We start from the raw sequence: 71,217 nt of genomic DNA, 5'->3' as shown, positions 1-71,217 counted from the left end.
GCATCCAAGAATTTACTGCTCATCGCAAAAAATTTGATGAATCCATTCATGATGTGGCATTCCACCCCTCCAAATGTTATATTGCCAGTGCAGGAGCAGATGCCCTGGCTAAAGTGTTTGTATGACAGAGTGCTTCCCTTTCAACTCTAGCTTTGTATATATTTAACCAGCTGCACAAAAGAGAAGAGGAGGGCATGAGTCTTCTTACCCTGCCCTGTAATTCAGAGAATGTTTGTAAGTGTTTAGTTTTGCAGGGTGCTGTTTTCTAAATTGACGTTTGTTCTGGTTTCTGTGAGCTCAGCTGGTGCTGAGAGCTTGGAAACTCTCAGTTTCAAATAGTTAAGAAACAAACGAAAAGCTTTTATTTCAGAGGGTGTGAATTTTCGTCCAGGCAGGCCTTGGGTGAAACTAAGACTATGTATTCTCTATTAATAAAATGGAGTACTGGAAAGAAGGGGTCTAATTGCATCAGGGAGTAGGAAAAGAGGGAAAATTCCTTGGATGCTTCTCATTGAGGAATCTTAAATATACTTAAAATTAAATCACCTGGAAAAAGTGTCAGTTCACATGCTCATTACTGTGTCATGGGAGAGGCACATTGTCATCCCTTTGGTATTAATAAAGTAGGTCTTGTTCAAGGAGCAGTAGCTGATAGTTAATCTCAGCCACCTGGCTGCTAGCCTAAGATAAATGCAATTAAAGGAAAGTAAATTACTAATGTAAATTAAAATGCAGTAAAGTTTTTGTTACATCTTCTGTGTTATACAGTAAATATTTAGTTTGAAAAAAAAAATTATATAATTTTTTTAAAGACTGTATTAGCGTGTGGCTAGGAGCTGAGCCTTTAGTCTAGTCCCAATTAACAACAGACTGAAGCAGTCTGTATATACTGTAGTAGCAGATTTAACTTATTCAGATTTATAATGCTGTTTGTTCTTGGAGATCTGGCACAAGAAATTATCACAAAGCTTTCCAAAGAAGCTTTCCTACAATTTAATTATCAAACATTCATCTCCTCTTTCTGTTCCTGTTAAAAAGGGTATCATTCTGGGCATTAAGGCTCACAGTGGAATACTACTTTTGAGGATTAAACCTATACCTGATGCTTTGTGTGAGTCCTACTAGTGCAATAGGTGGGAACTATGCAAAGTTTCATCAGTTTTAGAAATTCTGCTACTTCTAGAGGTATTTCCCAACTTCACCATTTGTGGAACTTTTAAATTTGTCCACTTCACTGGGCATATTGTGTCATTGATTAGGTTACCTGAAAAAATGAGTATTTCTTGTAATTACTCAACAGATATGCTTTGTTTATGTATTCAGAGCTTTTCTGTTGATTTGAATGACAAATAACTTTTAGTCCAATCTTTTCATCTTTTTATCCCTTCTCAAAGGAGGGGGAGTGGATTCTTCTCTATTATGTGTCATCAGAGTTCTTACTGCTCATAAGCCTGAAGTTGGCGTTTTCCTCTAATGGGAATGGAAGGCAGAATTTCTACTGGAGATGATTTCTGGCACTGTTGTAAGTAGGAAAGAACCCAATCTGCATACCAGCCTGAGGTTAAGACTGGAAACTGATAAAGAGTCCTTACCTTTAAACTGACACTTTCTAAAAAGGAGTCGTTGAAAGATACCAACGTAGGGTTTGACTCTGTTGTTTTTAGAGTGGCATTTGGGGATGGGACCACATTTGAAGCTGATCTCAGAGTTTAAATCAACTATATTATTTAGGATAAAAGGTTGACCTGTGCTGTTTGAGCCTGCAACACATTCTATTTACTGCTAAAATATCCTGGAATATCTTTTATTGCTGAGAATATTCAGATATGTCACTTCATTATATTGATATGCAATATATTTCCGTAGATAAGATTAGAACTTTTACCATGAAACAGATGACAATAGCAATTCAGATTATTTAGTTTTTATAAAATGATTTGGTTATGATGGAAAGGGGGAAACTTGGCTGCAAAACTGAGCATTCAACTTTGTGAGAGTTCTGTGTACTTGACTCATATTCTTTCAGTGTCATTATTTTATTTCTTTTTGAAGAGGAAATTACAAAGATTTATTTGAAAAATTCTAAAAGCTATGTATATTATATATGTGTATATATATTGTAAACATGTATTAAATGTGTCTAGTAAGGGAAGACTCCATGGGTGCATTTTAATGTTTTAGTATTAAGAGTTCTCTTGAGTTTGTGTATACAAAAGGATAACAGTGTGAGTATGAAATGAATGTTGTGCTTTCGCTTACACAATACAATATGTAGTTACGGTTGTTTAAATTGCTGTACATAAAACTAATAGGCCGGCATGCTTGTTTTTAAAGACTGTCATTCTGATTACAATTGGAATGTAAGAAGTGGCTGATCAAATGTGAATTGAAAGATGTTTCCTTCTCACTATTGAGCTCTTGCTCAAACCGAAAAGTGATTTTTTTTTTTTAAAAGCTGGCAATAGCTAGAGGATGAGGTGCCTTTAAAAAACAAATGTAGCCTTACAAAGAGGTTGTGGAGTACATATATTTTTGTGCTGGTCTTCATAATTGATGTCAATGTCTTTTTACTGTACTTGCTCACATACTTGTAGGACTGCAGGGGATTGTGCATGAGCCTGTCAAATCTTCTGAACATCATAGGAGTTAGGGGTGAAAAAAATATTTAGTTTATCTAGTTCATCTGCTTGCTAAAACAGGGTTGTAGACTTGTGCATTTTAATATTGTCTTGGCCAGTGAGGTTTTATGTATGTTCTAAAGAATTAGGCTTCCTTTTGAAGATATCTCAATGATTACATCTCACTGACAGGAGGACTTACATGATATTTAGTAGTTTTTTGTAACTTCATGTCAGTATTCCAATCCATGTTTTGTGCCATTTTACAAATTTCTCATTGTCTTTGTAATTTGAAACCTGTATGCACTCACTGGTTCTAGGTGCGTATTTCCATTCCTTTGCACTTTCTTCAAGCTATTTCTTAGTCTGCTCTTTCCACACAACCGTTTCTTGTTTTCGGCTTTTTAGCTCAGTTCTCAGTATCTTGCTGCCCACAACACCATTCCACATGCATGATTCATTGGACTTAGTCTGAAGATCATCTGTTAAGTGTCGGTTTTGTTTGGTTGTTTTTTTCCTCTGTAACATGCTTTTGTGTAGGAAGACCACAAACTTTTGGTCTTCTGGCTAGTGTCTCACAAACCCGGATTGTATTTCTTTATTTCTGACAACTGTTTTAAATGACTTTGAGCATTGTTGCTTCTTAAGGTTCCTCTTCACTTTCAGTATGCTGTTATGATTCTTTTGCAGCTAGATACTTACTTTCTGTTTCATGATCATCCTGGGTTTTGTTTCATGATCATCCTGGGTTTTACAAGCTTTGAACTTCTGATCTCCGAGGGCACTATATTATTTTTACTTTTCCCTTTTATGTGCAGTTCTTCCTGGTTCAGTGTAATTGGAAGCTTTCATGAATGTGGTAGATCTGTTGAAGATGCAAACAAAACTGGACCTAAGCTTATTCTTGCAAAAAAGCGTTTTTGTGGAACATCAGTATATGGCATTTTACTATTACTATTTTTCCCATATCTAATTTACATGGTACATTTTTAATGGTTAACTCATGATTTTTTGTGTTTGTTAGCCTGTGCTACTGATTTTGGTTTTACTAGCTAATTTGATGGAAGAATTTTCAGTCTGTCCTTAATGTTGAAAATTGGTCTGCTAGATCTCTAATTTTTATTTTTAACTTCACTGTGCTGTTTGCTTTCACATATTTGATTCAGTTACCAAAACGCTTGCACAAAATAATTTGAAATATTCTGGAAGAAGCTCTAGGTATAATTATATTGTGGAAAACATTTTCTTCACTCTTTCAAAAATTCTAGTGTCAGTATTTATTTTTATGTCTCAAAGAGAAAACTTCTGACATACCACATAAAAGATTTTATTACTTGTAAGATAATCATCCGATGAATATTTTTTGATCTCATTCATCTTTTTTTGGATAAAATATGTTCTTAGGAAGAAGCCTCTAGAACTATATGCCATGTACTGTAGGTTATTTTTTAGGTCTTGTGTTTTCAAATAACGTTACGTTAAGCAGTCCCATATGTAATGTGTTTGAGTAAGTGTGTGATGTTCACCGTACAGCTTTGTGATTAGCTCATACAACACTATTTTGCAGTTGTGAATTTAAAATAACCGTAAGCTTGTCCTTTTGAATAATATGTAAGAGATAAAGGACTTAGTTACACCAACTTTTTCAGTACACCTCTTCGATCACGTGCGTGTCCCCTTTCCCTACCTCCTTCCTCATGTTTTAACAATGTAATTTTGGGGACTAGCAACTTCCATAAACTGATGTGTCATTTGAGCAGTGTTTGACTGGCAGAAGTCTTAGTCCATCCCAAAGGAAACAAAAAATTAAAAAGCAGGCATAACCATCAGATAAGCAAGTTGGGGTTTTCTTAATGACTTTCAAGGTGTGTATTGGGAAAGCGTTTGCAGGCTGTGGTTTGGTAGTGTCTTTGCAGACTGTCCTAGGGATCCTGCTTGACACTTGTGTAAAATAGCTAGTAAACCTAGCAAAACCTAGTGATGTGGGTTGAGATAAGGAAAAAAAAAAATGCAGCCATTGCTGTTGTCCTGCGCCTGTACAAGAGACTGTAGCAGTGTTCTCTTTGGAGTCCTCGTTGAAGCATCAGGTTTGCAATCTAACACAAGTAATTTCTACAGCGTGGGAGTACCTGCAAGTGGAATTATTTGTATTTTACTATCAAGATCTGTAGGCAGTAGTCATTTGGATTGTGTGCTGAACAGCAAGGGAAGCAGAGAGACGATTCACTGAACTCTGTAGGGGACAGATAGTAGGTTAAATAGCCAGAACCAATGTGCCCTCCATGTGGCTGGTGTCATCGCAGGAGAATTCGGCTGAGGAGCAGTACAGAGTTTAGCCTGATGGCATCAGAAAGGAAAGCATTTAGAGTAACAAGTTTAGCGAGGCTTTCCCATAATGGTTCTTCAGATTTATTCATTGGTCCGTTGGTTGCAGGCTATATGAAGGATAAAATCTAGTATTATATCCAGATTCCAAATTACGCACTCTTGTGTCAAAGTAAAAGGTAGAGATTGTTCACATTTCAAAACTATGTCGCTTTAGATGAGGACATGGCAAGAGTTTTGTTATAGCTTACTACTTAAATTCTAAGAACAGACCTTACTCTTCTGCTAACATAGTCTTCATCTTGGGAACCCAGTTATGCAAAGATAAGTTCCTCAGACACTGTAGTGGGACTGCTCTTTTGCTTCTGGATAAGCATTTATTTAAAAACAAAATTGCAGGACTAAGATTTTGACTCATGATATCCATTAGTATTGAACCAAAGCCACAAAAGTTGGGAAACAGAGTAAACTTTTAGGCTTGTTTCTCATTTTTTCTTTTTTGTTTGTTTGGGTTTTTTTGTTTGTTTTCCCAGTCATAATCTACGCATTTAATATACGTTACATACAGTGTCACCTGTCTGATTCACTTCATATTAAATAGCTCATTGTGTAAAAAATACTCATTCAGTCCTTTCTCATACAAATAAGATGTGAATGGGACCAGTGGTTCCAGGTAACTTGTGACTCACTTAGCATGTATCTCTTTTAGTTTTCTAATGGGTGAGCTGATAAGATTCATGGAGATAACTGTGAAAACATGATGCTGCTTGTAATATAGCATTTAAAAACATTCTAAAATTTGTGGCTGTTCAGTGGAAATTGTTTTGGACTACAGTGTTAAGAATGAGGAAATCAGATAGTAAACCACTCTACATATGGTAAATTGGTTTGTATAAGATGTTGCAATCTTTGGGATGATAATTTGAGTTTTCTTGGGCATCTGCTGTTGATGAGCATTGTAGGGATGCTCAGCGTAGCTGTTAGTATTGAGTGACACTGAGGAAGCAAAGATTTCCCTGAAAAACCTATTCAGATGTTTCAGGAAGCTCCCTTTTTCAGTAAGGATGTGAAGGTGTTGAGCATATTTTTTCTAAATCTGGTACTGTATTTAGTTGAGGAGGGTTGCAGTAGGTGAACAGTCTTGACTATTTCATCATCATTAGTGTCTTTAAATTTACAGGCAAACACCATTACTGAAACGAACAACCTGTAAACTGCTAGTCAGAACCTCCACAGTGTTTCTACTGAGCAGCAGAGAAACTGATGAAAACCGTGGTGTTAATCCATCTAGTTAAATAGTTGTTGGGTTGTTTGTTTGGTTTTTTTTTCAAGAAATAACCCACACAGTAAAAAATAGTATTACATACAACAGAGCAAATGAACAAACACCTGGGGAGTGGGAAGGGACTAAGATGACTTTTGTGTAACTGGTCCTTGCTCAGGCAAGTGCTCTTGTTCAGCTGGTGAGACTAATCCCAGGAGGGAGGATGGTGGGAAATAAGACCTTTAAAATGATGTCTCTGCCTGTGCTAATGAACATAACTGTTGTGTAGGTTATCTATCCTATTGATACCCGGTTTTTTATCTTTCCACTTTAAATCCTTCTTTAAGCTATATTTTCTGAGAATCTTAAAATCTCATCTGCAGTGGAGTCTCATTCCAGGGTAAATTTCATAAAGGACTATTGATTTTTCTCTTAAAGTGTTTTTTGAAGGGTGGTGGTGTTTTGCCCTGCCCTTCACACCACCAAAATGCTGATTTGTACCTCCTTATTCCCACTTCAATTAATTTTACCGAGTTATCTCTTACCCTACCTGCTGACTTAATTTTGCTGCTCTGCAGTCTGTTGTGAAAACTTATGAAGTGCTGTATCATTTAAGATGTTTTTGAGAATCTGAATTCCACTACAGAACGTGTAAATCCAGTTGAATAGTACAATTTGTGGGTCTCAACTCATTCATTGTCAGGAGAGATTTGTTGCTAGATGACAAAATCCAAATTATGGCTGAGCTAAAAAGGCACTTAATACATGCTTTTTAGCCTAACTTTCCTCCTGGTTAAGTCTTGGTTGTGGTATTGTGTGTTAAACTAGTTTTGCCCTGCTTGTGCTGCCAAGCCATGCTGTGATCCTGGGAGGTCACATCCGTGTTTAAACCATGCCTGCATGTTTGTTTTTAAGCTGCTCAAAGCCTTGTGTTGACATGGTTCTCAAGCCCAGTCTTCTTGCACTCCCTCAGTTTGAATTGCAGGCTCCCAAAATTACTTCCTTGCTCTCAAAAAACCCCTTGGTCTTTACACTAGAGTATTAGACTGGGACATTGAGAAAAGATTTATGCAGCTGAATTTGTACTACTATTCTGAAAGGGAGGGGATAACTTGTTACCAAGCCAAATATTATCATTATTTTTGGATTACTTACTAAAAGCAGCCAAAAACATTGTATAAGGGAGAAATGATGGACTTCAAGCTAGTATTTTTCCATTAAGAATTTATTTTTTTATACTTCTTGTCATCAAGATATAGTGCTTTTTGAATGTAGCTTGTTTTCAGATGTATGGCTCCTAGACTTGTTTCCTTGCAGTCAAATATTTACAAACATGCATAGGTTTTGCAAACTGTCTCATGTGTTAGCACTTTTTCTGGAGATGCAATCTGAGCACATTAGCTAATAATTTCTTGTACCTTTATAGCCCAAGTAGACTGAAAAGCGGACTTGTGCTATGTTTTCCTTGAATCATGCATCTGAAAAAACTTGTAGAAGAAAATCTGTGATGAGAAGACTATTGTTGCTGTAGGATTTTCTGTTGACATTTGTCAGCATATCTACGACTTGTGTTGTATTTCATATAAATATCTTCAATTGGTTTCTTTTAAAAGAAACTGTCAGGTTAAAAGAGACAAATTTCTCTGCCTTAGATTGTAGTTTGGATTTTTTTTTGTCGTTGTTGTTGCTTGTATTAATACACTTTTTTTTTTTCCTCTCTACAAAAATAACTATTGAACTTAGAGTTACCTGACAGTTCTCTTTTGGAGAAGATACCACAGGTGATAACCACTTAAATGTTAGTAATTAGAGTTGCTCCTCTTCTGTTTTGGATCACTTCCATGACAGATAGTTGATAAGAAAAGGCTACTGTGACTGATACATAAATCGCTAAAGGAAATTAAGATTCCCCTTCAGAATTATGCTGAGGTTATGATTTTGCACGCCAGTTTTGAATGACTACTTTGAAACAATGTTGGGCTTCAGGTGTCTTGCAGAGTGGTGGATCCAAGTGAGAAATACTTGTTGAGTAATAGTCTGCTTGTCAGTTTTTGTGTATGGCTCAGTACAAGGCTGTGTCAGAATTTCAGTACCACCAAATTACCTTGTTTAAATGCTACTGTCGTACAAAAGTGAATGTTATTTTAAGTGAGAAATTATGTTTTATAACTTGTGAAGAAAATAGTCTTCTTGGGAGTGAGCATCCATAAATTCAATGTGTTTCATTGTATCAGAAAGGCTTCTTAATCATGGGACATGAGAAAAGTGAAAAAGTGATTTGTTCTCCAAAGATTTGATAAGCATTTATTATAAAAAGTATAAATTTTGCTTTAAATGAAAATGCTTCTTCAAACACTTTAATATTATACTTCTTATTAAAATTCAGTAGTTCTAAATCATGGATAAAAATCTAAAATGGCAAAGGTAGAAAATTCAGAGGGAGATTATTTTGAAATATGCCAGTATATTTTTGAGCTTCTTAATTGCAGCCCTGAATTTTCTCTTTTTCACTGCAATTCATATTTTGTGAAACTTCTTGGATAGGTTGTATTTAAAGCTATATTCACTTGCCTGAATAAGTCAAGTAAATATTTTGTCATTAAAAAATTATATAGATCTGCTTATGTTAGTGTGCCGTTTAAAACGAGACCACATTGAGGTAACCATGCAGGTATTTGTATTGGTATGACAGTAGTGAAGTGGGGTAGCTGTATACTGTACCTGCATTCTGTGCTGAGCAAAATCACATGGACTTCCAGAAATAAGCAATGGTTTTTAAGAGCAGCTTTATATTTAATGTTGCAGCAGCAAGTAAGTGTCATTTGTACCATATAATTATGTAAATTGGGTGCTAATAAATACTATTTTTCAACATTTTGTATTCTGTTCATAATTCTGTGTTTTATCACAAGAAGTGTGTAGTCTCGGAGTGTGTGCTAGGAGGGGGAAGTGCACTCAGACAAATAGACATGTGTTTGGAGGGGCATGAGCTAACTTCTGGTGAACTTCCTTTTGAACTGTTCAGCGTGTTACCACTCTCAGTAGTGTCTTAGTTTTTCTGTTCTCCGTATGTCTAGGTTTTGTACTGCTCTGCCATCTGGGCACTGTTGGCGCCCTACATCTTTCTGTGCACTTAGGCATACGGTCCCCAGTATCTTCACAGTGTGAACAGACATGCAGAGTGGGTACAGTGCTGTTGTGCAGGAGCTGGTGTGTCAGCGGTGCACTTCCTGGGGAGAACATTCATTTAACATAGAAATAAGCCTGTAGTTCTGCCCTTGGGGAGAGGATGAGGGAGAGCACACCACACATCACATATGGTAGTCGCGTTGCTACGGGAAGATGATCCGAACGGCACTGTTGAGGGGGTGGTATGAGAACCTACACAGAACTGAGCAGAACAACTTGTTAGCTGGTCCATCCTGTTTCTTCTAAGCTTGTAGGTGGGATAAGTGAATTTCTCATTTCCTCTCCATGGTAGGTAAAATAACCCTTCTGATTTAGCCCTACTCATCTTCCCTCCTTACAGGAAAGGAGTAATTGCTTTATGAAATGGCAATACAACTGCATTCACCCCAGTGTTCCACTTCCAGAGAAGGGGGTCAGTAGAAGATTCCTGAAGTAGGAAGAAAGATTTCATGAACCATGTAGGAGTGGGAGGCCTTCCTAACATCATTAGGGGTTTGACTATGAACGAGACATGTCCCCATAATGATTTGGGTGTGAGAAAAGTGACCATGTTCTCTTCAGCAATATGGTGCAACTTTTAACTACTATTTCTCTTAAAAAGAAGTAATTTCTAGGAGTGAGTATTGGAGTTCTTAAACTGCATCGAGTTTTTATTAGAAATAAGGGGTTAGTCTAGTGTTAAGAAAAATAACGTGTCTCTTACCATTCAGTATGACTGACAGCTGATTGTGAGTGATGTAGCCGATACAGTGCTAAAACCTGTGATACCCCCCCAGTTAAAGTTTTTAACAAGGAAAAAAGCCACTGTGGAATTTGAGGCACTCAGCTGTACAAGTGTACACTTGCAGTGTTTTCAGTATGTAGTTGATTTAGCAAATGTTGATGGCCTGGTGCTAAGACTTCTCAAACTGAGATGGGAATGGAAGAGAAAAGGGATCAAGCTGTTTCCATAATGTTGCTGATGGGAGAAGAAAAATGACTAGAAGAATGATGGCGAGAGAGTGACTTTGTTCATCCATGAAATAACTTAAGGTATGTATACCACAGAAGGTTGTGGTGTCTCGGTAATATTTCTGATACTTACCGCTTGCTTTGACGTGTCAAGTAGACAACGTGGATAATTTTCTGTGGAGTTTACAGGTAGGTTGTTAAATCCACTAAGGATGTTCAGATTGGTTTGGTCCTGTCTGGATGCTTAAGCCCAGAGCTTTTCTTGGTTACTGGAACAGTTCCCCTCGTGTGCTGGAGAGCTGTGAGGGGAGGAATGTGAGGAGAGGAAGGGGAATTTTGTCTGCCTGCTTGCCAGAAAAGCACAATTCAGGAGCTGCCACTGGGAAACCCTCCTCTTGCTGAACCAGCAAAGCAACGGCAGCTGAGGAGCAAGAGGGCGCACGCAGCAGCCAGCGCCTTCTGAGCAGGGTGGCACAGGGACAGCAGAGGTGCAGGGTGTCCCACATCTGGACCAGCAAGGTAAGATACCGCTGGGAAACAGGACTTTTATGTCTCTCTGAAGAGATGCTTGAGCTTTGAATTGAATTTGGTTATTCACCCAGAGTGTGAGTAGCTAATGCTGGAGTTCAAGAGGTGCTGTCACTGAGCTCCCCTAAGGCTTCCAGAGCACGGATGTCTGTATTATTTCCAGGTGGGTGTTCTGCACTGTGATTGCTGAGCAGTGATAAGCCACCAGCCCAACTCCTGAGTGCAAAGGTGCTTATTTCCTAGGAAGAGGGTGATCAGACACCCCCCTTCTGGCTATGTATCCAGTGACTAGTTCAGATAGCTCCCAGGCCTAGCTGACTGCCTGCCTCCAAGCCCAACCCTTTGGTGCCCTTCTCTTTTGGATGCCTCAGCCAGACAACAGGTTCTACCATACTGGTCAGACATCTGAAATGAAGTAGACCAGCATCAGGCATTCGGATATCTAGATTCTTCTTTGATTCAGCCCTGCATCAAGTAGAAAGTGCGTACAGTGTTAATTTTTTTCAGCTTCCGAAAGAAGTCTGGTTCCAAGTAAGACATGATCTTGCAGACTTGGGAAAGTAAATGTGATTTTGATGCCTTTCGGCCACTAGGCCCTGCTTCAGTGACTGATTCCTCTGACAGGTAATTTGGTGGTCCTTCCTCTGCTAGCTCACTCTTAGGCTTTTTTTCAGCTGAGCATGTAAAAGGATGACATTGAAACACCTGGGGCTTTACCAACCTTACTAGGTCTTCCATATGCAAATAGGAACCTCAGCTGTGTTTCAGAAACTTGGACCATATTTAGTGTTTATTTTTTTAACCACATATGAGACAACATGTACTTTGCATGCCTTTGGGAAAATTTTATTGCAAAAAGTACAGTAGCTCATACTGATAAGCTCAAAATAGCTTGTATATGTTACAGAAGGAATTCTGCTGCTTTCTTCAAACAAATATACCCCCTCAAACATTTATGAAGATTTATAAGTAAGTTACCTTGTTTTTTAATAAAACAGTATTTAGAGACTTTAGTAGATGGCAGGTATTTTGATTGCTATGAAAGGTAAAGGTGAAGTGGAGTGTGTTCTGTGCTGATCCACTTGGCTTGCTTTTGTTAATCCAAGGGTGTATTCTTACAAATTTCGAGGTTTACACTCAAATTTACAGTGTTTATGAATAGGACATCTATGTTTAGATGAGAATCAGATTAGACATTAAACCATTTTCACACTTTGAAATCCAACAATTTCAAGGTCATCCCGAGAAGTTAATAAAAACACAAGTTGACAACCAAATGCCATACTTGTTCTGTAAACTTAAGATAAAACATTTAAACAAACAGCAAACCCTGAAGTGCCTTTGACACAGAAGATAGCTCTGCAACTTCCCTGTGAAAGAGCATTTGAAAGCTCACTGTCATTGCTTGAAGTTCTTTCAGAAGAAATCAAAATGCATATCTTGAAGAACACATGTAGCACTAACTGTTTTTCTCAGTGTCTCGGCGAAACACTAGGGGGTCTGCAGAGTATCAGTCTTCCATGCTGGAAGAGTATAGCCAGTTAAGAAAGCACTATGTGTTGGTAAGCTGTTGCGTTAAAAATTAAACCACAGTAGAGTAGCTAAAAGTTAAGACTTTTTTTTCAGCTAGCCCCAAATTAAACCCCAAGCAAACAGGTTTTCAGACACTAAATCTGGTGTCTGAAGTCCCCAGTAAATTCAGTTTATGCATTTGAGTTTTGTCCACCCATGTAATGTCACTTGTTGACAGAGAAATATGCTTTCAGCAGGATGGTAGTGAGGGAGGAGATGGGTAGTGGATCAGAAGACAGGGGGTTATCAGGGGTTGCTCTGCTTCTGCCAAAATCTCTATCCTAAATGTTTACTTTTTTCAAGTCAAGAGGCTATTTCTGTGGAAGTGCAGCAGCACAAATTAGTGTTAAAAAGTCTGTAAACAAATATATTTTGTCTTTGTTTTGCTTTTTTTGGAAGCAGGCAGTGCCCTGCATCTTCTGTCTGGGTAGTATGTTGTTGTATTGATGATGTTCAGGCAGAGCTGGAACTGAATGTTCCTTCTAAGAGGAAGATCTGAACCTTCCCTGTGTAAAACTGCTGCTTCATCCAGAATTGGTTTTGATAACCTATCGAAGGACCCAAGCCTGGTTTATATTACCACACCAGAGAGATCATGCAGATCTCTCATTAGTTCGCATTAGACTTACTTAATTGGTAATTTTTGAGCTACTTCAGTCATATTTCCAAACGTAACGATTTTAAAAATTATGCTACTTTTATTGACAGAAAGGAGTCTCCCTTATGGCAATTTACTTCAATTAACATTTTTGTGAATAATAAACATCCTGGGTCATGACTGTTAAAACCATAAAAGCTATTAAAAACCTGGTTTGCAAGTAAGATGTGAAAATTGAGTTTTAATTTCTTCCTATTTCCAGTTAGTTCCAAAAGCCTGATGTGGTGTGGCTTTGATTGATGTAAAGTGCATGAACACACACGTTTTTATTGGCTCTGAAACTCCATGCCTTTCCTTTGATGACTTTGTTTAATGAACATGTTTTCTTAAATTATACTGGGTGAAAACATAACCAACTGCTTCCTAATAAAAATGCAATTCTTTTGGTCCTCCTAATGTGTCACTTCTCCCCCACTGATTAGTGATATGGCTCATTCTTCACTAAAGAAACAACTGTCCCAAATTTAGGAGAGGGTGTCTGTAAATGCCCAAAATGCTGCTTTTCTCAGTGTATAATAGAGAACTTGAGGTAATTCCCTCTTAAATCCTGTTAGTGGCCCTTGAATAGCTCTCCTCTCACTAGAGACTGCTGTAAGCTGTTCTAAACTGTGGTTTAACGATAGAGTGGTGGGTCTCACATGCTTCTCTGAGTCCGAGCAACTTAAACCCACGATTTTTCTTGAAGAGTCTGTTCTGGCAGCTCTCTTGCAGTCCTGCAGGTCTTGAGCTGCACAAGAGTGGAGCAAGAGAGTTAAAGGGACAAGATACTTCTCAAAATAAAATATTACTGCAGTGCTGTAGGAGACTAGATTTCAGTTCCTATGTGTTGGCTGCTTTGTGGATTTGGGACATTACTGGGGTTGTCAAAAGGTTGTAGGGTCCCAGAGCTTGACTCTTTCCTCTTGCTTGCTTTCCAGCCTTTGGGTTTGGATAAATCTCAGTGCTTGAATTTGCACTAGCTGAAGTTTAACTTGCTGGTAAGACAGCTGTATAGAGTGCCTGCTTTTAGGAAGGTACCCAAATTTGAATTATTGCTTGTGTCGTTTCCCCTGCCCCCACCCCCCCTCACCCACCAAAAAAAAAAAAAAAAAAAAAAAAAAGTGTCTGCTATTTCAGCCCTGACCTGGGTGTCGTCTCTTGGGCAGTGCCAGTGCCACATAGAGGTGCTTCTGCTGCCACAGCAGCTGAGCATCGTGGCTTCTCCCTGAAGGGACCTGTCCACTTCAGGAAGAATGGGATACATTTTAAGGAGCTTATGTTTGCCCAAAGGTGGGAATCAGACAAGCTGGAGCTCTCTACTGAAAGCAGCTTTTCAGAGAGCTGCAGTTATTTTCTCTGTGTTTACTGCCTGTTTCTCTATCCATCCAAATCAGAGTTTCTGAAGCCTGCAAGGAAGAAAAAAAAAAAAAATCAACAGTCTACACAGAGCGTTATCATGCATAGCGACAGAGCTGCAATCAACCTTGCTGACTGGAAAGTGCCAGAGAAAAACACCTCCAGTATTTCTTGAACTGAGGACTGACATTACTCTTGATGTACTTGGTGTGCCTTCAGCATGGTGCCCGAGGGTCCTGCCTTGCTCGAGTCCATCAGTTCCGTGGCTGGGAATTAAATTCTGTGCAAATGTTTTGGATGAGCTGATTAACAAAGCGGTAGAGGTGGTCAAATTCATCCACGAAGAAGGAATGTTCCTTATCGGGGTCTGTTGCGATGGCTTCCAGTTCATCTTGGGCTGCCCAAGCAACTCCAATGGAGTAAGCTATAACACCTGGAAAGAAACCCAAAGTTTAGAATGAGCATAGAAGTTATCATTGCATTAAATCTGATTTAAGGCCAATACTGCAAACGTAGTTGCCAGGCCACAAAAATGTGGGCAGTGAATTGCAGTGTGCTCTATCTGTACAAAAATGATACTTTCAAATTGGAGGAAAGGTCTAGTTTGTGCTTTGGAAGTACCTTTTGCCAACAGAAAAAAGGTTTAAACAATAGTAAAGCTTCTGCTCTGGTCTGAACAACAGGCTCCCGACCAACAGGTTCTTGTTACAATTCAAATGTTTTACAATTGTGTTGGAAGATGTATGACTGTCCTGACTGGAAAGCCGAAGGAGGCTTCATGTGTTAAGACAGTAGAAATCCCCTGAGATCTCCCAGACATGGCTGCATTTTGCTGGATTTATGTGATTTAAAAAAAAAAAAAACCTTTAAAAAATATTTCCTCATTCAGATATTAAACAGATCCTGGTCTTGCTCAATGAGAGCCCAGGATGAGGTGCTTACACTTCCTTCATAGAGTTTCATCCAGTGTCTTCAAATCATAGCAAAGTGCATTTCTCTGGCCTGGATAAATGCTGAGGCATGTAGAGAGAGCAGGTAGGGATAGAAGAGCTTACCATTTTGGTGAGCTGCCATGGCTGGCACTCTAACATCATCGTAAGACCTGCCATCTGTAATGAGAATCATGATCTTTCTTTTGTTGGGTTTGGATTTGCTGAACAGCTGCTCTGAGGCGTAGCTGATGGCTGCTCCCGTGCTGGTCCCACCGCTCCAGTAACTGATCCTTTTAATAGCACTCAGCACGTCCTGCTTCGTGCTGTACTTGTCAAAGTTGAACTCGAGCCTTTGCTCATAGGTGTACTGAACAGCTCCAATGCGGGTGTCGGTGTCTGAAATCTCAAACTCCTTGCTGATGTTGGCTACAAACTGGAGGACTGTGCGGAAGTTGCTGGTGCCGACACTGCTGGAGCCATCGATTACAAACCCAATGTCAGCTGAATTGAGGCACGTCTTGCTGCAAACCAGTTGATCGGTGTCGCAGACCCGCTTCACCAAGGGCTGGACCACCTTGTGTAGGCTGAACCAGCTCGGTACATTGATGGAATAGAAGCCGTTTGTCCTGCATACTGCCTGCAAAGCAACACAAGGATGAATGAAATGGAAATTCAGTCCACCCGTTTAAACTGGGGTATGTAGCTAAATTGTAAATATAGGCTTCTGGAAAGAGCAGTGCTGGAGTCTGAAGTGGCCTCTCCTCCAGTCACCATCTGCTTCCCTGGGAAATGATATCAATGTAACATCACAGATACTTGTGTAACAAGCAGTTTTTCCTGCCTTTTTTTAAAAAAGCTGTGGGATGGAGCTGATATTACAGTAGCGAAGGAAATGTAATAAGCAAGTTTGCCACCTGTCAAGCTTTTTAGATGAGTTATATTGTTCACAAAAAAAATGTTGAAATCACAGAGCTGCTGTTTGTGTGGCTCCAGTGGGCATTATGAGAGCCCGTGTGTTTGCCACACACAGCAACTTCATCTCTCATCCTTCAGGGCAACAAGGAAAGTTTTGCCTGCTGACAAACGTTACTACCTTGAAACCTGGGACTGAATTTGGCTTATCCTTGGGTCATGCCTTTCTAAGCAGGAAAAAAACCCCAGTCAATTTTGGTGAAAATTCAAAAAGCTTGTAAAGATTCCGTGTTGTGCTGGGTCTGCCAAATAGTTAAAAAAAGCCCATTAATTTTTATAAGTGAATACTTGTAGGGAGTAGAGCTGTGGGAGGCTTCTGTAGGGTTATTGGGTGTCAGATGAGAATGTGTAGGAAGTAGAGGTTACACAGAAGAGGGAGTGAGAGAAGTCAAGCATGGTGGGGCAAGCAGTTGGGAGAGGCTGGATCAAATTGTCCTTGGCTTTAGTGCCTTTTAAATACTAATACCTCAAGTCTCTAAGAATATTTTGTTAAGCCAAGCTTTACATATCAACTTAGTGTGTGTGTGTGTGTGTGTGTGTTTTAAAAGACCAAGGCACTGTTTTCTTGGTGCCTGGTCTTGACTTGCATAAAGCCTAACAGCTTCAAGGGGGTGACAGTTCCCATCAGCCTGGGCTCCTCACCTTGTCCTGCTCTTGTTCATGGTTATTTTGGTGTTATGATGCAGTATTAAGTCACCATTCACTCTTTACCTTCCTATTCTGAGCCCATTCTACTCCCACTTCTGCCATGTCCCGGGCAGGTTTGCAGAGGCTCACTGTAGCTTTGCCCTTTTAAAAGCATTAGATGCAAACGAGACAACAATCCAAATAAACGCTGACCAGAGGGAGTGCAGCTCTCTGGAGCAGCTCTGAAACTCATGAGAGATTATTGCATGGCAGAATGACATGGTTCAGACAGAAATCTGTTTTCTGGAAATACCAGATACCTCGACCTTACTTCCTGAGCCCAGCCTTGTCTGGCACTTGTTCTATACCTCCTGCTGTAGCTGGGTGCCAGCTTGCCCTGAAGCGCTGTTGAGCAGGCGGCTACTGTTAGTGCCAAATACAAATCCTTCAAGGTTTGCGTTCTCTGGTTTTGCTGTACATGGCAGGGATTTACTCTTTTTTTTCAAGAGTTGCCATGAAGCCCGTAGCAGTAGAAATAAATAACAGAAAAATGATCTGCATCAGATCAACAGCGGAAACAAAATGAGTTATCCAGTATAGCTGACAACTGGGATATGCTTATGTTGGGAGTGTCACAGTATTTGCATGTATGGGACCTGTTTGTAAATGCAACACTGACTTTAGGTTGACAGGGTGCCTCAGCCTTTGCTGGGTGGGAGGTGGACAGCAGGAGGCTCGTGCAAAGCTCAGGCTGCAATTATGTTTTGTTATGCTACTGTATATTTGGAAAACATTTAATCTTGGCACAACTGCAGGTTTGTACCAATGTTTAGTCAATAAAAAGCCGTTTGCTCTATGATGTACCTCAAACCAGAACTTTACTGACTTCATCCTTTTTCTGACTTCAGCACTGCTGCCTGGCTCTTCATGCAGGAGACCTCAAGATAGTATAAGCAGGACAAGAAATAACTGTAAGTGGTAAGGAAAGGAAAATGCCCTGAATGAAACAGCTTGGAAAATGTAGTTAGAGCCAAGCTCCTGGCCAGAGCTGAGCCCAGTAAGTACCTTGTCCACAAAGTTTGGTTCGATAACGTTCTGCTTCTCACTTTCAGCAGCTGCTTCAATAGTGACAAAGAAAATGTTGATCCCTGATTCTCTGGCCAGCCTGGATGCCTCCTCTACTCGGTCAGTTGGCCACCCATCCACCATCACTACAACCACATTGGGTGCTCCACCTCGGTTTCCGTTAGCATCCAAAAAGAAGTTTTTGTTAACAAATGAAAGTGCCTTCCCTGGAATAAAAAAGGAGATGAGGATGAGCTGCGGGTCTGGAAGCACTCTACCTGATAATATTTCACAAAATGGTAGGCAGAGTGCTGATTCAAGTGTTGGAGCACTGCCGAGAGTTGGGGGAAGCAGTTTCTGTGGCTGTGCGAGCAGGAGGGAGGTCACTGCTGGTGGTGCCAGTGCTGCTGGACCCCTCCCACACTGAACCCCATCAGGCCCCTCCCTGTGCCCCAGAGGGTCTGGGGGTGACAAGCTGGGTCAGCAAGGATCCCCGATGTGTCAGTGGGACATGCCCAGGAGGAGAAAGGTAAATCCCGTCCGCTTGTGATGGACTCTCAGTGCCTTGGATCAATGCAGGCAGGTCATGGTGGGAGCAGTACCCCCTCGTCAGCCCTGCCCTGGTGCTGAGCACCATTCAGTCACAGCCTCTGTACCTGGTGAGTACAGCCCAGGGTACTCTCACTACAGCCCAGGCTCTGGAGCTTTCCCTGAACTGAGGATGTGAAAGCAACCCCATCACCTACCAACATTGGAAAGTCCACCTTTCTGCGTGATTTTCTCTATGGCATTTCTTAGGTCCTTGGAGTTGGCATAAGTTTTTAAGTTAAATTCTGTGGAATGGTCATCGCTAAAAGAAGAAATGAGAGCAACTGTCACTTTTTTACTTCATGTGCGACAGTACAAAAGCTGTGGGACCCGTCTGTGTTACCAGGCTCCTGAGTGCTAGCTGGAGAGACGCCTTTAGCACGTCACCTGCAGAGCTACAGCTGCCAGCGTGTGCACTTGTGCACTGTGGCAATGGGAGTAGCTGTACGAGAAGCTCTTACCCGTACTGAACGATGCCCATCAGGGGACCAGCACTGCCGATGCCAAGGGCTTGAGCCACATTACCGAGGAACTGCTTCTGGAGCTGAAAGCGGCGTTTACCGATGCTCCAGCTCCCATCCATCAAGAAGGACAAATCAACCTTGCAATCTGAGGAGAGACACACAAACAACAGAAAATATTTTTAAGTCCTTTCTGACAGCTGTGCTTCTTGTGAGGAGCAAAGGCTGCATCTAGTGACTTGTCCTGCTACACAAACTCTACAAAAAATCCTCTGACAAGAACAAGACACAGCTGGGGGGTCAAATCTGTCCTGCTCATTGGTAAACATGGTCTTTGGCATGGTTTTCTCCCGTATGACATCCAAACCCAGCTGGGTGACAAAAGGGCAAGAAGCTGTCCCCAGGGATCAGTCTGGGAGCACTGTGTTTGGGGGCTAGGGCAGAGAGGTCAGCCACACGGGAGCAAGCTGGCTTGTGTCCTGTGTCCTCAGAACCGTGACTTGGGCTCGGCTCGCTTTTACAGCCTGGAGGTGTTGAGAGCTTGTAAAGCCAAACGTGACCCTTGGCTTTTGCCGTCTGGCCACCTGCAGAGCACAACTACAGGGATTTACTTGATTATGCTTTTGTGGGCTTGATTGGTATAATAGATGTAACAGAACAGTTCTTTACGTACTGTGTTAATACTGCTCAGGAGGGAGAGAAAACCCACTCAGTTCCCTAAAGGTGTGATACCTGCGATGTGCCTTGGGGTGGAGGACATCGTGGGGCCTCTTCAAGGAGCTGCTGACAGCAATCCTGGCAACTCTGTGCTGCTGAGTGAGAATCATTTGCAGCTTCATTCTGGGATCGAGCAGACATCGGGGATGGTGATTTTGCTGCTTATGTTCAGACTGAGTGGGGGCTCTTTTCTCACGTATCTGTAGGCTTATACCCATGTGTGCAGCAGCAGCAGTGTGCTCTTGTGTGTTGCCTCTCTGGGCTGAAAGCAATATTCTAGAAGAGCTATGCCTGCACCCAAATAAACTCTTCCCTCTAATTACACAGATGTACCCCATCTTTGTGCCTCTGAAAATGCCTGCCTGCTTTTACATTTCTGCAAGTTAGTGGTAAAAGATTCGTTGGCTGGGTTCTAACTAGGAGTGGGATCAAAATTTGGCTTAACTAGAGCGCTAATTAACATTTTCCCCCTCTGGTGTCTGGGTCATCCCAATCTTTTGATTTCCCTCCGATGATGCCTCCTACTAATCAGACTGTCCACAATAGTGTGTTTTAATCATTAGGTAGCCTGAAGGCTACAAAGCATCAATTGTTCTTACTGGCTTATGCAACTGCCTCCCATCTCATTACCTTCAATTTTTTTCGCCCCTGGCTGTCTGTTTTTCTAATTGTAGTAACGCTGAATTATAGAAGCGTGACTGAGAACTGGGTTTGTTCACAGCAGATCGTGAAGCAAGGCCGGGAACACATGACAAATAATACTTCAATTAACGGCCAAATATTCCTGAATTTTCTGCCCTTCAAAGGAGGCTACAACATGCAGTCTATATGTGGAAAGTGGGAAGTTTGTTAGCCAGCAGGGTCTGGGCATGCAAATATTTACATATGCTTACATACAGATTTAATTTCTGGGGAGGATTCAGACAGCAGGAGTATTTTGGTGCTGCGACATTAGTGGGACTCTGAAAGAGCGCAGGTGCTCTGTAGGGAGCCAAGCACTTTCAGATTTGCAGGGAGACAAGATCTGAATTATAGCTTTTATGGTCCTAGAGGTATCAGCGGGATGAGAGTTTTGATTCTGGTGTGATTTATCTTGGTTCCACGGCTGGAAACACAGCTGTGCTTGCCTTCATCTCTGCTACACCGAGCTCTGCTTTTCTGCTGTGCAGTTGTGTCTGTAGGGCAGATTCTTCCCCTTTTCTTCTTCTTTCCTTTATTTCTGTAGTGTTTTTAGGTGTATTTGACATCTTTGATAGGGGAAAAAATACTTTTGAGTATTAGGAGGAGTGCCTGGGAATATATAGATATGTGGTTAATGTAGAGTCCTTGAAATGCTGGTTCTGCGAGAGATGGCATTCAGCTGCTGGAGGATGGGCAAGAGAGGTCCCAGGCGCCGGAGGGAGGGTGAAGCCCCCTTTCCAGGGCGCCTTCCCATGAGGAGGCGGCAGATGACCCCATCTCTCCACTCACAGCTTGTATTCTCTTTCTCCTTCTACTCTGGGCCCCTTCTAAAGATGAGTTAATGGGCAAATCTGCTTTTTAATTATAAAGGGCTGTAGAAGATTTCCTTTTCAGAGCAGGGGACCCTACATCTCCGTCCCTAGACTGAGTGATCTTCATCGCTCCCTCTGCATCCCCTCTCTCCTTGCTGCAGCAGATGCTGGGTCCTTTTCTTGGGCGGTTTCCTTCCCTCCCGCCCACTGCTGTGGGAAGGGTGCCTGCACTCAGCATAGCCACAGGAGCCTGCTCTGGTCAGCAGGGCTTGATCATCTAACTCTGGCCACAACAGATTGGTTTGCTGTCCTCCACCATCAGAGTCCCTGAGTGAAGCTCTGAGCCCCAGGAACGTGGAGCTGATACTGCCTGGGAAGAGGTAGTGGTGAGCAGCTACTCTCTCCCTGTCCAGGTAAGCTAAATCTTGGCTGTTATTTCCTTCCTTGTAGAAGCAAAAACCAATTACATGTATGAGAGGGGTTGTGGAGAGTGCTCGCTATTCCTCTGCAAGGGAAAAATGCATTCCTCGAGTTTCTTAGGCTTTCTTGAAAGCTAACATTTTGCTGTTTAATATTTCTAGCAACATGTAATTAATAAAATGGTATTGCTTAATTATGAAATTAGTTCTGAAGTACGTACTTGGATTCCCTTGCGAGATGGACTCCAGCGGCTTCGGATTCAATTCTTTCTTTGAACTGAAACCTAGAGAGACGAAGGAAAGGCTCCATTGGTGTGTGTTCGGTGGCTGCCCCCGCTCTTGAAGGAAGCAGGCAACAAGATGGTTGCAGAATACCCCCCTGGCCTGAAGATTGATGTGGGAGGAAAATGAGGATGCAGAGCACATCCTTGGAGCTTACCTTTTTCCACCTATGTTGCTTCTAGGATAAAACATGAGCAGAGGCATTTCTAGAAGTGCCACCAAAATCTCTCCCAGCCACCAACTCTGGCTCACCTTTGCAAGTCGGTCCCCTTGCTGAGAGGGCTTCAGAGCAGCTTGTGTAAGTGGAAGGTTCCTCAGGTGCACAGGCTGGTGGCTGTGGTGTGGGGTGGTGACCTCCCAGCACTTTGCTCCTGAGAGAACCAGTGCTGCCACCCCACTGGCCCACTGTGCATCAACTGTGCTTTACAATGAGCTGCACAACTTCCAAAGCAGACAAGCGACAGCTTTAGCACCTTGCTTTTCTGTCTGGAGAGGAAGGCATGGACAGCAACTCACCCCACCATGTTGCAGCTGGGGAAGCAATGCAAGCTACAGCTCCTCAGGAGGACTGGGTTATTTTGGAAAGCACAAAAGAAACAGGGTAAATGGTGGCAGAGGGCTACAGTCAAGCAATGGGAAACAATCGCATGGGTCTCTAGTGCGTTTTAGCTGAGGCCTCAACTGAGATATTTGAATGATAGTAGGCTTGAGAACATGAGTTTATGTCCTTGTGGGATGCACAGAGCATCATCAGGCTGGTGTCAGAAGGTGTGATAATGCTGAACTTCACTCATGACTTGAATGTCTTGTGCGAGTCTCCTACAGTACAGCATCTCTCTTCCAAGCAAGGGCAAAGAGCTGTTTCTTTTCAGTACAGCATGAAAAGATAGGGGATTTAGCTGGGATAATCATCAGAAGAGACAGCAATGATCAGACAAGCCCCAAACCAAATGCTCACCAAGGAAGCAGTTGGTCAAAAGAACAGCAGAATGGCAGCTTATTTTTGTAAACTGCATATTAATTTTTATTTAAAAAAAAAGAGGAGGAGGAAGACTCCCTGAAATCCTCATCACCAAATAAATTGAGGAAAGACTTCAGAGAGACAGTAAAAAGGTAACTTCAGAAAGTGTGAGCTTAATATTTAAAAAAGATAAGAAATTACTAGGGGTCACAGAGTTTGTCTCTCCACAGCAGCCAGCCATGATCAAGGCAAGCATGAAAGCATCAGTGTACATATAGAGAGCAGGCAGCAATGGGACATCAGAGAAAGTCACCACCTGAATATGGCGGGAGGTGTAACAGCTCTGAGCACAACAACCCCCTATAAGATGGTTGCTGCAGACATTAATGACCAAACCATAATAATGCAGAAAACAGACAAGAAAATGGCCCCCTGTAATACAAGCTCCAGCTCCTTCCATCACCACTCCTATTTTCATTCCAGGTGTGACTAATGATCCACCCCTCATAAGGGGCAAATAAAACTACTTTGGGTCCTTCCGCCTGCACGCTGAAAGCTGAGCATAGTTTTGGGTCAGGGGCCAAGTTTGTGTTGTCTGAGTATGTAGTGTCTAATGCAAGGCTGACCTGATACTTGATCTCTCACCAGGAGACTATAGCACACTGCAGCATCCTTATGGGACAGAAGGGTTGCTTTGGCTTCTTGTTTTTAAATTCAGCTGCTGGTGAAGAAAGTTTTCTCCTGCAGGGACTAAACAGACCAGCTAACAGCAGCACTGTGTGATTTCTCTCTGCTTTGCCTGTCCCCGGGCATCTGCTGTTGCCTGTTGCCAGAGACAGGACACCAAGCTAGCTGGAGCATTGGGCTTGGCCTTGAGCAGGAGCCCATGTGGTCACATATGAATGAAATAGGGCTAAGCTTTGTGCCCTTTACCTACTTTGTTTATGGTAAAAGCTAGTGATTTATTTGTGTGTTTTGTTTGAGAATTTCCCTGGCTATGACCAGCCGGGTTAGGACAGCCCCAGGGCTGGTGTCACTTTTTGTCACTGCACAGGCGATGCCCTGCCAGTGCCTGCAGCCCCTGTGCTGCCTCCCTGTGTTCTGACCCAAGCTTTGGAACAAATACTTTCTGTACAAGGCATAGGGGCTCTCCACCCCTTCTGACACTGACTCTTGTGCCAGAAATTCCTCACACTCACAGTTAGTGGAGCTGGCCCTGCTGGAAAGCGAGCTGGTGAGCCAGGCTCCAGCTGGCTTCATCCCTCCCAGGTGGAGCTGTTGTCTGGCATGTTACGGGCTTGTGCCTCCTGTCTTGCCCCTCCTCTGCACAGCTGGGATGAGCTCCCAGGCAAGGAACAGGGGAAAGGGCTGCTGGTGGTGTGCTCTTGCCCACAGGAGGCCCATTTTGATGGAGAAAACTTCATCAGGGGGAGGCAGAGGGATGGTGCTGGAGCAGCACTGCCTGAGGCTGGGCACTGGCTTCTGACTGAGGAAAAGAGACGGTTTTGGAACAGGAGTGATGCAAAAGAGCTCTGTCCAGTGACATCTGCTGCAGCAAACATTTCTGACCTGTTTCAGGCCTGAAAGTCTTGCTGCCAGGGACCAAATCTGCCTTTGGCCTGAGGAAAGGCATAAGGTAAATCTTGTACAGATGCAGCTGCTGCTCCCAAGAGATAAACCCTCTGCCATGTGAAGCATTGTGGGGCATGAGTGAGAGGAGTGTTTTAACTGGAAACACTTGATCAGAGCAAACCCACCTGCTGCAGACATGGAGAGGCACGAGTGTGAGGGAGCAGTGACACAAGGTGCAAGCAGCAGTGGCGCAGGGAGGGGACGCAGGGCAGGGTTAGAGGAGGAATGAAGTTTGGTCTTGAGCTGGTGTGTGTCTGTGGCTCCTGCTTGGCTAAATGCAAAGGAGGGCAGTTCAGCAACCAGGGAAAGTAAAGCAAAGGTGCAGGATCTGCAGGAGAGTGCTTTGAAGGAAGTGGCCAAGTGTTTCTTGCAGGATGATGCTGGGTTGTGCACTCGCATCTGGCAACCCTGCCACTTCACCAGCAGCCATGGCCTCCCAAATTCGTGAGAGTAGAAGCTCATCAATATGATTTGACAATGCCCCCTCTTTGCCCTTGCTTTGCCTGTGTGTAAATGCCTGCAGGCACAGTCCCAGGGACATTTTCAGGTGGTGCAAACCAGCCTCACTGCCCAAAGGCAGAGTGCCCTCCTCTCACCAGGCACCCTCCCTCCTGCTCCTGCCCTGCCACTGGCCCCTGTGCCTGCCTGGTGTCTGTGGGACTCAAGGAGAAGGGGGAAAGAGCAGAGTTAAACTGGGAAGAAAGAAAAAGGTTAATGATGGGCTGGACCAGCTCCCAGAAGCAGGTGACCCTCCGGCCATGCAGGTGCCTGGGAGGCAAGGAGGCTCTTTTTGCTGGCAGTGCTGGCTTAAGGTGGGTTTGGCTGATGCAGAAGTTATGGGTGACATGGGGGAGAGAGACAAAGGAAGCAATGACTTGGACCAGTACGTTGCCTCTCTTTGTCAACCACATGGATGAGAATGATTGTGGGTTTTTTCTTTAAAACCTGAAACAGTTGGCAGCATGCCCTCCTGTGTATGTTCCAGTGTAGGCTTTAATTACATGGGCACGTAACATTTCCTCAGTAGTAGATGAAAGAGACGCTTCATCCTGCAGCCTGCGCACCACATACCTCATGTGCAAGCTTGGGATCCCATATGGGCAGTTCTTCCCGCTTGCCTTATTTGCAGAACAGAAAGTAGGTGTATTTAACACTGTAGTGTGTTAAATCTCTAGTGCCAGTTCAGTTACTGGTTCTTGAAAGTTGTGGGTCAGCTGGCTGATTTGTGCTTAGTGTAACAATAAGGTCACCCACCAAATAATCTTCCCCAACTAATTGGGGAGGTGGTCAGTCTCTATGGGCCTCCCTGTCCTGCCAGTCCAATTTAATGCTGCTATTGCCATGGGAATTTCAACTCACTGCATGGGCAGTCTACTCCATGCTAATTAAAGTTCCCTTCACTGATTGTCACAGCTGTCCATGCTGATTACACTTCCCATTCATTTAAGTAAACGAGCAGTAACTACATCCATGCCAGAAACTGTTCCTTTGAAGTGACAATCTGAATTCATCAGACTTCATCACACTGAATTCATCACACCAGTCTACACAGGCACTTCAGTTCCTGAGAAACTATTAATACAACATCCCTTCATCATGCCCAACCTCTCACTGCATTTAATGCAAGCTGTCATTTTCTGCCTCAAAGTACTCCTCTGCACCCCTGGCCCTAGTGCTGTAGCTTTTTCTAAATTAACTAACTGATGGCTTAAGCTACAGAGGATAGAAATGCTTCCTCTCTCTGGCTCAGACTGCTGCTGCTGCTGGAGAAGGGAGATCTGTTCATGTCTGGGACGATGCAAATTTTGACTCAACCACCACTGCTGCTAACACTGGATTTGCAAGCTAATACATACGGTCTATGCTGCTCCTCACAGCCAGTGCAAGGATTAGTCATGCCTCAGCTTTGAAGAAAGCAGAGTGTTCAAGGGAAGGGTCTTTACAAGGGCCACCAGCACAGCCCCCTCCAGCAACAAAGCTGGTGATGGGAAAGACATCTTGTATTGGATGGTCCAGCCCCTCATAGGAGAGAGAGCACCCTGTCATGAATTGCCCTATAGTTTGTGTAGTCTGCTTTAAATGTTTCTGAGGAAAGGGATCTCTTAAATATTGAACACATAGAAGCTGTAGTTGGTAGTTGCTCCTGATTGCGGCTTGTGCAAGTCTTGTTGCTACTTGAGTCTGCTACAAATGTAAGGGTTTTCTTCCCCTCTCTCACCAGTAATTATAAAAAAGTTGTCATCTCCATACTGTTAGTTTTTAAGGCTAAAATGACATAAAATTTCCATGATACTCCTTATTCTTTACATTCAGGTTAAACTCTCCTTTTCTTATCTGAATGTCTTTCTGAAGTTCACTGAAAGAATAATCTGTAATCTTCACTGATTGCAGCTCTAGACTGTGATCCCAACTGTGGCATTCTGAAAATACCTTCTTATTTACAAATGGCTTTCAGTAGCTAGAACCCCCTTCCTGCAGTGTAGCTGCCAAATCTTTCCAGAGCTCATCTGTTCTGCTCCTGCTTTAGACGGGAACTTGAGACTGATGCAAGCATAGAATAATTTTAACTACATAGATGTAAATGACATACCTCATTTATCATTTTAAATACTGCAATCACTCCTCAAAATGAGTTTGTTATCAGCAGTGTCATGGGCCTGATGAATAGATTTGACTTTTGCCATGTGTGATGGAAACCAGTTATTCCCTGGCTAGTTACTGGATGCTTTTTAAATATTTACCTGTGTCAAAAAGGCTCAGTCCAGGTTTCCACAAGTCTGTTTCCATTGCTTTCACACATGAAAGAGAAGAAAAATTATTACTGAAAATAATGGAATTGTTAGAGATTACAAAGTTCTGACTCTATTTAGAAAGGTCAGTTCATAGAGTGAATTATCATTAACAGCTAGGAGCTGAGGAAATCAGTAAACTTGGAAACCTTTATGCATGCATTTCAAGCCATATTTTCAAGCTTTGTATCACTGCCTCCAGAGCACTAATAATTTTTATTATTTTAAATACACCTTTTTAGATCTGTTTTGGTATTATTCCTCTAAATTGCACTGATACTGAGGCAAGCGTACTAACTTCAGTATACTTTTGCTTGGTTCAGATTTTCCACTGAAAATCTGCAAGTACCTCTCATCTACAGATTTTTCTATCCCCTCAGCCCATCCAAAGACAAAGCTGTTTAAACTTTGTTTGCAGTCTATCAGGCATGGAAAATGTCATCAAAATTGCTGATTTCATAAATAAACTCCAAAGTAGCTTTGTTTTTGGAGCCTGCTGAAGAGCTTTCTCAAAGTTTTGCTCTGGGTTACAGCCAGATGAAAGCCCTTGCAGCTGACTAGGACAAGAACAGTACCATGGAGCACTGGTGAGATCCTTGACCCCTCATAGTTCATCTCCATGCTTGTTCAGAGTCGTTTACAAAAACATATGTCTCAGGTCCATTTAATCCATACTGCCTCCTGTGCCTGAGTTTCCCAACTCAGACTGGCAGCTGCTGTGCTCTTGACTAGAGCCAGTGGGTGAACCACAGCGTAAAAGACATGGGCTTTCCCAGTGTCCACCAGCCTAGTGAGAGCACTGACCTTGTCCTTAGGTTGCCATCCCAACAAGGAGCTATCAGCTTCTTTTTGGGAGGGGGAGACTTGTTGCACAAGACAGATGGCTTAATATGTGTGGTCTCCCTTAGGGTAGGAGGAATCCCAACACATTTCATTGCTAAGGTGATTTTTCCAGACCCCTTCCCCTCCTTATGTTGAGCACTGCTTAGACACCCTATGAAGAATATAAAAACCGAGGAAAGCAAAGGACTGAGAAGTCCATCATGATGCACACAGATGTTTTGCTGTGATTTTGTTTAGGAGAAAAATTAGGATGAAGGAAGGGCAGGCTAAGGTAATAGGGAAGGAAACAGGAGGAAAGACAGGAGGAATATTCTTAGTTTATCATTCACCCGGGTAGGGTTGTTTGCCTGAATTTTGTACCTCCCTCAGCAGAGTCATGAGAAAACAGCAGTGACTGGAACCTAGGTATGCAGGTTGCAGAGCAGGAGAACCCTATCCATAGAGAAGAGCTGGTGATCATTTGTTATCAGAGTGGCCAATGTGTCTCCTGAATGCTGTCACTGAGATAGATCAACAACAGATTTCAGTGAAACCAGCTTGTGAGTAGATAATCAGGTATGCTTCACCCTCCCAGTGTGAAGAAGCGTCCAGTGACTACAAACAGAAAAGATTCTTATTAAGCTACTTTTCAGCCTGACCAGCTAAAAAAAACCAGCCAAAGAGAAAATCGTGATGAAGATTCCACACTTCTTGAATCTTCTGTACAGATACGCTGCTGCATGAGTTGCAGTGAAAAACATGCTTAAAGCTGTAGGAACTGCATGGCACCTGTAACCAGCTGATCTGCCCATCTTTCTCTCCTTCCTAAGCAGGGATGTGAACCGAAGGATGCAGAGCAATGGAATGTGCCCTGTCCCATGTATCACAGGTTTGCTTCTGCTGCCAGCTCATTGCCAAGGGACTATCCTCAGAGCACAGGCTCCTCTAACTTCTCTGATTGTTTAAGATCAGAAAAGACAGATGCTGAAAAAGGAAAAGACTGCTTTTTATCAGTAGGAGCAATGCTGAAGTTTTTCTAGATTCACTCTTCTCAAGAACTACTTCATGATGGCTGCAGGTGCTCTAGTCTGTCCAAATCCCTATGGGTGACAGCTGTCTATTGCTGCTTTGAGCAGTTTTCCCACGGCTCACACCCTTTTAAAACTTTATGTGTTGAGAAAGCCCCTGTGTTTTCCTTCTTAGTGAAGAAAAGCACTAGATAAATGTATTTTGGATAACTGGCTGTAAATATGCAGAATATACAGCTTTCTCAGCGACCTGTAAATCCAGGCAAAAGTTCTATTTCTTGCATGTAGTCCTAGACACATAATGAAGAAAGGTCTCAATGAAATGCATATCTGAAAGGGAAATTATTATTCTTATAAGTAGCTAGGGGTTTGGTTTGGGTGGTTTTTTTTTGTTGTTGTTTTGGTTTTTTTTTTTTCCCCAATTGATGATGCCCATAAAACCAAGGGTTGATTTTAAAAGACTGGTGTTTAAAAAAACTGAAAAAGGCACCACCACCACAACTCTTCAGTGTAATTGTCTTGAGAAAAATTCTGCACTGAGTATGGAATTTCAAGAGAGTTAATGTGCATTGTCAAGAGCTTGGAAGAGTTGGGGACTCCTGAAGAATGTGCAACGAGAAGCTGCTCAGGCAACCGTTGTGTAGGGAAGGGTGTTTTCCCAGCACACCCTTTCGCTAACCTGAGCTGATGAGAGGAAGTTCCTTGACAGCTCAGCCAGATTCCCAGAACTGATTGCTGTTGTTTTCAGATCAGCATGTGTGCCCTTGGTGGGATCAAGAAAAACAATCCTCCTTTCCAAGAAAGCAAGAACTTGTTCAGAATTTTCACCTTAATCGTTAGAAAAATTGGCTGCTTGGAAATAACGCATCCCAGCTGCCAAAACATGAGCTGAAAAAAAAATAAATCAGGACTCATTGGGAATAGGGCAAGTACGTGTTTGTGGGTTTTTTTCTTTCTTGTTCTGTGATGAAGAAAACAGAATCATTCATGATGGAAGATTTGTGCTTTGTAATCACCTTGGGAGGGCCCTTAAGGTGCCTTAAGCAATTAGGTGTGGTCAAACTCTGACTTTGATTTAAACTAGATTCAGCATTATGCTGCCCTGCTTCTCTGGCAAAGACTGGGCTAGCTTGAGAATTGGCTAGCACATTCTTTGGTCCAGATGTTAAGGCTCTTCCCATTTCAGCCCTGCCACGAAGGCAGGTCTGCCACTGCAGGCAATCCCCACCCTGTATGGGGTGTCACATAACTAGTGCATTACTATAACCAGCATGTTTACAGGCAACATATTTGCTCTGCTGTTCAGTCCAGGGAAATATTGCCTCCCTGTCTCTACTTTAAATGTGAGCACTGAATTTTGACAAAGGCAAAGAGAATGAGGGGAGTACAAAAAAAAGTGAGATTAGAAAAAAAAGAAATAGGTATGGCCAAAAACTATGAGAAAGACAAATGTGGATGGAAACCAGAAGGAACCAGGAGACTGAAACAAGGAGGAGAGGTAGAAAAGTGGAGCAGAGTAAATCTTAGGAGGAAAAGTGTATCCATTTTAAATATACTGCAACTAGGTCAACTACAAATTGTCATTTTGATGGGGAGATTGCTGGGTAAACTTACTTGGCCAGTATTATCCAGAAAGTCCTACTGCATAATAAAGTCCTCTAACCTCAATGGCAATGACCACTTTGTGCTGTCCCTGTTGCAGTACTCCTGCTGTGCTTCCCAGCTCTCACCAAAGCCCTCAGGGGCACCCCTATGTGCTGCAGCCTCTCCCTCCCCAGGGGGTTTGCCCATGCTAGAGCTCAGCTCTGCCACAGCACAGCTCTGTGGCCTCGGCCCAGGCTTGGGAGCAATGGTGGAGCTGTGAGAAAGGGCTGTGGGAAGTGTCCATATGGGCCTCCACCTGCACTGCTTGGGGGACAGCACGTAAGCACACACCCTCGACATTGCTCCTTGTACCTGTGCCTAGTCTGGTACCTTGCTATCCTGATCATGAGCTTGCCTGGCTGGTCTGTTGTCCTGCCTCAGTCGGTCAGCCCTGCCTCATCACTGGGGACTTGCCTGGCAGCCTGGGCTGTCGGCTGGCCCTGGGTACCACCGCTGGGCCCACTCTACTCTTCTTGTTAAGGCTGTGTGGGTCTGTGGCCCTTGTTGGTGAGGGACAGCCCTGCCTGCCTTGCTGCCAGCCTGGCTCCCATCCCTCACCGCACTCTGGCTGCTCCCGGACAAAATCCGTCTCTGAGAAACTTTGATGTTCCATTAAGGAGAGTTGGTGTTTGTATGTGCACCAAGCGGTTTGGAGCTCCGGGAAGTTGTCAGTGGCCTTGCAGAGTGCCTGCTGAAGGGGGCTGCTTGCTGGTGAAGGATGGTGAATTCACAGCCAGGAAGGAAAGTACAGGTGATGACTTCACCCTCAGTATTAAAGGCAACCTCTATGGTTGCAATCAGCCTGGAGGCTCCCAGGTCAACAGCGACATAAGATTTAGCTCTATCGCAGACATAGTAGACTGCACAGAGCTAGTGGTTGTTGGTTTTTTTCCCCTCATTCTGACTAACAAGTAATGAAAACTGCAAACACTGTGGTAGATGTTGATTCCCACGGGCTAAAACAACAGCTCACCAGTGAGCGAGCTGTCTTTTGCCTTTCCCATTCAGGAAGCTGCTAGTTGGCTTTCAGTGCATGAGGCTTGCCCTGGTCCTCCTCCAGGACACGCAAAAACTGATCTGCAGTACTGTTTGAAGGCTAATTTGGGGTTGCTAAAACTATGAGAGAGAGAGAAAATCTGTTGCTAACAATCTTGCTCACCCAAGTGGGCTGGAGAACCGGCAGCAACAGGCTCTTGGCGCTGAATACCTGCATGATCCGACAAAGAGGCGAGAGGTTAGACACCAGTGGGTAAGGAGGAAGAAGAATGATTGCAAGGGATGCAGTGGCCCCAAACTGTCTTTCTGCACATGTTTTAAAACCAAATAGAAATGGAAGATGGAAACTATGACTTTAAAAAAAAAAAAAAAAAAAAAAAAAAAAAAAAAAAAAAAAAGAATTTTAAAGCTGAAAGAGTTTGGCAAAAGCAGAAGAGTTTAAATGTTATTAGGTGCTTGCACAGTGCAGCTATTCGCTGGTGCACTGGAACAACTGGTAATGGGGTCCTGGGATGCTGATCAGGCTCAGGGCTTGGAAACTGAAAACAAGTGTCTCCTCTTGGGATCAGGCCTTCATCCCTCAAACTTACATAAACACAAAGTTCTTTTCTCATTTTGCAACAGCAAATGTTATAAATGACCATTATAGATGGTTTTAGAATACTATTTTGAGAACAGTTCTAAGTTTATTCCTGTTTCATTGTTTTCCTAAAAGTTAAACTACTGTCATGCAATAACCAGTGTGATATCTGCTCTTACTGCATCCTGCTAAAAACATGGTTAGGAGTGAAAAAGAATGCATTATTGCATGACTCGGTAGATGTGAGTGGTGGAGCTAGCTATGGGGAGGAATTAGAGGATAACAATTTACCTGTATGAGGTCGTAAAATATTCCTGTTACTTGCAGAGGTGGAAGTGCCCCTAAATGCTTTGAAAATATTATATTGGTTAATACATGGAACTTAAACACAAGGTTTTCTAGTATTCTAGCAATACAAATCTATTAGGCATTATTAATTTAAGACATACCTGTATTCTGTCCTCTTCCTTGTGCAGCCTGAATCTGTCCTAAGGAGACAGCAAAATGCAAAAGTGTGATTTATACCATGTTTAGTTCAGGACCACTGATACCTGGCTTTTTCACTGCGTCTCAGTTTATAGCTGTCAGAGTTAATGGTTCATCTATAGAGAGTTTTCATTAACATACTTTCTCAGATCTTATCTATATATTTTGGGCCCACTTAAAAAAAGATTGCCTTGCTATGTCTATCATATAGATTAACCTAGTTAACATTCCCTTTAGTTATGAATATTACTTGTGCAGGTCTCTGGTCTTCATTTAAAAGGTTTGTAGATACTGTTGTGATTTGCTTTCCCTTATAACTTTCCTTCTCTCACTCACATTGGTTATGTATGTTTATTTCTATTCCAGTACCATCCAATTGTGCTGGTTGTGTGAGGAAGGTTAAAAACCCCTCCAAACACAAAGCAACCCTCCCAGACCACACTACGCTTTCTGAAGAGAGTGAGTAGATACAAGCAAGCAGGCAGACTGTAAATAATGAGACAGTGACAAAAATAATGTGGGAGAATTCATGTGTCTGAAATGTCTTCACCACTGTCTACACAAAAGGCTTTTTTAAAGGTGGTTGGGTTATTAAATTTCCATTGTTCAAAAATACTAAAGGCTCAAAGTATGTGCAGATGAAAACATGTCTTTAATCATGCCTTTCACTTTATTAGTTATACTTAAGAAGCTTGTAAACAAACTTATCCTTTAACAAGCCTTTATTCATCAGTTTTCCCAGAAAGACTAATTCCAAAGCCTGGTGAAATCAGTGGGAATGTTCTAGCTGACTCCTGTGAACACTGGACAGGGGCCTGTGAGATTAAGACATCATAAATGAGACCATTTTGAATGGCTGTCTCAGAAAACAGGAATTGCTGCTCCTTGGGAACTTGGTGTTGCAAAATGAGGTGACAGCAGATAGTTTGTGTTTGACCCAAACTTGAACTTTTACAGGCCACTAGAAACCCTTTGATGGGATTTCTAGGAGCTGTCCTGAGAGACCCTGTAAACTCCAGATGCCAAAGAGATCCTGTTTAAGGAAATAACAGGCTCATCTGACAAAACTGGCAAGGCTTTTATGCAGCTCTGGCTCCAGATGGACCACAGCTAGCTCAAGTTGAGTTTTCAGGCTGTGGAGGGAAAAGCCTGTCAGTGCAGCAGTGTTGTATGAGGTTGTGCAGGGCATGCTTTCCATGCAGGAGAGCAGTACGTGCCAGAGAGGTGGAAGAAAATTAACTCCGAGCCTGAGGGCTCACCTTGTTTCGTGTTTGCCACAACTGAGCCTGAATGTGTATATAACACTCTACAAGGTCAGTAGAAACAGAATACAAGAGGGTAAGATTAGCTCAGTATCAGAAATATTTTATGCTACTTTTTAAATGAATTACCCCTACCCTCCACACCTGTGTTAGCAATGTGGATTTCTCTCTATGCTCCTTTTGACTGTGCTGGGTCTTGGGGCTGTTCCCTCTTGCTGCAACTCCCACAGGCATGTTACCACCATGCCTGCAGTAGGGTTGTTTCTGCCATGCTTTTGCTGACTGGGGCAAATATAGTGGTGGTAGAGGGGGAAAGGTTGGAATTGCACTTCCATGGTCTGAAAGCTTTGTTCTTTCCCCAAATCTGAGATGTCAGTGAGCCTGCAGCACATGAATGTGTGTTTATTAAATCAGAACTCTGTGCAGGCTGAAGGCTGAGGCATAACTAAGAGAAGTGTGTAGCAAACTGGGGATGGACAGTCACCAGGTGAATCCCAAGAAATGGGTCAGAAATGAAAGCAGTGGAGTAGAGAAACCTTGGTTGGGAGCAAGTCCTGTAATGAACAAAGAGGTGTGGAGGCAGTAAAGGATGGGGACAGCAGAAAGAAATGCTATTTGAAGTGGACATTGCAAATGATGGGGACTGATTTGAAAAGGCAAGCAACTACTCTGTGCACAAAACATGCCTGTGCTCCTGCAACCTGGTCAGCACCTTTGATGGGCTAAGTAGTCAGAGTGAACTTTGGGGGGAAGGCAGCATCCAAAAATAAATGCCCGCTGTTCTCCTTAGTGCTGGGATGGAGCACTCACCCAGTGCTTCCTGAAGGTATGAGCCCTGCTGGTCTGGTGCTGCTGAAGAAGAGCTTTAAATGCCTTCTCTAGCACTTACACTATTGTTGTCTCCCCAGTCTTTTTGTTTGTTTGGTTGGTTGGTTTTGTTTACCTTTTTTCTTTTTACTACTATAGTAACGCACAGCTGGGAATGAAAGTAGTGTAATGTACAGTGGCAGGCAGCGCCCAGCTTAGAAGTCCCTGTCTGAAAAAAGATGCAACCACTGAACAAAGCTGGGCACAGAGTGCAGGGCAGCACCTTGCCTAAGGATGCCCAGGCACTTGCTGCCTGATGCTTGGTTGCCAGCTCAGTGCCTCTGGGTGGCACTGAGGGTGGTGACATGCTTACGATTGCAGTGTTCACAGAAGCTGGATTTATTCCCAGTCCGCATCTAGGGTCCAAGCAGCTGTGCAAGAAAAGGTTGCTTGAAGAGCTGGGATGAGAGAGGACAAGTGAGTTCATGCCCCTTGGAAGTGTGCTTGGTTAACTGCTGTTGGAAACAGTCAGAAGCCGTCATTGTAGCAATGTGTGGCTGAACTTAAGTTGTGCCCAGAGCAGGAGAGAGTTTGCATTCACTTTTAATGCCCGCTGCCACTGCTGCTTCCCCCTCAGGGTCATCCTTTACCACATACTGCACTGGCGAAGGGGCGCACTTGCTAATAGGGCAGATGGGAATATGCTCTCAAATCACTAGTCACATCAGCAGCTTTTCATTTAGCAGTTGCCAGATCAAGTCTTTAAAGCAGGGGTCCTGCGATGGAGCAGTCTCAGATATTTTTCCTGTTTCTGTATCTTTGATAAATAGAAGATAAAGGGGAAAGAACAGCAAGAGCTAGGATGGAGGAGTTTTGCCCCTGTTCTAATGCTCTAATCTGCAAGTTCTGCTTTTCTTTTGCCTCTGTGAACTTTTGCCAATACCAGTAGCTGGTACGCCGGAGATAACAACAGCCACAGCTGCGCTCATTCTGACTGTGCTCTATTTCAAGGCTATTTATTTTTGAGGTGTCTTTTGCAGGAAAACTACCAATGCTCAGAAGAGATAGATCTGTGAGTCCGTATGAGCCAAGATGGACAAGAGAACATCTGATTCTGTCCAGTCAAGGCAAACTCTGGTTAAGGCCAACAGCATCATCAGAAACTCTGGCCTGAATAGTAGGAGTGAGTCCTAAGGGCTCCTCAGACAGAGAAAACTGATAAATTGCTTTGGGTGTGGTCATTGGTTCAAAATTGTATTTGTTGTTCCTGTATTTTTTTAGCCTGTTCTTCTCTTTTAGAATCAAGGAGATCAGGAGAATTCAGGAAGTCAGATATAGAGTACAAACATGCGGGACATGGTCCTAGAAATGAAGTCTGTGAAATCAGGTCTCCACTGCTCCTGCAGCTCACAATAACCTGTGCCTAAGTCTGATCACTTTAATCTTTTGGGAGTTAATTTATGTTTAGAACTTCAGTAAAGAAAATTGTGAAGAGAGATGAGTCCAAATTGCAATGAAGTGACCATAGAAAAATTTGAAAAAGTGGGTGCTTCTTTATTTTTGTTTTTTCATTTGTTGACTAAAGATTTGTTCTTATTAAAGACAAATACAACCTTCCCACTGATTTAAGTGGCCAGGACTTTGTCCTCCACATGCATCTCTCACTGACTGGGGAACCTCAAACAGGGTTTCCTAATTGCTAGTAAAGAGACTAATGGCCTCTTCTGTGCTTAGCCTGTGGGAATAGGAAATAAAAAATAAAACAACAAGCACGACCAGGTTTACAGGCACATTATGTATCGAATGATGCATATTCCTACTGAACTTAAAACTCTTTGGATTGTGTTGGCACTTCTGCAAACCCTGCCATACACATACCTGCACATTTGACTTGGTAAAATTAATCCCTCAAGACCTGAATTGCCCAAAAGATACTTGCCCTGCCATGTGCTTGGCTCTGAATTACTTGGCAGCAGGGATGGCCACAGTTATTTATGTATGTGAGAGCAAAGCTGAGCTCAAGGCACTCAGAAATAACAACAGAGCATAAAACCTAATGACGGCCCAGCTCCCTTTTGACTCAAAAGCAATAATATCCCACACTCAGAAACTTGCAAACAGTTGAAAATATTCTCCTTTACTTGACTGCACAGCTGAGCAATTACACATTGCATGGGAACACACCTCTACATACTTGCATACAGGCTGTGGGCTGGAATGGGAGCAGGCTTCTGGATGGAGACACAGAACTCTGAGCAGCCGCAGCTCTGCTGTCAGTAACATGAGTGGCATGCCAGGAATAACATCACATTTATGCCAGGCTCAGAACCGCAGCCTGAGGTTTTTGAAAGAGCATTGGTTCAACATAAGTAGGCATTACGGAGCTCACAGCCCTCTGCATCATATATCTTGCAACTAAATCAAGTCTCCCTTTGAAAGAGTAAAATAGAAGGAAGCAATAGGAAAACACAATTCAGACAGCACAAGCTTTGTCTCAAAGGTTGTGAAACCCAGCGTTTGTCAAGGCTGAAATGTGCAGATATTCACTAGAAAGGCTTCTCCGGAGCTGTGGGTGATCAGCATCTCTGACATGCAGGCCAAACGTCTGTTTTTCAGTTTAAATCCAGACGTGGATTCAGTCATTGAGTTTGCTGAGGCTTCAAAGGTTATTGAATCATTGCTGCCTTAAAATACACTGTTCTGCATGCCTTGTGGCATACTTACTTCACCATACTTACTTGATGCTGCAGCTATCACAGATGCGTATGCTGGGTGGACACTGCTAGAACCTAAAAAGAAGAGATTTTAATTTTCAGGTATTTGAACCAAAAAACCCAATGTTAATGAATAAGAATAAATGGAGAAGGAAAGATTAAGGAAAACAAGGTGTGCAAAAATCATATGAAAATTGCTTCACAGTGTTTTAATCTTTAAAATCCAAAAGTTGTGACAAAAAAATTACAACCTTCATTTACTGAAAGGTATCACAAAATTAATTCTAAAATGAGTCTTGGCCTATCTGTTGAACTCTCAGTTCAGACAAGTGAATCAAATAACTATTTGTTGATTCCTATACTTGAAAATCATGACAGTATTTGGGAATGCTTACTCCCACATGAATCGGTTTATATGGCAGTATGTTATTTGTAAAGATAAAGACTAGCCATAATTTTACTGCAGTTGAACTCTCAACTCAGTGAATCCACTCACTTGTGTTTATGTGAGACAGACTAATTTTGTATGTATCTCAAAAGCACAGCTCTAACTCCAGCCAATCTGTTGGAATTAACTTTTTTATCCACTCGTAGTACTTCGACACTGAATTACTGAATTCATGATCCACTAAATCATGGTATATTCAGCTGCATGCCTTGTTCCTTAAATTTTAGGAAAGCTGTAGGCCAAGACAAAAGCAATGCAAACATCCATGCTACTGACCTATATCTCTGACCCTATGCATTCCAGGTCTAGTCTTGGCTGCAGCGGCAACTGTTGTGGTTCTGGTTGTTGCAGGTGTTGTGGTTGGCTTTGGTGTGGTGGAAGGATCCGTCGTTGTGGTCGTTGGTGTTGGGGTTGTGGTGGCCATTTGTGTGGCTGGTGTCGGCACCGGAGGTGTCTGATGCTCTTTGCGGACTGCGTTCCCTGTAGGAACATTGACACAATCACTGCAGCTGGATGGGTGACACATATGGAAGCATCATTACTAGAGCTCACTGTTGAAGGCAGCCCAGACTCATGTTCTCCTCAGGATGTCTACAAGCACCCTCATCCATGGAACCATTAGTACCTTCGTTGCTGTGTGGATGTGTAGCACAGGTGCCTGGGTGACGGTGTTACGCTGCTCTCTGGAGGGTGCTGACAACAGCCTGTTGCAGCCTTAGCGTTTCCCCTATACTTTTGTGCTTTGGCTAGGAACACCTATCAACCTGACAGATGTCTCATACCTACGAACTGGTTCAACCGGTCAGTTGGAGTTTTTGTTTTGCCATCACCTTTTTTTTAATGTAATTAAACCGTTAGTCCGTATAAATGAAAATCAACTGACATCTGGTAATAAAAGATGGCCATTCTGAATCTTAGACCAGAATAAAATATGTGTTGCCCACCACAGCAGTGAAGCATTTTTAAAATGCTTTTGGCAGAAAGACCACTTTTAGGTAATGGTGATTCAGGGAGTGGGTCAGAGTCAGAGTAGGGAGTGTTAGGGCTTCAGCTGAGGGGAGTGGGGAAGAGCACCACCTGGGCAGTGCTGATTTCATCTAACTTTGACTCATCTCACAGTTGCTACGACTTTTAAAATGTATCATCTGTTGTGAGAACAGAGACAATTCTAGATGCAAAATTTGCATCCTAAATATCCTTATACAAAATTGCTAACATGCTTACAGTTATTTCAAGTCACCATCTCAAAAAAAGATCCTTCACCATTATCTTATTCATCTATCTGCAAAAAACTGCCCTAAAATATATTCCATGTTCATCTCAGTCTTGTTCCTCCCCTCCCTGCCCATAGCCCTGGGGATGGTCCAACACTGTGTACACTGAAAGGTGATGATGTGCAGTCTATTCATTACTGCACACCACAAGCTTGTATTTTATTGCTGGATGTTCTCCTTTTTGAAAACACCATCATGAAACTGTCTGGTGGATTAATTACCATCTAATGCTAGCCAGTGAAAAACTCAGATCTCAGACAGTTTTAATAGGATAATGCTGAAAGAGAGCTCAGAAGCAAAACAACTCAGCTGAAAACATCAGTATGAATGGCTCTCTTTGGGCTGAACGGTGCCCTGCTCCACGCTGCTGTGCTGAAAGAAGACAGAGGCCACAGTGAGTCTTCTACAATCTGGTGCTGCTGGGGAGGGGAACAGGCACATCAGCTGGCTTTATACCTCAGCTGCAAGGAGCAAGGAAGCTGGGAGCTGACAGTATTAGCAGAAATCCCAAGGAAGCAGCATAGTAAGAGGAGAGAAAAGATGTTGCCTTGGTACATGTTGGCTGGGTTTCTGATAGAATCTTTAACACAAGAGGAGGGCTCTCGAGGGTTAGCTGTTCCCAGCGCTCCTGCAGGCAGGGTGCCCGTCTCTCTCACAGCATCTTCAAAGGGTTTGCAGTGCACATGCCCTGCATAGAAAATTGCTGAGAGCTGTAATGGAGGATTTTGAAGTTCACAACACCCGAACTCACCCAAAGCACAGGCAGAAATAAAATTGAGAGAATGCCCTCTCTTCTCTGAATGGGCATATGCTCTCCAAGCACCGTTGCAGGTGCTCAAATAATGGGGTTGGTTTAGTGGGAAAGAGGCTGTAGGGAGGAGGTTGGATGGGGGCAGAAAAGTGGTAAAGGGTGTTACCAGTGTCAAACTACTTCCTAAAAGCATCTGCAGGCAGTTTAGACTGAGATGGATACCGTAAAAGAGCACTGAGATCCCTAACCCATACCTTGTTCTGATGCTTTTTCTGCTGCATTAGCGGTATCTGCACTCTTTGTATCTTTTAGGTCTTGCTCTGGCTTTTTAGGCTCTGAAGCAAAAATAACCACATTAGAAAAGGCAGCTTTGAAAGAAAATAATTTTATTTTATTATATAATTATTATAATAATAATTTCTCTAAATAGGAGACTATCGGTCCCTAAAGGAAGGCATCCCATCACTTGGCATTAGGTAGGCCAGTCAGTTTAACCAGAGAAAAAGTTATGGCTGGGTGCCTCTAGAAAGTAGTCACCCCATATTTTTGGGGCCAAATTCAGGCATTTTTGCTGCCCAAAAGCTCCTGCCAATGTCAAAAGAATTTCTGAAGTGAGCAATAAATATGGGTTTTTACCACTAATAAACCAATACTCCTGAGATTAATGCATCATATTGTTGATTTTCGCTCTGAATAGCAGAGTCTCCTGAGAGTCAGTGTCACAGTGTGTGTAGGGTCTCTGGGGAATGCCAGCTAACATGCAATATTTCAGTCACTAATTCATGTTCACATGTACTTCTTTCTTGCCTGACATTGTCAGATCATCATGGGACCAAATTCTGAATGCCACAAACTGGCTTAGAAGGGAGATTTTTTTGGTCCTTTTTTGATTCTAAGACTTACAGCCATCAAAGTACTTGGAATATTTTTTACAGTTCATATACTGCTACCCTGCAAAAGAATCTGCCTCTGCTTTTATGTCTGATTGAGTACTGAAGGATTTTGATCTTCCTTTTTTTCTTTTTTCTCTTCTTTAGTTATTTTCGTAGCACTGACCTTTTTTGAGAAATTATTCCAGGGTTAATGGTTTGCTTAAAATGTGTATTATTTTTTAAAACAACATACTTTGATTGTTTTTGCCAGATGCAGATAGTTACAATTTTGGGAAGGTTTTTCCTGCTGTGCCCAGCATTTGGGAAGCACTGTAACCACCAGCAACATTTAAAGAAATGTCAAGAACTATGAATCTCTGGTATCCCTGGGATAAGGACCAAAATTTCATCTCTGACAGCTGATCAGGTCTGAAGCAGGATTTTTCATTAGTCTGGCAGCAAGTGAGTGTAAACCTCAAAGGACTGTCTTTACCTCCTCCAGATAATAGGTTTAAAAAAAGTGGTCTCTATAATTTAAATCAGAAGAAAAAGGTAGCTTTTTTAAAATTAAAAAAGAAGTAGGAAATCCTGTATCACAAGATGGCCCCAGCAACAGATTACAGAGATTTTTATCAAGAGCAAGCTGTTTCTAACAGAGAACAGCTGAGATGGCTGGGCTGAGTGGCAGGGTTAAGGAAGGTTGATGGAGCCAAGCAGGCCTTGGGGAAGATGGATTGTGACCATCAGATCTCTTTGCTACTTGTGCGACAGGGCTGGGCAAAGCAAGGAAATGGCATCCTCAAACACTGGGTTTGATGTAACAGTTATTATTTGTTCCTCTGATCATCCTGGATTTTCTCTGCGTCTTTGTTGCTAGGATCCTAACACTTTCATTCAAACTGTTTGATTCAGGAACAAAGTGAAGGAAGCTGATTGCATCTTTGTTTTGCTGCAGGAACAGGCTCCTGGTATTTTGTTTGTGTGACTGAGACGTGACTTGATGCCCCATTTCTACACTGATTCTCACATAATGTCGGTTTTAGCACTGGTGGAAAAAATCCTTGATTGCAGCTTGCTAGGCTCTACTCTGGGTGGAATTGTCCCTGGTCTAGTGTGAGACGTTTGGGCTGATACTGAAGTGTGGGTGCATTTGGGAATGATGAGATGTGGTTTTAGTAAAGATTTCTTAGAAAAAGCCAAGTTTTCTAAGGTATTGCCTTTATTCTATCTGTGCAGAATATTTGGGTCAGTAATTTCTGCATACCAGGTCAAGTTATATACAAATCTGTACCTATTTGCTTGTAAATGTAAAGATATTGCAAACTAAAGGCATGGCTTTGAGTGATGCATATTCAGTCTGAACAATTACAACTTTCAGATTTAAATTTTCCTTTGTGCAAGTAAAAGCCTAAAGATGAGGAAAGAGCTCTGTACTTTGCTTCCAAGCACCAAACAATAATGTACAGGAGAAGTGCAGAACTCTAAGTAGCCTCTGTTTGGCCTTGGATGAATGAACCCACTGAGAGGCCTCGGAGTTCATGGAGAAGATACAGCACATTTTGTTATACTCCAGCTCATAGTGGATAAGCTCAGAAAGGCTCAGGCTCAGCAATAAGCAAAAGAGTCATGTTTGGAAAATGTGTAGTAGTATGAGACATTCATTTTGTTTTCGTTCACGCTCCCAAGGAAGAGTCTGAACACAGTTGTTAAAGGGGGCACAAACAAGTGTAATTTCAGTGATGGAGGCACTTCACGTGCATTTGAACATCATCTGCCACCTGGTGTGAGACTTGATCAAAGACCTCTGAAAACAACTAAATTATTTAAACTGACTTGAGTTTTACAGAGTAAGGTGCTGATTAAAAGGGTTATACAGAGTAGTTCCTTATCATATCATCCTTAGCTAAAGCTGCTGTGCACTGCCATATGTGTCATTAGTATATTACCATTCATTATTGTACTATCCACACTGAATATCCCAAAAGATAACACGAATAACATTAGGATAAAATCAACATGCTTCAGTAAAACATTATGCTCACCAACAGATTTAAAGCAAGGGGGAAACTACTTGGTAACAGAATTCTGTGAAATGTGGTATGACCAAAAAAATGCTGACTTCCCTATGCTTAACATAAAAAAATACCATGAGGGATTTGGATGAGATACTAAGGGATGAATGAACTTCTGTCTTTGAATAATTATATCTTCATATTACACAACTGAGAAGATACAACAAATAGTTGTGAATGGATGTAAGGGAAAGTCAGTCACAATTACTTGCCTGATTTAACAGTTGTGCTTTTTGAAGAAGAATATTCAAGAGTTGATGGATATGTCACACCTTTTCTTGGCTTTCCCTCTGCAAAAAAAAAAAAAAATCATTAGAAAGCATCACAAAATATTCTACGTTTTCTTGCAATAAAATTCTCATTTAACCTATGTGTTCAGAATCAGACCCGCTTATTTATTGCCCAATTCATTTTCTTGACGGTTTCTTTCATCTGATGGCAGAATCTCAAAACCATGCCACTGAAAATGCCAGTGCCTAAATCCAGCATCATGAAAAAAAAGTTAGAAAGCCATGAAAACACAGTCCTGGGAAGGATTTGAAGAGGTCAGTTAGTTTATTCCTTTGCTTTCAAATGGTATTAAGCATAAGGGCACTGTTCCTGAAAGATATTTGTAAGATCTGTACTTAAACCCACAGCTTCCCTAGGCAGCCTTTTCCAGTGCCCGACTATGCAGTTGCCTTAGAAAGCATGTTTGATGTGGGATTCCTTTTGTCATGCACACAATGTTCTTCTCTGACCTCACTTTTGCAAGATGCCGTTTCTGGCAATGGTCTTTTGCAGTAATAACAGTGAAAGAAGGCTATGCTTGTGTGTGGGAACATATGGTACCTATATTCAGATCTAAAATGAGGGTCCTGTCTTTAAACAATGAGGTACATTTCCCAGTTAAGCTTTAAACCACAAATCATTTTAGTGCCACAGCAGATGCTGTCTCTATTGGTACATGTGACCATGCAATTCCATCTCTTGGGGCAGTTTTTATATTCCCATATATTACTGATTGAAAAGTGTTGCAGAGAAGCCCAGTGTAGAGAAGACTGCTCTGGCCTCCAGGAGTTGGTGGGTGTAGGACTTCCAGACCCTGGTGACTGTCTCTACAAGATGCTGTGCTGTGTCATGCAGCTGGACCACCTCAGGTGATGCTAGGTTTGCGTTCCTTTATTCCCTCAGTAGATTCTTTAAGAAGGTGCATATGGCACTGTGAGCATGTCAGTTGTCATCCCGGATGATTAATCCAGAGACCAACAACATTGAACAGAATTAGGTGCTACAGACTGAGCCACTCCTGGGAACTGAGGTCTGTTTCCCCCCATGATGGCAGACAAAGAAGAATATATGCCAGAGGAACTGGTCATCTATGTGTAGGGATAGCCATGCAGATGGAGAGGCACTGTCTTTTGTCCCTTTTCATGATTCTCTCTCCTTTGTTTTACTCCTCTCTGAAATTTCCAGCATCATTTAAAAACCCTAGATGAAGAAGTTAGTTTGAGTTACTAATGAGTCAATGTTGTAAGGAGCCATGCCATTTCTCATTTGCAGGGGTATAAACTGAGAGCAGCTCTACTGAAGTCAACACAGATCACACAAAGACCAGAGCTGATCTGCCAAAGACCAGAGCTGCAAACCTGAAGCCTGCTGCTGTGCAAATAAACTAGCTAGCATGGAGAGGCTGGCTGCTCCTGGACTCTGGGATTTTTGTTCAACAGCAACTTGCATCCCCTATGTGACCAAAAGGTTGGTCTGAGGCGTGACCTGAATGTGTCCCTGCTCTCTGGAGCAAAGGTAATACCTCTTTTTCACTGTCTGGAAAAAGTTACAGCTAAGTTGGAGTTTGTTTAATGTACTTAAAAATGGGTTTACATGTAGGCTGAAAACCTCAACTTCTGGCCATTGAAGTACAAGCTATGGGGTGGTGGCTGCTCACACTTTCATGCTTATTTGTGATTAGCAGACCCAGAGGTTTAGGACTCTATTTTCTTAACTCACTAGCTGCAGAACTCCCACTAAACTGAATGGAGTCATTCAACTTGAGTGCCAAGGCATTTCAGTGCTTGAAAGTGAATACCAGCACATTTGCATACCTCCTGGTGTGTTGGCTGCTTTAATCTCAGAGGACAGACCTCTTTTCCCCTAAATGACGCCACTTCATCGCCTGGGCCCCCCGAGGATTCCTCTTCTGTGCTCTTTTGTGCAGATGCTCATTCACAATTTAAACATCACAAACTCTTGTGACAATATCCTAACTAGGAATAAACTGTTGGCACATTTCCAGAGTACAGTATCTCATATGGGTCTGGTCTGCTGAAAGGGAATTCAGCTGGAGAATAGGGGTCTCAGTTCAAGCTCTAAAGCTGTCCCGAAATTAATGCCTTAAGTGACTTTGTATATTTATTGGGGAATGCTTTATGCAACTCTTGTCTTTTTATAACTCATGATAAACCTTCAACTCACCTCTTTTTGAGAGTGAGATCTGTCTACATTCAGCCTCTGGCTGCTGAGATGACTAGCACAGCCTTCCTGAGGTTTTAATCTTCTAAATTTCTCTCTAAAATCTAAAATTCCCACATTTTCAGTAGGCATAGTGGGAGTTTACTTCCTATTAATATATGAAATATAATATGATATATGTTATATGATATGTTAGATTTACAAATGAGCTAGTTTATAAACTAAGTTCCATTGACATCAGTGAGAGCACTCAGCGTGCATAAAATTAAGGGCACGAGGGACAAATCTCATCATGCCTACGCATACACAGATTTCTCATCATCTCCTCTTACATGTGCTTGTAACTTTCTCTTGTATCTTCCTTTATAGTGTCTCATTAACTAAGAATAAATATTTGTTACTATAAATCAAAAGTCACTACAGTTTTATGGGGTAACAACCGAGCAGCTGCTGAAGTAAAAAAAAAATCTTATTTCCCATTTATGTACCAGAATTACAATGTGCTGTTTGTTGGGGAAAAAACAACAACAAGCACAAGTAGCAATTCAGCTATTCCAGGAAATTTCTACTCATTCAAAATAAATCCTTCTCATAATGTGGTGTACCTATGGCAGAATGCTGTAAAAAGTGCATCCAAATATATTAATGCAAACTCTAGATGACAGTTCATTTTGGTCAGTTTCTGAGACCTCCTTTGCTGTCCACAAATTTTCACATGAAAAGAACATTTCTTTATTTTTAGTGGCTGTTCAGTCTCTTGAGCTGTTGATTTTTCCAGGAATGATGTACTTGACTAGTATCATTTGGTTGTACCTATCCTAAACCTCCAAAAGTGTGGACCAGCAAGAACTGACCCTCTGTATGGATGCAGCAAAAGTTAGATTTAGAAACTGTATGTAAAGTAATGTAAATTAGACCTCCTTTCACACAGATAGAATGAGTGCAAGTTGGTTTAAGGTAACTTGAAGCTGGTGTAAAGGGTATCTAATTAAAAAAAAAAATAATCTGTGAATTTTGTCAGTGAATGCGAGTGAGCTACTGTATATAATGTTGGGAGAAAAAAGGAATGAGCATTAAATTGATGGATTTCCCTGTGCTGAGTGGATATCTAAACTGTTTGGCTAACAGAGGTGGGGAGAATTCATAACATAGTTGGGACGCATCAATAGAATTGCTTGATATAGGGTTTGCAAAAATCCAGTGTGGTCTGAGATGGGTTGACAGAAGTCAGAAGTTGTTTCAGAAGATGTGAACTCAGGTGCAGGCTGCGGATGCTCCAAATGGCAGAAAGGCCCTTTTAGCTCCCTTAGCAGCAGTACTTACCAGGGTGGAGAGCAAGTGCAATAGGATGACCTCCCCATCAGTACAGAGGCATCGATAGCAGGTGTTAAGGTGCCCTCGAGAATCAATGCAGACCACCTGTCACCTCTGGCAGGGGGCTCAGACCCTCACGGGGCTGAACTGACCACACTGCTGACAGGGTGTATGTCTCTTTGCAGGCTATATAGGAAGCCTGGAATAAAAACTGTCTCAGGTGCATTATTCATGCTAAAGCTAGGTGGGGTGGGCCTGTGGTGACTAAACAGATCTTTAAAGTGCGAAGGTTGCTTCCCCCTCTACCCGTCGCCGCCCGGCTGGTCAGGCAGCAGCCAGGAAGGGCAGGTGGCTCCGGTGCTCCACCACAGTACCTGACACGAGGAAGGACTCCCTCCAGCGTGGCAGCGATAGGGACCGGACCCCGTTGGAGAAGCTCCCACGGTAACCGGAGTGGCCAGCAACTTTCTGGACGAGGATCTTCCCACCTGCATTGTCGATTATACCACTGCAAGGGGAAAACATGGCGTCTGAAGGTGGAAATTTCCCCCCTCCCCCCGACTTAGAAACTGTTCAACAATGCAAGAGGTATGAAGCATTCACTTTTACCTTTAAACCAGGCGCTGTAGTAGAGCTGTGACTCTACTACTAAGTCTGCTGCTAAGAAATATTTGTGCTTCTTCCACATAGAGAAGAGCTGTTAGGATCGGCTTGCTCTTCCCACTGATCTACTTGTGTTTAAGGTTGACCTAGTTGCACACAAGAACAAGCTACTGCCTTCGTTAAAATTCCTGCAAGCTTGGTTGAACGACTGAAGATAGAGGGAGAGGTACTCAGAGGAGTTTTTGGGCCAACCATGTGACAGAAATACAAATTTGAGGCAAAATTCCTCCTCACTTGACTTTTTTCTTTGAGTTCCAGTATGTGTTATCTGCAACAAACTAAGCCTGGTGCTGACCTCAGTCTGGAGTAAACGGAACACAATATTGCTGGAAGCTGTAGAAAACCTGATAGACTCCACGTTCAGTGCACATTAGATGGTGTTCAGCATATGACATAACATGTATTTCAAGACAAACAGAAAACCTTTAGGGTGTGCAACTGTCGTGGCATCGTTAGGAAAGCAGGCAAACCAGGAAGCGACTGCGACTCTACAGGAGTGGTAGGACTGGTAGTAATGACACTGTGCAGGAAAATGAGTAATGGGCAGCAAACAGTGGTGAAGGATATGTTAGAGCTGTAGCTTTTTCTGATGATTACAAGAAGCTGCTGACAAAATAACTGTAAGGTAATACACTGTCTGCGGAAATGCAACATATAATTTAACAAAGCCAAACCCAGCTGGCAAATGAGGGAAACTGAAACCCTCGCTGCAACAATACAGGCGGCGGGCATCTGAACTATGGGGGAAATTGCAGTCGCTATCACTGTTTTGCAGCTTCCCTTTCAGATATGTTCCGTGTGCAAAGACAAACGATTTCCACTGTGGACTAGTATCTGAAGGAAGAATTTGTCATCTGAAAGCCAGACACCTGTCAGTCCTCTTCCCAGCCAAGGGGCTGAGCAGACAGAGCTGCAGCCAGGAGGTGGCAGCCCTATGCACACAGGGCACTGCGCGCTGTGCACTGCAGAGGTAAAGTATAAAGTCCCAAAGCCTTAGCTACTCAACTTTACTCAAGATCCCAGTTATTTCACAGAACTGGAAGCGCTGCAATACCTCAAATAACTGTGAATTAAGCCAAGTTGTCAATCAGGCTTTATAAGTTCTCACTACATTTTCAGCTGAATGCACCCTGCCTCTGCATCCTGCCTGCAGTTATGGTGTGTTTTAGTTGTGAAGTTATTCTCCATTAAAATTTTATGCACATTTTTTCATGGCTACTAAACCCAGCAAAATTTGTGCTTAAAATTTGTATTATATGTTTGCTTTTCTAGTGTCCTTTTCTGTATCAGGAAAGCACATTATTCAGCCTTTGATGTCAAGGACAATTAAATTCAAATCTGGAGAACCAAAAACAATCTCAGAAAGAGAGTTATCTATATTCATCACTGGTAAGATGTCTATTTTTTTTTTTTTCTGAAGCTTTATTAGCAGCAGCAGCAGCTCCATCCCTATCTTCCACTTGAATAATAATAGTACAATAGTAATTCTCCATACATGAATGAGAGATCTGTAAATCTCAGGACACTTCTACACAGGTTGAGAAACATCAAACATAACTGATGAAAATAGGAATACAGAATTGATAGCACTCTATAAGACTGGATCTATTGCATCACACATGGTCTTTCTCACGGGTTTTCTACTAGAAGAGCAGCCTGCAATTAAACCTACAAGGCAGTGGGAACTTTAAAGGGTTTGTAAAGCTGAGAGCTCCCTACACTGAAATAAGATTTGTTTGAGTGCCTTGCTCATTTGAACTCACTCACCTGTGAATTGCAGCATTGCACACACTGGAAAAGGAAGCATAAATGTCTGTGCCATAAACACGGTATTTTACATCTTGACATCCAGGAGGGCATTTTGCAATGAATTCTGGATTGATTATCTTCCCCGCCTTGACATCGCAGTCGATCTGGGGTACATCTGTGAGTGCAAAATCTTGATAAAGTCACACTGAATGTTTTCACAGCTCAGTCATCTTGTCATGAAACAATGAGTAACTGACAGGGATGCCCTCCTCTTATACCTTTGTATCAATGGTTTTGGGATACAAGATGTGTCGAAGTATTCTGCATCTACAATATAACATACAATAACCCCAGTACTGAGGGATTTGGCTGTAACTAAGGATAGAATAAAAAAGCCTGAGGATATTTCTGACCTTCAATGTTTGCTTCTCTGAAGGAAGTATCAGTTATGACACTTTGCTGAAGTAAACGTGGGAGGAAAGTGATAGGGGAAGTGGTGGCTATGAGTCAGGACTGGGAAGGACTGTGCACACAGGAGGCAGATGCTTCCCAAGCCTCCTGCTGTGCTCATACAGCTAGCTCTGTGCCACCTATTACTCCAGGCTGCAGCCATCATCCCTTATATTTTCCTTAATTTTTAAAACTATTTACTGGGTACAATTTACTTTGAACAAGGGGTTTAAGTTCACAACCTTGCAACAGGCTTGTTTGTCAACACGAGCGAAATAACCTGTGGACAGAAATGCTTTTGTAGTGGTATAACTGAAAGTTATACATCCTAGTGCATAGGACATGAACCACTTGTCTCATGCTAATCAGCTACATACGCTTTGTGTTACAGCAAGTCCATTTCACATGTTTATGTCTCTCTCTCTGTGAAAACCTTAGTGCTTGCTTAGATCCTTGTGTGGTACCTAATGACCTATGAAGACACATTTTAGTAGTGAAGCACACACTTTCGCCTTTACACCCATTCAGTAGCACACACTTAGCAATTTGATTTCAGTAAAAGAATGTTAATTAACATATGCTCCCACTGACTCTGCAGAAAACCGTGGAGTTACCAGATTATAACCTCACTTTGCACTTTTTTAATGCAACAGACATGTCTGCTGTAGAGCAGCCAAAAATACACTTACATAGCTTAGCCTTTTTTGTCTTCTTTGGGGCTTCCTTAGCTGCATATGTACATATATGAAACACACCTAAAACAAAGAAAACATAGTTTCAGAAAAAGGGAGACTGTCAACATCAGTCACCACAAGCTCCTGTGCATGAGATCTCCCAAATTTGAATCAACAGCTTGAAAAAATGAAATCTCAGCTACAGCTAGGTTTCTACTTGTTGGTTAACTTCATAGTCAAGATGGCAGCTACTGTGTTTTTTAAAGTGGATTAAAGATCAGTTCGGTTCACACATTCATATGTGGAACTCACTATCAAAAGATGCCACTGAGTCCATGTGGTCCAGAAAACCATGAAAGGCCCCAATATTTCCACAAGCAGTGGAAACTTTGCAACTGGTGTGATAGAGATGTCTGTGAAACAACATGCTCTGTGTATAAAGCAACTGGGAATTTAGGTAGAAAAGTCCTTCTTAATAGTCTGTTGGGGAGGTTATCCTGTAATTGTGTGTTGTAGCATTCCACTCGCTGGTAGTAGTGGGTATGGGATACTGGGCAGCATTATGGAGCTTCTAGTGTGGCATGTCCTACTATCCTGTCCCAGCAGGGGCACTGTTTTTCTTCAGTAAGTAGAATTATTATTTGAAAAGTGTAATAATAAAACAGACGTACATTTTTATGTTAAAACATACATCACAATATATGCATGTAGCATACCTTGTCAGGTTTCTTGCTAAGTGCATGCCATACAAAAACATTTAATTCTCTGTGCTTTTAAAATAAGTACACCTATTACAGGTAATAACTTCATTACAAATATCTTGACTTTCCTATTCACCTTCCCTTTCTCTGAGCTTTCAGAAGGAATTGAAACTCTCTATGATGTGTTGGCTGATCCTCTCATCATTCGTTAAGTTAATCTTACTAGAATATGCAACAGCAGTCTTATTTCTTCCTTTTATGCTATTCTCTCCCTAGACTGGTTGCAGAGAGTTTGCAGACTTAAGAACTCCTAGAATTTGCTCAAAAGAAAAATCAGTCTCACAGTGTCTGAACTGACAGTGTATAGATGCAGTACTGGAGCCTTCTGTCACTGGCGCAGTTGTGTAACCAAGGCAAAACTGTAGTTAGACAAAAAAGGAGACAACTAGTGGAAAATAAAGTGCAAAGTCCCAACAACATGCAATGTTGCCTAATTTAATGTGGAGAAAGTAATTCGTTCTCTTAGTAAAGACAGACCAACTACATAGATAGCTATGAATTTGCACTAAGAGTGGCTATCCTGCCAGACTTGAGTATCCTAGATAGCTAGAGGGAATATTGCTTGGGAATATCATAATTAAAGTTATACAGCATCTTTAGGGTATGTGGTGGCTGGATCTCCATCAAAGGGGAGAGATATAAGTAAAGTACACTAAGAAATCATGCTTGATCAACCAGATCATGTAAGATGAACTGCAATTTCTGGAGTCTCTACATATTCCCAAAAAGCAAGATCCTGTCTGACTGCCAGGAAAAAATAAAGTAAGACACATTTATAACCTTTTCCTTTAGCACCTTCTTGTTCATGGAAAGGGCAAGAACACAGAAAAATTAGAATGCTCCCACTTAAGAAACAGCTAATTTTTCTTTGGAAGGAATCTTTACATTTCAGACATTTTTCAGTTCCAACTGTGTCATCTGATATGGACTACATGTAGCTAGTCATGTACTTAGAGGTCTCTGCAAGTAATTAATATTGTTTCTATGCCAAAGTCAAGAAGTTTGGGTAGCCCGTTTCTGAAAAGCTGTGCCAAGGCTTACTTCTCCTGCTACTGAGAGCTTCATCAGCCATGGAGTCCAAAGGGAAGAGAAAAAAGCCAGCAGCCATTGGTCAGTCAGGACAGGATAGTACAAACCCACAAACTACTAATTGCAGTACACCAACTGTACTTACCAAAGAAGGTTGCAATGACTGTGGCCTTCATGGTGAGTAAAGCAAAATCTGTTTACGTCAGTAAGGAGCACTGAAAAGGAAAATAAAAGTACATCAGGCTGTGTTCAGAGGTATCACAGATGACACTGGAACAGTGGGGGAAGAGGAACTGTGCATTCTTCTTCAATCTTTCATAGTCTTCACGTGCTGCATCCTCTTCTCATGCTTTGTAGAAGCAGCTGATTTCCCCAGAGGAGATGGTGTTTGGGCTGTGGCACTCCTATGGACTGATTTTTTTACTTCTATCCAAGATTTGCCTTTTTTCTCAGGAAATCAAGATTTCATTCCACATACTTATATCTGAAGATAGTGGCAGAAGAGGACATGATGGGTACAGACATGTTCTGACAGGTATTCAAGTTCATTCACTATTCTTCTAAGACATAATCACAGAATTGTACTGTCTGCACATCAACTGCACCATGTGATCTCATACAGATATGGGGAACATAAGTCTGTTCACTCCTGACGGACATTGTGTAAAGTATCTTGCAATCATGCAATTATTTGTGAGCCAAGTTACTGGTTTCTTTCCTTTTCTGAGAATGTGTGTGTGTGCGCGCGCGCATGCATGAGCACCTGAGATTAAGAGGGCTCTGTCAGAACATCTGGACAACATTTTTTTCTGGGACTTCATATATAGTTCCTGGCCCCCTGCTATCCCTGAAGCTCTTGGCCAGGCTACAAGAACACAAACTTATCAGAAGTAACCCCTCTCAACTTCTCCTGAGCATCACCTCCCATAATGCTTTTCCAGTTATTTGGTCATTGTTGAGGGAATCCTAGGATAGATGCTCATAATTAATCTCAGCCATTAAAATGCTACAAGATAATTGATAAATACCAGAGTAAATAGTCTGAGAGGGATAAAATATTTGTGTTTTTTCCAGGAAAAACTCAAGGATCAAAATAAGCTTAATCTTCAGAGAAACTGATTACATGTAAAAGGATATATTTGTACTAAAATAAAAATTAGCTTGCTATCAAGGAAGAAAATACATGGAATGTTAAAGCTGTAGGTGATCAAGGAAAGCGAGATACCTGCCTCTTGGAAAAATAGCAGTGGCAGATTTCACATAGCAATTTGTGTACTCAGAACCAGGGTGTTGGCTGCTTCAGAAAGAAATTTAGACTGACAAGGCAGATACAGGAAAGACAAAAAAATCTGCAATCTGTCTTCATTTACAATGTTTCCACATTTTTTACTGTAATTGCTCTTCTCTTTCAAGCAAGCCACATGCTTCTTGGGTGAGGATGACTGAAATAGTATGCTAGACTAAACTGAGTTCAGCCAGTTCTAGGTCTATATAATTTATAACCCTTTTTACATGAACCAGCTGCACCTCTGATTTTTGCTCCTCTGCTATGGTTAGAGAACTTCAAATGCCAGGACATACTAACAGTATCACTTCCTAACAGTACTATGTCTTTCCTTAATGTTCGCCCTAAAACAGTCCTCCTGCTAGGCTGCTAAGGCTGAAAGCAACAGAGTTTGCTCAGAAGACACTGAACTGAACCCTGAGAGTGTAGAAAGTGGCTCAACATGATGACGTGTCTTTCTGCAAAATGATGGACAGTGCAGTTGAGATAACCCTAGATCATACAAGTGATAGCAGCAACAGCAGTTATGTGGAAATATTCCGCTGTCACTGTTAGTTTCTGTGAAAAACCTTGTCCATCTGGAAGAAAAATCCCTTTTAAGCATTTACTGCAGTGTATGTCCACTGTGAAGCGCTAAAGGAAACAGCAACAAGCTGTAGAAGAGGGATCAGAGGAACTTAGCTCAGATGTTTTTCTCTTCACTTATATGTCTCAACCCATTATGACATCAGAGGTATCAAAAAATTGCCCCCCAGAATGAGTTCTCTCTTCAGGTCAGTTCCAGAAATAGAAGAGGCGTCATAAGAGTTGCAAGTCATTTTCAGAATCACCATGCACCATTAAAGACGATACTGGCACTGACTTAGGCTTTGGAAAAGGCATCTGAATATGAGCATTCCCAAAATCTGCAATGAATAAATTCAGCAGTGGCATCTTTATTTAAAGTCAGAGAGCTGTGAGAATTTGTCCTGACATTATTTGTCTCAGTGCTGAGGTGTTTTCGTCTCCAGTTTAATTAGACTAGAAAGGGGCTGAGATGGTAAAGGACCCATGTAAAAGCCAGCTTCATGGGTGGGTCGCTGTGTGCTTTATAGAGGCAGTCCAATGCTACTTAAATTTTTCTATCTCACAAAACGTATAACCACCCATAGCACCAGTGCTGCGCAAGACTTCTCACTGCTTTCTGAAGGCTGTGCCATCCGCAAACCTGCTGTCCCCAAATCAAGGCTAGCCGCCCCAGGAGCCATCCCAATCCTCTGGGATGTCACTACCCCAGGCTTGGCTGCTATTGCAATCTGTACATGGTCTGCTGGTGGCATTGCTTTTCAATGCAACAGAAAGTGGACATTTTTCCTAAAATATTATTAATTTCCTGTAGAAAGAGACCAAGACATATGAAAGGTGTTCATATGTAAAGCCTGTCGGGGCAAATGAAGTTAGGAAACCCCTTAGCCTGCAATAGCAGATATTTTATCAATAAGAGAATTAACAGAAGCTTTCTGAGAAGGCTGTTACATTTACTTAATAGATTTGTTGTCATAGCTACACAAAAAAGCATCTTATTGTGGACTCTATACTTTTGCTGGTGCATTTTATACTTGTATCCTGATGGAAATAAATTATAATAGTAAAGAAACTTTTTTTTGCCACTATATTAATTTCTACATTAGGCACTGGCATGCCAGGAAAAATGCATAGACATCCTGTGACACAGCTTTGGTGGCAACGCTCTCAAGGGGGGTCCTGACCTTCAGACCTTGAGCTGTCACATGGGGGAAAGCGCAGGAGGATTTACACTGCCGACCATTAAGTGTCTGCCTTAGAGGCTCCAAGCTTTCTGTTGTGGGAAGTCTGTGTGCCTTCATTGTATTTGGGGCCTAGGGAGTCACCTGATTTAAGCTGTATGAGATCTCATCCACTACTTTAAACTGGTAAAGGGAATAACAACCTGGAATAAAACAGTGGGGGATTTTGTTTCTCTGGGAAGGAAAGAGAAAGCAGTGTTCCAATGCATGCATGCAGCATGCTTTCTAGTCCGTGTAGATCCACTGGGAGGTTTGGAGATGTTTTATCTGTAGATCAAGAACAATACTTTGCTATTAAACACAAAGCTATTGTTCCTTTACCAAATGAATAGATCCCATTAAAACAAAACCAAATGTTTCTACTTTGGGTTAGTCTGGAGTATGAGTTTTGTTGAGATTTGTCCTTATCAGATTTCCGTTAATGCAGTATTTGCAGTCCCATTCAGTACTGATAAATAATGGTCATTCAGTATTAAATCTCCTAAACTATGCTGGATCTTTGTTTATCAGAATACATTTTCCCATCTGTATCCTTCAGACTGCCATAACAAAAGTTACCTCATGCCAGTAACGCAGTTAAGTATATACATTATATTAACATGTGCTTAAATACCAGCTAAGTCAAGTACAAATGCAGGAAGAAGTGCCTCTTTCAGTGTTTTCCAGTGCAGATCCTATTTTACCTTTCAAAATAAAATTTCTATTTGAAAGAATGTTAATTACTTTTTCCTTACCACAAATATTTGAAAAAGCTTGAATGTTAGGAAAGAGACATAGTTAGCAAACTGTTATTTCTGCATATAAAGTAAGATTTTTATACTGACCTTTTATTAGCAGCTTGACTTTTATAAAGATCTGAGAGGGCTGCTACGTGCTACAAACAAACAGATGGTTTAAATCTGTATAAATTGTCACTGTATGGCAAACTATGACATTTTCTGATGGAAGTGTAGGTTTTAAGTCCTTAATCTTTGGTGTCAGGCACTGTTGTCCATTCCACGTGCAAACCGAAATTCTTTGTTGGTGCCACGTGCTTTGTCTCTGCAGGAGTAAGCAGTTTATTTCCTGTAATCTCCTGTGCTGCAGAAATTCATTTGTGTACTTGCTTTGTACCACAATAGTGTGTGTTATTGTTCCCCTTCTCAAGGGGCTGTAATATTGCAGCAGCCCTGGCACCATAAAAAAACAGAAGTGGACTTTGTTTGAAAGCTATCTGAGCAAGTAGCGTGGAGCTAACAACATGGTCTGTAAGGACTGTGGGTTGAGTTAAATATGTGCCCTTTATGGGAAAATCACGTGGGCTTGGTGTAGGTGTGAGGAAACTGGTTTGGATAAACAGGAGCTGATCGTCATCTTCTAGAACAAAACTTTTAAATTTCTTTTTTGTGTCTTTTGTCTATTTTTTAAAAAATTGTTTAACCCTTTCTTTGCTTCATGCTCATACTCTGTCCGCGTGGTATTGTACCTTGCTTGGCAGTACAACAGCTGTTCATTTTGGTGCACACTAGGTGCTATGGCTAATACCCGTCACACACAATTTAGTTTCACCCCCTCTCTTTGTTGGAGGGAAGAAGTGATGTATCCTCAGTGCACTGTGTTGCTCTGGAAGTCTGTACATAAAAAAAAAATATCCGAGTGGCTATTTATTTTGAAAAGACAGGTGGTGAGTTCTGCTAAGCCAGAAAACCCGAACTGATAACTACATTGCTTTTCAGAGGCTTAGACTGCCCTGTCAGTATCCCAGGCCAGGTCACAAAAGGTAAGATTCAAGGTGCCATTTTTCAAGGGTGAGCTTGTTTGCATGGGATGCTAGACTTTACTCTTTGAGTGATCTGAAATAGAATATATGCCTCCAGGAATGAAAAAATATCACAGACTTCATCACCTTCTGCTATAGAAAAGGCGAGTGAACGCTCACCTGTTTTCTTTCATGTATGAAGGAAATTGCAAGGGACTTGCTATAACTGAGGCAAGAGAAAGCTAATATCTGTACTAGCACCATCTGCAAAGATAGGATATGATATACTTTATCTTATCAAAAGAAGAAATGAATTGCCCACACTGTTTGTGGGAAGTGTCAATAAGAAACTTAAGGTTTCCTGTGCCATGTGTGCTCTTCAACCTTCTTCAGCTTTCAGGGGAGCCTCTGCTGTGATTGCAAACCCCACATCTTGGACAGACAGCCGGAGGCAGATAAAACTAGGACTGTGAACTCAAAAAATGCTTCCTGGAGGTGGTGCTGAGCTTCAGGGCACCACAGTTCACTCTGCTTAATTACTCAGAGCCTCAGAAAGAGCTGACAAGGAAATGCAGGCTTTTATGGCTGCAGGTCTTTCCCTTGTGGTGGAGGCCTTGTAAGAATTATTGAATATTGCACATCAGGCAATTGTGTGTTTAGTAAACTAAACAAGCAAACCACTGCTAACCAGGTTTCTGAGCCTGGGGCCAGCTTGTGCTTTTGCCTTAAAGCGTCTTTGCATTAACACACACAACTAGGATTACAGTCAGGGCTATTAATTTTGAATATTTTCCTTTACCACCTAAGCAGTAGCTACCAACTCTTTGCCAGCTGCTTTCTGTGGCTGCATAAATCCCACACTCAGGCAGCGGTGGTCCTCCACCCCCAGTGGTAGTGACCCCTTCAAGAGCATGGGGATGGCTGCTGCACTTTTTCCTTGCCTTTTAGGCCTTTTGCATCAGAGATGGGTGCTGAGGGCTGGAACACTGCTCTGTTTCTTGAACACGTGCTGGTTTACACCATGCTGCTATGGAAGGGTAGCTGTCAGCCCTATTTCTCAAGGAAGTTCAGCTGGCTCACTGGCGTCAGTGTGCGGTAACACAGGGCAGGTTGGGCTGGTTAGCCTACTGGGTGGTTGGTGAGCTGCCTAAGATGGCTGTGGGCCTATTGCCCCTAACAAATGAAAAAGAAAATTTCCCCATGCGGCCTGGTGCACAGCTGTGTTAGCTCAGAGGTGGTCAGAGGTTTATAGTCTCTGCTTGGAGAAGCCCCAAGAGTTCAAAATGACCCTGGAGAGAGCAGAGGCCTCACCTCTTGCAGGCTCTCTACAGAGTAATTGAAGAGATTCTTTGAGAGCAAGGGTGCCATCCCCAAGGGTACCAAGGATGCCTGGGCATATTCTCTCCTCTCTACTGAAACTGGACCACTGTGCCTCTGGGATCCTAAGAGCTGTGAAGATGCTCATGGAGCCTTGCTGCAGTCTTGTGGTTTGGACAATCAGATGGACATAGGGTGGTCTTAGGAACTTCCCACTCCCTGGACTCACCCGACTTTTTATGCAGTGGTGAAGTATGTGAAACACAAGCTCTTTCCAGGAGCAAAGCCAGAGGCTCTGTGCTCTGTTCCCAGGCAAGCAGCAAGTCAGGCCCCTTCTCACTTGCTTTCTTTCTGACCCCATGTTTGGCATTCCTGGTTGCACAGGGATCCTGCTTCATCACAGAGAATGGGGGGTATCCCAATCTCTTGTGCCCTTGGAGTCTGATGATGGGGCACCAATTTGATGATGAAGGAAAGAACAGGGCTAGGAAGACTGCTGTTAGCCAATACCTCTCGTGAGGTACCTGTCAAGTTACTGTCAAGTCATTGAAGTGAGCTGTGGGTGGATTCAGAGGTCTAAATTCTACCCAAGTTGCACTATGGGCACATGAGTGCTTTTATTCAGAGCTGCTTTAAGAGATGTTTATATGCAGATTTGCAAGCAGAATTTAGTCCAAAATAGCTCCATTGAGGTAGGTATAATGAAGAGATGTTATACCCAGCAATTTAAAGCCAAATAAAAACACCCAAGCAGCTTTGCACTACTCGTTTTGTGTTCCATGCAATGCCCTGAAATTAAACCAACATAAGTTTGAAGTAACAGTGATGAATGATTTCTCTACTTTCCACAGAGTTCTTTCAGAAGAAGGTAATTTATTTAAAACTACAGTGTGATTTAACTTGCCAGACCTTTCTCAGAGCCTAAATAAAACTGCAATGATTATACTTTTGCATCTGTCTCAACAAGATAACCATCAATTATACCGGTCTGACCTGCCCCTTCCAGCAAAGGAAGAGATACATTTAGAATATGTCACCCACTCACAGAGAAAATATAATTTGGACTGTCCAGATGATGATTTCTATGAGGGTCATTACACTGTACTCTGGTTTCTGTTAATACATTATGCATTTTTTTTTTTTCTCATTTTGATGCGCAGCTTTTATGGCTCATTGGGAATCACTGTTAGCTCAGACCTCTGAATCCCTGTCCAGACAACTCCCTCCCTCCATCCTACTCCCCACCACAGCTCCTGTCTACTCATATGTCTGCCCCCCTCACTCCCAGGCTCAAGCCCATGCTCCCTCTGCCTGCTGGAGCTTGCTCACTGTTGCAGAGAACTTATTTCCCTTTTCTTATTTAACTACTTCTTCTCAGTCAGACCCCAGCCAGGTACCATCAATCCCTGGCACTGCAATTTCCCCAAGAAACTGAGGGCAAAGGGAAGTACCTGAAGTTCAGCAGTGCCCAAAGGCTGTGCTAGCTTTGTGACATGAGATTTGCTGCCACATTTCTTTCACTTTTCAGAAAAATGGACCATTCTCTATTTCCAACAAATGGTTTTAACAAGTCAAAGTGACTTTTTAAAGTGTGATACGTGGTTTCTCAGGCTCGATGTGCAATGAAGAGAACGCTGACTAACCATGCTGTTGTGCTGCCTGCAAACTAAGAATTATTGTAGTGTGTCAGAATTCCCCTGAAGGTACATATTTGGTCTAAAAGTGAAGGATTTGTGTTAAAGGCACTGAAAAAACTGCACATCACCCTGGGGATGGTTTTGGGAATTTCTGCAGCATGTTCAAACAAAGCTTGACACTTTTTTTTTTAAAGTAGAAACTTAGGAGCAGAAATTTAGAGAAATTTTAGGATGTTTACACTCTGTTTATTAAAGCTACATGCACCCCTTTACTACAAAAATGAGTTATATGTCTAAGTTAAAGCCAAAACTGATCCTTTAGCATGCTGATAAATTTATACAACATCTCACAGAAAATCTTTATCAAATCTGCGTCTCCTGCAGTCATTGTGACTACTGATGCCTCATAGGTAAAGTTTCAGAAAATGTATGTGATTTAAAAACCCCAAAGTATCTGGAACTATCCTGGTATGGGGTTCTGGTTTGAAATAAGACAGTAAATGCTGAAATTCATGTCTAGTAATGACAACTTGATCATGAAACATCTTACACAGAATATCCTCAGCAAATCAGAGAGCACTGGGGAAGTTGAAGAAAGCATTTTGAAAAGCTAAGCTGAAATCTGTTTCTGTGGTGGAAACCGGTGAAATAATGTTTAGAAAGTAGTTTCAAGTTTGTGTTTCAATTTCTCTGTAAAAATGATAGCCTCGTGCTCCTTGTGCTGTTTAACATTTTCCCCTCGTATATTTTGTACTTTTCAAAAAATATTATTTCTTACTAACTCCATTATTCCCTCTTGGGAACCTTTCCCTCCAGCTCTCAGCTATCTCTCTCATACCTTTAGTTTAGAAAAGACCAACCCATCCTACAAAGGAGATTGCTACAAAAGGCAAATCAGAAAACAACCCCAGAATGCCTTATGGCCCTCAGTCATCTTCCAGTGCTGCTTTGCTGGGAGCTCCAAATCCTTTGCCTCCTTGCAGGGTCAGCTGCTAAGGGCCAGGATGTCCAAATCCACATCCCAGGACATTGTGCATGGCTACCCTACCCCATGCCCTGCAGGTGGAGCCCAGGTTCTCCCTCCCTTAGGCAGATATAGAGGTGCCACCTGGATGCTCAGAGGATATGCATGAGCTGTTGTGGTAGCCAGGTGCAAAAGGCACGTCTGGATCTCCTACTGGAGGTGACATTCATGTCCTGCTGGTCTGAGCCATGAGGGGCTCCTAAGGCCACTCACTAGATCTGTGTTTTCTCATACACCTCACAGAGAACATCAAAGGCTTGTCTTTAGTCCAGTCTAATCTTTAGGCAGAGTCTACCAATACTTCTGTGGATAAGCTGGATGCTTCTCTGCTGTCATCTCCTGATACATCTTTGGATTTGGAAGTCTATCCTGACTCTTCCTCCTGTGTTGGAGGTGAGTCCTGCTCCTTAGGGTCTCATGGTGAAAGACTGCAGTGAGGATGGAGCCTTGTGCCTTGTTACTGAGGCAGGCTGACCTCCCCAGCTAGTGGTCGTTGCTGCTTTGGCTTTGCTACAGGCTCTTTCAGTTGTTTCCCTCCCACCTGGTGCTGGTTGGTATGTGCCAAGAGACACATTCAAGCTGAGGTCTCTCACTAGAAGTGGCTCTTGTGGTGAGCTATTTGAAATCTGTGGACCTGTGAATACTGTTTCCATTTTTTAATGACTACAGAAGACACCTTGGGACTCCATTCTGCTTTTGGAATGAAAGTGAGCTATGGGTTTGCATGGGTGTCAGCATTACAAATGAGGCTATTATGGGTACTGCTGTGTTTCTGAATACATGCTGTTGGTGGAGGTGCTAGTGAGAGACCTGACAGTGTGGGCCAAGCTGTGCAGCCTTATGGCATGTGTGTTGGCAGCCCTTGGCAACTGGCAGGAGTGGGCTCTCTACATATGGGTCAGGCAGATAATGTGAGGGATGGCTATGCTTCTAAAACTACATCCCTCAATATCTGAGTTCCCTGGAGGGGACTTGAAGAGCTAGAAAGAGCTAGTGGCAGAGAAAGTGACCTCTAGAGCCCGGTCCTGGATACCATGACAGTGTAGGTGCAGCCAGAAATTGTTGGGAAATGTTTCCAAGGACGAGGCTGACACTGATTTACTGATTTTGCATATTAGAAGCTTTTAAAACCTGCTGGTTTGGCATAGAGAAGAATCACAGGATTATGTTCCTGAGAGTCCAGGATCAAAAAGGAAAACTGTGCTTATCAGCTGGACTTGAAGCAGGAATTTTTAATTTATGGTGTTTTGTATTTAAAACTACACTAAGCCTGCAGACCTCAATATTGCATAATTCGCTTCCATGCTCAGGAAATTTGTTCTGAACTTTGGCTTCAGGAGATTACTGTATGAACTTTACTGCAAATTTAATTATTGCCTAACTTATTTCTTTCTACACACAGATTTCACTATTGAGAATAGAAGATGTAGACCATGGAATCCTGAGACTTTACGTCCCAAATTACCACATATTTTGAGATGCAGTTCGGTAGAAAGACTGTCCCCAAGTGGGGTAGAGAAAACTTGTCTGACGCCTGTATTTGACCTTGCAAGCAATCCCATTTGTAGCAAGTTGTTTCATTGCAACTCCTCTAAACTTTTCTAATCTTCCCCTCCCTCATATGGACATCCCTGACCTTCCCACTTAGCCTCCCTTCCAAACAGCCTCTCTTTCTTCATATACTTCATGTCCAAAAAGTTCTTCCACCAAACCCAGGAGAACAAAATGCTGGAGTGCTGCAGATGCATTGTAAGAGAGGTGGAAAAGATGGGCTCCCACCAAGGTGAGCAGGGTGGGCTCCCATCATCCTCAGCTGGCTGGCAGCTGTGAAAATAGCCCCTGGAGTCATGGAGCCATTACCCTTTCGTAACTCTGACTCACTGAAGGTGACCAGGGCCAGGATACACAGTGCTACTGCCAGCTTTCCTCTATGTCCCACCCTTGTTCTATGGACTCAAGGGTAAACTCTGTATTTGGGGAAAATAAAAAGAATGGAGCCTTCTGAATCCCTAAAGGAACCTGGCAGGAAGATTGAGAGGCACAGAGGTGGCCGCGTCCAAACTTCCCTGTAAACAAATGATTTTGGAGAGGTAAAAATTTCCACAGTTTTATGTACTATCCTGAAGGTGCTGGAAATCCCTAATTCATCCTGATGGGGACATTAAAGGACTGCATGAAGCGACACAAAATAATTCAGAATTTTCCCAGAAATTCTGGCACTTGTAAAACTGTGCTTGGCAATTATGTGCTTTTTTTTTTTTTTCATATGAAACCAGCTGCCAACTGAGAGACTGTTGGCTGCTGTGTTACATGTGTTACATTTACAAAGCTATTTTATAAGGTGACAGGCTGAAAAACCGTTTGCAAATGCAAGTTGATCTTGAAAGTATTTTTTGCATCTGTGTCTATGAGAAGTTCTGTAGAATGAGACACATTAAGTGTAACTGACACAGATCATGTTCTTAATGTGCCACTGACCTCTTAGTGCACTCTGAAGGTCTGAAGATAAAGCAAAGGTAGGATGGACTTAATGGGTGCTAGAAAGCTAGTTCAGTCATGACAGTAAGGCTTGTCAGGTTAAGAACTGCTTAAACCTAGATGATCTGAATGAAGCAGAGTTGGTTATAAATACTCTTCTGAATGCAAATGTGTTTCCAGTTTGGGATATGGATTTGGGTGCTCTGCTTCAAAAGGGAAAGCAAAAGCTGCAGATGGTGTTATTTTTTTTTTTTTTAAATTAAAATACATTTTCATGAGAAATACTGCTGGTTCCAAGTCATTGAGAAATTTTCTTTCTGATCAACACTTTCTGTATTTTTTACAGGGCTTATCCGCTGAAAAATAAGCCTGAATAGGAAAGGCAGCCCAAGGCGACCCAGACACATGCTGCTGCAGAGGGGAGCAGACGTGCCAGCTCAGAGAAGGTGGCAAAGGAGGTGAGGGTTAGCTGGCTGCAGAAAGAGGGAGCGCGCTCTGCCCTGCTGCTGGCAGGGCACTGGCCAAGGATGTGGGAGCCGCCCTCAGACACCACTAAATGTGCAGCTGCCCCAACAGAGAGTTTGGTCCAAAATGTTTGCCGAGCCCAGAGCAAATACTGGGGTAGCTAACCCATGAGTGCCATGCTGTCAGGACTGCCCACTTCTGATACCTCCCAAATGGTCAGCTATACCCACAGACTGCAGGTCAGATCTATCCACACAGACTGCAATCTCAGCTGGCCAGTATAGCTACCCCATAGATGCCTTAGGAGCCTACATAATTTCAGTAGATCCCCAACTTGTCTGTGGGCCACAGCACTGGAAGAAAAGCTCATCAGTTATACATGCTCCTGTTTTATCTGCAGCAAGTCCCTTCAGATCCCACTTTTTGCGGCAGCTTGCTTTCCGCAGGGCGTTATCGGGAGTAAAAAGGCAGTCTTGCTGCTCCCGTCTGTAGCGCTGGCAGCAGTGCCTGCAGCCCCTTCGGGTCGGGTGCTAAAAGATTTCACATGAAGGCTGTTACGAGCCAGACAGACAGAGTTTAATTTACTAATAGAGATACAATCTAAATGGCTACAGATTTTCTGAGCACTTCGGCACCTCTCTCAGGCTCTTCTGCGGCAGGGAGAGGCGGCGCAGCCTCTGAAGCATTCACCCAAGTTTTCCAAGTGTGAAATGTGCAGCAAATAAAGGAACGGGGATGCAAAAGAATGGCAGCTGCTCTAGGACTGTTAGAGAGGCTCTTTTACAGGCGAATGAACTGTCAATTTGTAGTAAGACATTGTTTTCTAAACATAGCATAAAAACTGTTATCTTGCCTGGCTGGTCATTAGAAGAGAGATAATTATAGTCTCTGTGTGACAGCCGGGCCCAGAACAGGGGCTGTATTGTCCCAGGTCCCAGCTGAGCTCTAGCACAGGCACCCCAGGCCAGCGGTGGGACAAGGGGGTCCTTGTGCCCCGGCAAGTTCAAAAGAGGAATTGAAGTGCTCTAAGTAGGTGTTAAGCACCTATTTCTCTCTCTGACTCTGGCCTTAAAAACTGCTCCACAGCAGAAAGGTGAGGAGGGCAGACCTCTGACTGCAGTAGCTACATCCTCCTTGGCTTTATGTACAACGCACACTATGACTATTACTTTTGTCTCCCTAAAAAAATAAAAACCAAACAACCACCACCAACAAAAAAACCCCACACCACCACCCCCCCCCAAAAAAAAAAACCCCAACAACCAAACAAAAAACCAAACAAAACCCAAGCAAACCCCCAAAACAAAAAACCCAACAAAACTTTAGTTTTGCATTTATTTTTGTTTTGTTCTGTGTTTCTGTTTTCCAGCACTGCTCCATGAGACCTGTATGGTGGATGGACTTTCCGAAGCAAGGACATATCATCTGTTCAGTATCCGCTTTCTGAGCCCTGAATGGGAGGTCTAAACCTCAGCTGATGCTGCAGCGTGCTGGAGGAGTCCTGGTGGTCTCAGAGCTTCAGGCAGCCAGAACATCCCCTAGGGCTGTCAGGAAATCCTGGACTATTGTTTTTTACCACCATACAGAAAAAGACTGTGCGTCTCTACCCCACTGTAATGTGGCAACACGCACCTCACTGTTCTGGTACCTGCCCATGCCAGTCCCTCTGTTCTGGGAGTTCATATCTAGGAGTGTCACAGCACTTTTTCCTATGTGCTTAGCTTCAAGTCATTGGAGGAGAAATACAGTCATAGCTGCAGATAGTAAATTAAGCTATCACTTTTATTGCTCATTTCAGCCAGGTGCCTTGAATGACTTACCTGTCATCATTTAGGAGATTTCTGGTGAAACAGAGATTTGAACATGCATGTCCTGAGCCGTGGACGAACATGTAAAGCTACTGGGCAGTGTTTTGTGTCTAGAGCTTTATTTGTGGCTCAGAGGTGAAAAGCAAAAAATTAAAAGTCTTTGATACCACTGTTACATAAACTTCAGATTTATTTTTAGCAATGTTTTCTAAAAAGGAATGGCCAGAAATAATAAATCTGTCGTTTTACATAAGGTAATGAGCCTGTTTTCTCAGATTCTGTGTTCACACTGTGGCTCAGGCAGTTCCCTTTTAGAAATATTCCAATTAATCATGTTTGACAAAAGGGAGTGTAAAGATTAGTTTCCTACTACTTCTGTGAAAGTAAGTAGCTGGTTGAAGAGGAAACATCTTTTTAATGTCCCCATTAAAGGAAAGACTTCAACAGGATCTCATTCTTATTAGACACAAGAGAAGCTGCATGGGGTATCATCTTTCTTGCATCCTAAATGTGAGGAAACCTGGTTTAGCCAGTGAAACTACTTGGTTCAATCAACTAGTGGTAAGTCATGTGTAAGAACACTACTAGGGAAAGAAGTGAGCAAGTTAAGAACATAACATTCCTACTACAGGTGGAAACACAAACCAATATTCAATTATATTGGCAGGACAATCAAAGTTTCTTTTAAAAAAGTATTCTGTATGTCTTGAATAACAGAAAGACAGGAAGTCACTTCTGTCATCCCAGTGACAACAGCCCCAACAACATGAAAGATTAGATAAAATATGCAAGCAGAGTAAGTATTTTTAAAATAAGATACTAACTTAATATTGAAAAGTATTGTGCCTGTGTAATGCAGTTATTTTTGCTTGAGTTCCCTTTGCATCTCTGAAAGAGACCAGTCTTACAGCCATGGCTGTCATTCAAGTGATGAACTGAATAAAGTGTGAAGAATGTGGTACCACAGATACAGAAAAATACAGATATTCTTTGACCATAGTCAAATGCAAGGTGTTTTTAACTTTAGGATGTATACGGTAAAATACAAGCTATAAATATATATGACTCCATTGCTGTTCTCAGTCAAATGTATTTTAAAAGACTTCTAAACTACTTTTTCTCCGTGTGTGCTTGCTTGTTTTTGGTGTCTTGTTTAAATTTTGGAGAGGTTAGAGGAAAAGGAGTGTTCTCCAAGGAGGATCTGCCTCTGTAATCTGTAATTCTTTTTTTGCTCTGGATGTGGTGTAATTCCCATAAACTCTAGGAACAAAATATTAACTAGGGTTGAAAGTTTGCTTGGGGCATTTGGTTCATGTTCATACTAGTCTGAGAGAAATCACATTTTGAAGAGACTTACCGAGACTCTAATCTCTCCGCAGAGAGCTGAATGACTGTGGCAGGCTTGACAATGCTATTCATTTTTGGAGCCTCACCAGCAAAACAAGCACTCAGCACAAAAGGATATATAGTGTCTAGGCTACTGTACTATTCATACATCTGTATCTATCCATCTAGCAAGGGACTTCACACCATATAAATACATATCACTGGAATAATACCATTTTCCATTCTGTATCTTGGAGATTAGTGTTTCCCAGTGTCAGGTAGTGCTAATTAGTGATACAACACACACCTTTCTATAGATCAAAGACACAAAGTCTTGAAAGCAAAACTGTTTTAAATGTAGGGAACAGGTTGCATTACCTATTACACGCTGTATGAACAATAGGCAGATATATGTCTAGTGGTGTGTGACTAATATACACCATTCTTTCTCAAATAGTTAAGCCCTTGCTGTTCAGGCAGTGAGTACATGTGTCCACTTTAACAGTAGGGGTTTAATGTTTTTATAAATACTTAATGAAGTATATATAATTCAAAGTACAGTTTCATTCTACATCTATGTCTTCATCTTCTTAGGTCCTTGATCCTATGCACACAGCTGGAATGTTAAACAAAAAATTATGTCCCTACAGTTTCTTAGAAGTGAAAATATTTAACTATTATCAACAGGCAAAAAAGCAACTCCCTTCTCTCCCCCATAAATAAATATAGCAGAGAAATGACATCAGAATTACCTTGCTTGAGGTGTGCAACTTTTTATTCCTTTTCTCCACACAGTATGAAAGTGCTATTTTTTCCAAGCTTTTCTGTACCCCAAACTCCAGCCAACATTATTCTACAGAAGGAGAGGCAGGCAGCGGAGGGAGGCCTGGACACCTTTTCTCTTTCAGAGAGGAGCTAATCAAACATTCCCATCAAGCTCCTAGCTCTGTGAAAGGCACATTACTCTCTCTCCCTCCTGCATACCCAGACATACAGAGCTCCTTACATTCATTTAGCAGCCGAATTAGGCAGTCCTATTTTAAATACATGTTCCCTCCCACATATTTTTGGTAGGGATTTCTATGCTCCTTTTACACTAGCCTGTCAGATTTGTCAAGTTTTTCTCTTTTGGGAAGCAAAGCTTTACTCAACTGATGTTTTGGCTAAATTTTTTTCGGTCTCCCTGTGCAGTTCAGCATTGTAGTAAATGGACTACAACTAGTAGCTGGGAGTAAACTACACAGCTCTAAAGAGTATAAATACCAGACTAGTTAGGTGCAAGTCAGACTTAAAGAGGAAAAACAGCTTTTGAAGAGACAGGCTGTGATGCCTTTACTCATGTGAATAGAATTATATTCCCTCAGCAGTTTCCCCGAAGTCAGAGGATCAGTGACAGAGCAAGTCTGTGAGACTGGGCACAGAGAAGTAGAAGTATGACATGAGGGTTAGCATGGACTTCTTTCTGATGAAGTTGGGTGCAGGAGTTTAATAAAATGCTCTTAAAGACTTTTAAATCAGCACTCATTAAGTGTGAGCTGGCCAAATTAGATACACAAAATGACGTAATTTTTTAAAGTATCTGTACACAGATGTCCTAAAATTCTTGGGTAACTTTAAGAAGAAAATGCTATTGAGACAATCAAGATCACAGCATTTACAAGATTATCAAAGAAAGGGCTGGTATCATGTTCCAGGATGCTGGAATGCAACTATAATCTGCAGTTCCAGAAACTATAATCTGCAGTTCCACTTGAGTATTCAGAAAGTGTATAGGTAACATATATGAGTGAACATAATCTGTTTTATCTACGATCATTATTGGTGAAAAAAAATTCTAGTATGAATATGGGAGATAATTTAGTTCAAAAGACACAATGGAAAGACCGGTAGTTCTTGGCTAGTTCTGATCTAACAGTCCTGTAAATTAGTTTGATTTAAGGGAAAGTGATTATCTGGGTTTAAGTGAAAGTGATTACCTGTTATTTGTGAATCTCTACTTCAGTACTTAAAGAAACTGTGTAACAGCTCAGAATATCAATAAACAATGCAATAACAAAAGTTTATCAAGAAGTCCTAACTGTGTTACTAAGACATAACAACCCATAATTCATTTGATTCTCTTAATACAGAAGTTTAGGCTTGCCGTGGTAAACCCTTGTGAGACGAAATGCAGTGGACTGGCGGAAAGACTCTCCAGACAGAAAATCTGTTAACAGATCTACCTAGAAGATCTACTAAAAAAAAAACCCACCCGGAAGTCTTATTAATTCAAGGTAACACTTTCAGAATATCAACACCCTTTTCATATGGTTTTGTGAGGTTTATTTATTCAGATAATCATGGGCAAAAGGACTGAGACCTTAGGATTGGAAGTTTAGAGGTGGAGATGTACTAGTGGTCAAACACCTAAGGGTTTTTCAGCTAAGCGGCTATGTGTCATTTCCCTGTGCTAGTGGAAGGCTGAAGTCCCCATGACAACCTTACCTGCAGATGCTGGTAGAAATATTCTAAAATTTTGGGGCACAGACCTTCACTGGTATTTAGCTACTTTTTTTTTTTTTTTTTTTTTTTTTTTTTTTTTCCCATTGAAGTAGATTATTTTCAGAAATCCACAGGCATCTATGTACATGTTGAGGTGCTTGTATGGCTTTCAAGTCTCAGGTGAGTGTGTTATCAAAGAAGCCTCTTGATCTCAAACCAATGTGAGTGAGAATACTGAAGAAAGAGCATCTGGTAAACCAAGATGTGGTTGGATGGCAAAGGTTCAGGCTGTGCCTGCAGACCACATGATAGGACTGTATATAAATGGCTGGACTAGCACGGAGTGGTGGAGCTAAAATGTCAGAAGCAGTGGATGATTGGGATAAACAGCACAGGCAAAAACTCCTCCTAAGGTTCAGCTTCTGATACCTTCATCAGTTCGTTGAGGGGTGTAGCTGTTGGCATGCAAAACATGGCCAGCAAGGTGTCAAACCAACAACAGCACCTACACTGAGATCATGCTTCATTGTTGCTGCTACAGGGTGCTAATTCTACAAAAAGAAACAGCTGATAGATCCATTTCTCATCTTCTGTGGATGGATTATCCAATTTGTGGGTAAATTATATCAAGGGCAAAGAGCCAGCATGGACCTGGCAGGACTTAGCTCAAATGCAGTGGTGTGTGAACACAGCTCTGTTGCTTCCAGAAACCCTGCAGTGGTTCAACCCTGTCCGCACTGTGCCTGCCTAAGCTTTCCCTGCCTGGCCGGCTCCGCTTGGGGCCAAGGATGCTGGCAACAAACTGGCACATTTTTGCATCATTGCCTATGAGCTAACCTGGCATCCTGGGAATGAGCATCCTAGGAACCATGGAGCAGAAACACTGAGTGGGCAGAAAAAGAATAACTATCTAGGTTTGTCATTATCCAGGGTATTCAGCCTCTCATTATTGTGCATAATAAAGAGCTGAAGAGTATCAAAACAAGCCACTGAGGAGGGCAATGTCTGTCTCTTTTTATCACAACACTTCCGAGTGTTGCCGCCTGTGCTCTTTCCTGACAAAATCAATTTCCAGCCACCCAAGAGCTGGCAATGCAAAGTGCAGGAGCAAGGGGCGAACCACATCGTGTGGCTCTACTTCAGTGCTGGGATTTGCCACAGGGAAAGATCTGTTTGCAGGAGAGGTGACTGAGCAGTCAGGAAGTCACTCATTTGAAGGCAATAGGTGTTGAACACAATTTTCTAGGGCATGGACAAGTGTTACGTATCTGTATGTGTTCATGTCTCCCACCATTGCTTCTAACCAGGGGCCTCCTCCACAGTTTTCTGCTAAGTGGTAGTACTGTTTGTGGTGGTATATTTAAAGTTTTACTATACTGCATTTTTGTTTGCTTGTTAGTTAAAGCAGGATTTAACAAGATCTATTGAAAATATTAAATGAATGAATGCGCACCTAGGGCAGGTGACAAATTTGAGGCGATACAGTCCTTACTACCGTGTGACTTAGATATGCACGTACACATACAAACAATGCATATTACAGCCTCACTCCACCACAGCAGCAGCAATTCAGTAACTCTCTTCCGTAAAATATTTTAGCAAAATTGCTGCTCTATTAATTTCCAGGT

General features: G+C 42.2%; 2 protein-coding genes and 1 long non-coding RNA gene across 7 annotated transcripts in view; 2 read left to right on the top strand and 1 right to left on the bottom strand.

Moving 5' to 3' along the window:
- The window catches only part of STRN (striatin), a 64,860-nt gene extending 55,779 nt beyond the window's left edge, over positions 1 to 9,081 (top strand). For both annotated transcript variants that reach the window (XM_026845485.1, XM_026845486.1), the window contains exon 19: positions 1 to 9,081. This exon is cut by the window's left edge and continues 45 nt beyond it. In XM_026845485.1, the coding sequence (XP_026701286.1) occupies positions 1 to 125 (125 nt within the window). In that variant the 3' untranslated portion in view covers positions 126 to 9,081.
- Positions 9,082 to 14,181: 5,100 nt separating this feature from the next.
- Positions 14,182 to 68,079, bottom strand: VIT (vitrin). 3 transcript variants are annotated; one of them, XM_026845481.1, is made up of 19 exons: positions 67,861 to 68,079; positions 52,371 to 52,440; positions 50,451 to 50,516; positions 49,330 to 49,486; positions 47,274 to 47,407; positions 43,347 to 43,424; positions 40,445 to 40,525; positions 38,442 to 38,645; positions 37,742 to 37,792; positions 32,898 to 32,936; positions 32,740 to 32,796; positions 32,032 to 32,079; positions 27,331 to 27,378; positions 21,936 to 21,998; positions 19,086 to 19,233; positions 18,783 to 18,886; positions 18,037 to 18,263; positions 15,496 to 16,009; positions 14,182 to 14,873 (listed from the first exon to the last, which is right to left on the bottom strand). In XM_026845481.1, the coding sequence occupies exons 2-19, from the start codon at positions 52,399 to 52,401 to the stop codon at positions 14,695 to 14,697; spliced, it is 2,229 nt and encodes a 742-aa protein (XP_026701282.1). In that variant the 5' UTR covers positions 52,402 to 52,440; positions 67,861 to 68,079; the 3' UTR covers positions 14,182 to 14,694. The 3 variants fall into 3 exon arrangements, with proteins under 3 accessions (XP_026701282.1, XP_026701284.1, XP_026701285.1); XM_026845483.1 differs by lacking the exon at positions 21,936 to 21,998; XM_026845484.1 differs by lacking the exon at positions 40,445 to 40,525.
- On the top strand, positions 20,463 to 67,854 carry LOC113478346. 2 transcript variants are annotated; one of them, XR_003398042.1, is made up of 4 exons: positions 20,463 to 21,708; positions 44,677 to 44,919; positions 65,344 to 66,578; positions 67,162 to 67,854. It is a non-coding gene; the product is annotated as an uncharacterized LOC113478346 (long non-coding RNA). The 2 variants fall into 2 exon arrangements; XR_003398041.1 differs by having other exon boundaries at positions 65,344 to 67,854.
- Positions 68,080 to 71,217: the final 3,138 nt, after the last annotated feature.

Source organism: Athene cunicularia (genome assembly GCF_003259725.1).
Source record: "Athene cunicularia isolate RWA chromosome 3 unlocalized genomic scaffold, athCun1 chr3_part1, whole genome shotgun sequence".
Taxonomy (NCBI): Eukaryota; Metazoa; Chordata; class Aves; order Strigiformes; family Strigidae; genus Athene; species Athene cunicularia.
The sequence above is the reverse complement of the archived record's forward strand: the minus strand, read 5'-3'. Positions and strand labels throughout refer to the sequence as shown.

Bases quoted from the DNA above. Each gene is read 5' to 3' on its own strand.
- VIT (XM_026845481.1), bottom strand. From the start codon at position 52,401: ATGAAGGCCACAGTCATTGCAACCTTCTTTG. The intron at 50,517-52,370 runs GTAAGTACAGTT...TCTTTGTTTTAG, and splicing joins AGTCATTGCAACCTTCTTTG to GTGTGTTTCATATATGTACA. The intron at 19,234-21,935 runs GTACGTACTTCA...GTCTCTCCTCAG, and splicing joins CATCTCGCAAGGGAATCCAA to ATTGCAAGGTTGATTTGTCC.